Source organism: Castanea sativa, chromosome 5, assembly GCF_040712315.1.
Source record: "Castanea sativa cultivar Marrone di Chiusa Pesio chromosome 5, ASM4071231v1".
NCBI classification, from domain to species: domain Eukaryota; kingdom Viridiplantae; phylum Streptophyta; class Magnoliopsida; order Fagales; family Fagaceae; genus Castanea; species Castanea sativa.
This window is the reverse complement of record NC_134017.1, coordinates 4291586-4363674: the sequence shown is the minus strand read 5'-3', so window position 1 is coordinate 4363674 and position 72089 is coordinate 4291586. Positions and strand designations below refer to the sequence as shown.

At 33.6% G+C, this 72089-nt stretch overlaps 2 protein-coding genes and 1 long non-coding RNA gene across 5 annotated transcripts; all 3 read left to right on the top strand.

Annotated features, from left to right (window-relative positions):
- The first annotated feature begins 19436 nt into the window (after positions 1 to 19436).
- LOC142634579 (disease resistance protein RPP13-like) lies at positions 19437 to 23150 on the top strand. The gene is made up of 4 exons (XM_075808879.1): positions 19437 to 20443; positions 20546 to 20945; positions 21170 to 22224; positions 22310 to 23150. The coding sequence occupies exons 1-4, from the start codon at positions 19437 to 19439 to the stop codon at positions 23148 to 23150; spliced, it is 3303 nt and encodes a 1100-aa protein (XP_075664994.1).
- A 6748-nt stretch (positions 23151 to 29898) lies between these two features.
- LOC142634578 (uncharacterized) lies at positions 29899 to 55282 on the top strand. Its single transcript, XM_075808878.1, has 4 exons — positions 29899 to 30007; positions 45535 to 45746; positions 52997 to 53102; positions 53208 to 55282. Exons 1-4 carry the CDS (start codon positions 29899 to 29901, stop codon positions 55280 to 55282), a joined length of 2502 nt encoding a protein of 833 aa, XP_075664993.1.
- A 1729-nt stretch (positions 55283 to 57011) lies between these two features.
- Positions 57012 to 59049, top strand: LOC142633780 (uncharacterized). 3 transcript variants are annotated; one of them, XR_012843965.1, is made up of 3 exons: positions 57090 to 57219; positions 57434 to 57487; positions 58585 to 59049. It is a non-coding gene; the product is annotated as an uncharacterized LOC142633780 (long non-coding RNA). The 3 variants fall into 3 exon arrangements; XR_012843964.1 differs by having other exon boundaries at positions 57092 to 57219; positions 58672 to 59049; XR_012843963.1 differs by having other exon boundaries at positions 57012 to 57487.
- The last annotated feature ends 13040 nt before the right edge of the window (positions 59050 to 72089 follow it).

Below are 72089 nucleotides of genomic sequence, written 5' to 3'. Positions count from 1 at the left end.
TTGAATAGATGATACATCGCGCAATATCCTTGGAAATAGAATTGAATAGAGCTTGATCATAAAATAAAATAAAATAAAAAGAATTGAATAGAGCTTTTAAAAATCATGGTATTATTACATGATGTGACAGTCAATGAAACCAATCTTGTTAGTGGCTGTATCTTGTTATGGCCTGTGTCTTGTGAGCCGCATTAGGCCCATTACATTGAATTAACTTCTTGTTTCTTAACTAATTACAGTGTCAACCTACTTGTGTTGTAATTAGTTGAGAAATACGAAGGATTTAGATGGACCTTCATTAGTAGCCATTAACTAAATCTGGTTATCATACCATTGATGATGTAGTTCCTTTAGCCCAAAAAATTATGTTAACTTTTCCTAGAAATCATGAGACTTAGCTTAAGTCCAGTACTTCAATGCACTAGTCTATCAAGATTAAGATCATGACATGTGATCAAAAGTGAACACATGTCATACTCTTGATCGGTCTAGTCATAATACATAGGAACACTGGACCTAATCTTTACTCGAGATTGTGATGCTCTACTACCACACAAGAATGAGAAAATTGAATGTTTTGTATTACAATTGAACATATGGTTTAAACAAAATAATTTACCATGATTCTAGGTGAAGATGACTTGATTCTACACAATTGTTAAACTAAAAGGAATAATAGAAGAAAATCACTACAGTATTATTACATGAGTTATACCATTTGAACTTCAATAGCCAAAAAAAAAAAAAACACTCCAAATAATGGGTTCTTCTGCTCTTCGAAATAATCTACCACTTTTAAAATTACAAATTTGATGTTGCAATGAAATTTATATTGACTTTATTTTTTATCTTTTATGTTTTCTTTGAGAAGAAGAACTTTATTTATTTTTATCTCTTATGTTTTCTTTGAGAAGATGATTATGATGATGAAGAAGAAGGTGATGATGAGAGAGAGATAAAGGCAATACATACTATAGTTCTTATAGTTTTCCCTTTTAATTAGTGCTATTAATCTATTAGGTAATTATTGGATATTCCTAAAATATTATAAATGTATACTCTTCCCTCCCACATAATTGTAAGTCTTACTAATTAAATTTATGGTAGAACTCACAATTCATATGAGAGAAGAGTACACATTTATAGTATTTTCAGAGCATTTAATAATTTTTCTAATTTATCACGTTCAAAATGATTGAGGTTAGTCTTTAATTTCAAAATGGGCTCTTTTTATCCTTTTATTTAGTTCCGTTAATTTTCTTGTACACATAGCTAATATAACAATGAGGTGGCTTGATTTTTACTGATGTTGCCATATATCTCACACGCCCAAAATACCTGCAACTTTTTTTTTTGCCTTAAAAATCGAAAGAAAGAAAAATGGTACTCTTGTGTCCTCTGATTTATCAAAAAAATATGCTGATTTGTGTAGAAGGTTTTTCAAAGAAATAAAGTTTGGGCATGATATTGGGGAAAATTTGACTAGTTTGCTTTATTATAATAGAGAAATGTTACGGTAATAGAAAGGAGGCTATCTCATTGCTCCATTATTCACGTATACAAGCAAATTGACAAAATATGATGGGAAGAACAAATGAGCTTATTCTTTTCTTTTTCTTTTTTTTGAGAAGGAAATGAGCTTATTCTTGAACTGCTAGAAACTAAACTGTATATTTTGTGGGAGGGGGATGAGTAAGCTTAATCAGTGAACTTTATGAGCCCACGGTTTGAAAAAGAAAAAAAAAACCATTATTGCGATGAGATTTTTGAAGTTTGAAATGAAATTTTTGTAGTTTTTTGAAATAAGTGCAGGTGAAAAAGTGTGTAGAAATACGTGTAATATTGTTTAAAATATAAAAATGTGAGTTTGGGATAGAATACCAAATAGGCCCTTGATCTTTGAGGATTTTTTTTTGGATGAATAAACTTTGGGCCTTAGGTTTATCAAAAGTAACTGTGAATTTCACAAATTTTGTAGTCTATGGGACCCATACATGACTGAACTAGAGCTCCTTAATAATTGGAATGCAAGCTCATCCACTACAAAATTTTGAAGATGATCTATATGTATTAATGCCAATAATGTGACAAACAAATTGGTCCATAAATTTTTCCCCTGTGTTTGTGGTATGTTTCCTTTTGTAATTAAGCAAATAGAATATATATATATATATATATACACACACACACCTACACGTATTCATGCATGCAGCCAAAAGCGAATTTTATTGTGTTCATTCAAATAAAATTCGTTCATTGATATTTCTTGCTCATTAGATGGATGAGGAGAAGAACATTTTCTTCTATGGAGGATACCCACAGAAGATACCCAGAAAGTAATTAATTCCATAGAGTTGATTCGCATAAAAAATGGAAGTGAAGGGGAGATTATCCTATCGAAATTTTGGAACCGCATTGAGAGCTTTTTCCTTGGTTGGAACAACATAAAGAGCTTTTTACTCTCTGAGGCTGATATGAAAACCGGATCATCCACTGTGATGTCAACAATCCTTAGGTTACTCTCCTGCAAGAATGAGAGTACTGGATGGGTTTTGCTATGCGAAGGGTCTAAATTGGTGAACAGTGGTCATGGGACAATAATTTTGAATGTCTTGCAGAAGTTTGAGCAATGGAATCCATCATCTCCGCTGTCTGAATTCGAAAGTTCTTTCTTGGAGTACCATATATAGCGAGATTCTTTTTAGCCAGATTGTTAATATTTGCTGCCACATTGACATCCTGGAGGATGCAGGAAAGATCACAGAACATGTAATATGCCTGTTTGTGAGGACCGCATGAAGATGTGTAGCAGATTTTACTGCTGCCACAGTAATTATCAAGATATGAACGCACATCACTAGATATCTGTGCTAGCTACCCTCTCTCTCTCTCCACCTCTACTATTTCAAGTTTTCTACCAAATAAATCTGTGAGTGTCCAAGTTTGTTCTCAGTGTTACTAGTATGAAAAAGTTTAATTGTGTGTGTGTAATGCTACAATAAAGGGCATATTGATTACATTGGTAATCTAATGTAATCCATGCATGTAATCTTTTAATGTTTATGTTAAAAATACTGAATTCAATAGTATTGTATTTTTTACTGAAAGAATATACATGAGTGTCTTTATATAGGAGGCATATGAGTGCAGTACAAGTAAATATGAGTGTAGTACAAATAAGAGTGCTATACAAGTAAGAGTGTTATATAAGTAAACTAGTTGGGCCTAAAGCCCACAACATTATATATGTTAACAGTCCCCCTCAAACTCAAGGTGGATGTGAGACCAACTTGAGGTTGTCAACCAAAGTACAAAGGCGTCCCTTAGGATGTGACTTGGTGAAGATATCTGCAAGTTGATCTGTAGAGGAGACTGAGATTAGCTTGAGAGCACCATGGACAAGATGATAACGGATAAAATGACAATCGATCTCGATGTGTTTAGTCCGTTCATGGAAGACATCATTGTAAGCAATATGAATGGCACTCTTGTTGTCACAATAAAGAAGAGTAGCAGAGGATGTAGACACACCTAAGTCTTTGAGAAGCCATCGTAGCTAAAAAAGCTCAGATGTGGTATCAGCAAGGGCACAATATTCTGCTTCAGTACTAGAACGGGCCACATGAGTTTGTTTCTTGCTTCGCTAAGAAATCAGAGAAGAACCAAGAAGAAAGCAATAACCAATGATGGACCTGCGATCAGTGGGATCTCCTGCCCAATCGGCATCAGAAAATGCACGGAGAACAAGAGGAAACTGAGCAGAGTAGAAAAGACCATGGAAGAGAGTGCCCTTTAGGTACCGGAAAATGCGCAGAACAACAGCATAGTGAGTCGATCGTTGAGCAGATAGATACTGGCTCACCTGGTGAACAGCATAGGAAATGTCTGGACGACTAACAATAAGATAAACTAGGCTGCCAACTAAGCGTCTGTAAAGAGAGGGATTAGACAATGGTTTCCCCCCTGAGGGAGTTAGATGCGCATTAAGCTCAACTGGAGTGTTAACAGTCTTGCTATCAGTAAGTCCAGCTCTAGACAAGAGTTCAGAGGCATACTTGGCTTAAGTAATGTAAAGTCCATCTATAGAATGAGTGATTTCAAGACCCAAGAAGTAGCTGAGATGTCCAAGATCTTTCATCTCAAACTACTGACTGAGAAAATCCTTGAGTTCTTGAATGCCACTAAGGTCATCACCAGTTATTATCATATTATCCATATACAGGAGAAGTAAAATAGTGTCTTTGTCAGTGCGACGAAGAAATAAGGCACAATCATAATGACTGGCCATGTAACCCAAACGAGAGATGGTAGAGCTGAATTTGGCAAACCAAGCACGTGGAGCTTGTTTAAGGCCATAAAATACATGTCGAAGGTGACAAACTTTGTTTGATTCAACAGAGAAACCAGGAGGAGGTTGCATATAGACTTCTTCACTTAAATCCCCATTAAGGAATGCATTTTTGACATCCATCTGAAAAAGATCCCATTTACTGGCAGCAGCAACAGCTAAGAGGGCACGAACAGAAGAGATACGAGAAACCGAAGCAAAGGTCTCTTCATAATCAATCTCATACTCTTGTATAAAACCTTTTGCAACAAGACGAGCTTTGTAGCGCTCAATGGGCCCATCAGAGCGAGTCTTAATTTTGTAGATTCACTTACAACCAGCCACAGATTTCCTAGGAGGGAGAGTGACCAAGTCCCAAGTATGGTTTTTAGATAATGCATCAAGTTCTTCTTTCATTGCAATTTGTCATAAAAGGTCAGTAGAAGCCTCACGATAGATGTGAGGCTCGTGTAGTGTAACAAGGGCAGTGTAACAATGATAGTCAAGTAAATGTGCAAGAATGGACTTTACCCGAGTTGAGTGACGAGGTGGAATGTCTTGTGCATGATCTTCAGGTGGAGCAGGAGCAGGGGAACCAAGATCAGGGTTGGGTAGCTCGTCTTCGACCTGTTCATCTTCGACTTTACCCATGTTAAATATTAGCATTGATACACTATGTTGAATATGCTATTATGGATGCGGAAGCGAAAGCATAAAGTATAGAACACAATAACACAAGAGGATTACGTGGTTCAGCCTAACGGCCTATATCCACGGAGGAAACCCTAAAGGGCTACGTCAATAATATATTAGAGTGTAAAACAAATCCTGTGTTACAATGAACCATAACATGTGTATATATAGTAAACTAAACCCTAGACTAATAGACTTCTAGTACAAGTAGGAGACTTAGCTTGCACACAAAGTAGAATTAGACTTAGAGTTATACTAATAGGCTAATATATCTCTAACACCCCCTCTCAAATTCAAGGTGGAAGCTTGATGAAACCTTGAGATTTGATAAGGTTGAGAAGATCCCTTGAATGAAGTTTGGCTCTGTGACGGTGGTTTGAGGAAGACAATGGTCTTGCAGTGTTGATGCGACTTCTATCGGTGGCATGACTATACCGGAGAGATTTGACGGTAGCAGTGAAAAGCCAAAGAAGATGAACGTAGCGAAGGAACACCGAGGAAGACAAAGATTGCTCTTAATACACTGTAAGGACAGAAAACCTTGGCCATAGGAAGGTGGCTCTGATACCATGTTAGAAATACTGAATTCAATAGTATTGTATTTCTTACTGAAAGAATATACATGAGTGCCTTTATATAGGAGACATATGAGTGCAGTACAAGTAAATATGAGTATAGTACAAGTAAGAGTGCTATATAAGTAAGAGTACTATACAAGTAAACTAGCTGGGCCTAAAGCCTACAACATTATACATGTTAACAGTTTATATGTAATTGGAGGGAGTCTTTATTATATATTATCATGCATGCATGACACTTTGCTTGCATTTTTAGACTTTTCATTTGGCTTGGAAATAGTTTTCTTTTGTTTGGGTTTCTCGTGGGGCTTAGGCAAAGTCGAACAAACACTAGACTCTCTTTGCAACACGATTTCAAAATTAACAACTATATCATCCTCTTCCATATTGAGGCTTTCAATAATGCAACCATATGTAGTAGTGAAAGCGATCTAAGCATCAAATTCAACAAAGATTACTGGACTTCAGCTTCTAACTTAATTGCAATTATTTAATAAATTCATGGACTGCTCAATAAGGTAATATGATATTTCTTTAAAAATGATTTTGTTAACGAATAACGTAAAGTAATGGTTAAATTGTATCTAATATTTTATAAAATAATAGTTATATATATTTTTCAAAAAATAAAGTCATCTATATTTATAAAAAAAAAAAAAAAGCAAACATAAATACAATAAATTTACCACCGGTGCAAAAGTCAAATATATATTTTTTTAGAAAGTGACTTTTTTTTATTTAAAATAAATGGTCTATAGTAGAGAGGTTTAGAAATACAACTAAAAATGTTTTTTTATTTTTTTATTTTAAGGAAAAACTAATAGCTGCGGCTTTCAAGCCACCCCAATAGTAAACAAACAACATCTATAACCACTACTACGAAATCATTGACATAACAAACTTATCGAACCTATAGCGGCAATATATAAATCACTAAAATAGATCAGGTTTTTCTTTCTTCGTAGTGTATATTAGTTATTAGCTCTTAATGTTTAAATGATCAATTTTAGTCTCTAAAATTTTAATAAGTGAGCTACTTTAGTCTTTCATTCATGTTTTGTTAATTTCCTTCCAAACGTGACTAACATATGAGGTGGCCTGATTTTTTTTACTGATGTCGAGACACGCACACAAATACCTATGCAATGGACATTTTAATTTTAAAAAATATAGATAAATTGAGACTATATTAATAATTAGTGAGTTGCTTTAAATTGTAAAAAAGAATTTTCAAAAGTAAATTTTCGATCTAAAAAAATTAATTTTACAATTTATAATATATATATATATATAAATAATAAAAATGATTAAAATAAATCTTAATTTTTTAAATATAATTTGAAACTTTTCATAAAAAGAATTTTAGTAAAATAAAATTTTAAATTTCTTAAAATTTAAGAAATCAAGCTTTATTTAGGGTAAACTTCTACTACTATTTTTGGTAGTAGAATTTTGTTGAGTACAATTTAATTTATTTATTTGAGAAAAAGAGTACAATTTTAAATTGAATGAAACTTAGAAAAGTTTGTTGATAAACTTGTCTGGGAATAATATTATGCCAAATGAGTCTTGGAAACTGATTCCTTAGAGCATTAGTATCAAGTGTGCTAAATGCTAACACACCAAACACCAAAAAACTACCTTCATCAAATGTTTTATATGTCAAAAAAAAATTGAAACATGCAACAGTAATGTTCCAACTTTAGAATGGTACAGTCAAGTATGCTATAATATTTAATATTATTTTATTCTCTTCTCTCCCTTTTCTCTCTCATACATCTGCTGTCCTTCTTCCTTTTCTTTTCTTTTTCCTCGTCTCTTTGCACTCTTTTCTCTCTCATACGTCTGTTTGTACTATTTTAATGGGATGATAATATTATTTTAATGTGGTGAATTTTAAAATAGAACATATGATGTAGGGTATATTATAAAATAGTGTGTTAAAATAAATAATGTAAGCTTTGGTTTGGCACAACTGATGCTAGTGCTATTACAAAACCACTTAGAACATTATTATTGGTTGTGCTAAAAAGACGTCTTGCTAAAAAGCATTATTATTAGTTTTGATGTGTTAAAAAGTCATATTGCTGTCAACTGTAGCAAGAAGCTAAAAAAGAAAAAAAGTATTTTATTAAACCTCCCATTAAAATAATGTTTTTTTTTCTCTCTTTCTGTTAGGCATGTGTGATACTCCCTTTGAATGTGTTTGGTTTTTACCTTAGCTCAGCTCTTTTTTTTTCTTTTTTCTTTTTTCTGGTTTTTCTGCTCTCTTTTTTTGTTCTTCTTTGCTGGCTTTTGATGGGTTTTGATTACAGTGGTGGGCTTGTGGTTGTGCTGGTGGTTTCCATAGCTTTAATGGTGGTTGTGGTTGTGTTTTGGTTATTGAATGAAATATTATTTTATTGTAGTATTTATATTATTTTGTTGTGTTAAAAACTAAAATAAAACCATTGATGTCGGATATTTTGTAAAGTAAAATAATATTTCATTCAACAACCCATGAAAGTTTTTTAACGGTTTGGTGTAGCCACACATTTGGGCCAGGTCCTGGAAGGCCTTTTAATGATTGTTAAGCGGGTACCCTTATGTTTTGTTCAAAAGAAACTGTGAATTTCACACATTTTGTAGCCTAGGGACCATAGATGACTGAACTAGAGCTCCATGATCATTGGAATGCAAACTCATCCACTACCTAATTTTGAAGATGATTTGTACTAATGCCAATGCCACAATACCAAACTAATGTGACAAAACGCATGGGTATATAAAATCCTTCCCGTCTTACTATGTGCTTGTTATGTTTTCTTTTGTAATTAAGCAATTTGATAAGAATTGTCCAGACTAGAACTTTTTGCTTGTTAGCCTTAGGTAACAGCTCCACCAAATCCTACTTAGTGTAACACGATTTGTTTCTGCTCTATTTTATTTTTATTTTTATTTTTTTCATAAAACACTATAGCTTTTGGTTATGGTTTGTTGTAGCCTTTTTTCATTGTGGGTGATTTGGAGATAGTCATCAACTCCTTACGAGACGAAGCTAATTCTATGTCCTCTTTTGGTCACCTACTTCAAGATGCTATGTGTCATATAAAGAGACCTTTGGCAATTTTTTTTCTCATGTTAGGCGTGAAGATAATTCTATAAATCATAATTTTGCTAGACATGATTTACATGTCACAGGTTTTTTGGTTTGGATAAAAAATGTTCCGCCACTCCTTTATGTTGTAATTCAAACCAACTTAGTTTTGGTTCCTTAAATAAAATTCTCAGCTTTCTTCTATATATATATCTTTTTGTCATTAGTTGCCAACACCTAATCCGTCGGACGTAACATATTTTTAGTAAGATAACCTATTTAAAAGTCACATAATTTGCATAAATAACTCACTAAATCATTAAATAAAATAAGGTGACTTGCTAGAATTTCTATAAAAGTTCTTTCACTAAATTATGTGATGATTTTTTTCTCAAAAAAAAAAAAAAAATTAAGTGATGATTTGAGTTACGTTGTTAATTATTATACACTTATACTAGATATGTCACACTTTCCCACCTCTTGTTTGTTTGTTTCATTGTTTCTTCTTTTTTTCCCCCCACTTTTTTTATTGCTAAAGTCTGAACCCGCCGCCTCCATGTATTTGATGCACTTTTCGTTACCAAAGTCTGAAACCCAACTTTTTGTGGTATAATTAATTTTGACAAAGGAGCTCTCTTCTTCAAAAGAGTTGGTAAGGGGTCCTAGCATCATGTCTGGCCGCTGCCTTATCACCAGCATGTGTAATTGAAGAAGAATGGTCGATAGAAGCTTGGAAGATAAGAGAGTAAGTGGATTGAGTGACACAAGTTGCTCATCTTCAATCTTCAAAAGAATTAGTACACTATTGTAAAGGATTCCAAAAGTCTTTATCTCCCTCAGTCCTAATTTTATGAACGATATGCTTGTCATACTAAAGAAGACAAAAACTTGTGATGCTAATAATGTTTCTAGTCAAAACGTAGGACTTAAGTGTTCAAGCGTGTCTTGTCTTTTTATAAAAAAGCTTTAATTAGTTGCATGTTTTTCGTTTTTGATACACTGGATTGGTTGCACTTTGAAAGTTTGATGTAGATAAGATAACATCATCAATGACGACCGAGGAATTTTAGTTTTGCCAAAAATTAGGGTTGCAATTGTGCCAGTTGTCGATTTGGTATTGTAGTTGTAAGTGTCTTTATAATGCAAAATTTCAAAAGACTTGTAGTTCAATTGGCACATCCTAAAATACATCAATGTCACCAAAAAAAAAAACCCTAGTGAATACATGAAGTATTACAATATCATTCTACTAACAAAAAGAAAAAGGAAAAATTGATTGACAAGAGATAAAGTGAGAATTGAAAATGCTGAGATAAAAGAAATAAAGTAAAAAAGAGCTTACAATGATAATAGAGAAGAAAAAAAAAATGAAAGAGAGAGTGAGCAATAGATGATATTTGTTACAACTGTTAACCAAGTTGCTAAGGAGGGCAAAGTTGTTGTGACTGAAAAGTTGAAGAGAGCAAAACTGCCGGCGTCACCAAGGAGAAATCATGACCAGAGTATTTCTCTCTGTATTGTTATATAAGAATAATGAAATTATGAATTATTTTTATGTAATATGTTGAACAAGTTATAGACTTTGAATGATTAGGGATTTTTCATTTTTTGTTTTTTAATAGGCTTTTTGTTGTATAATTTGTTCACTTGTTGTTATTTGAGCTAAGTTTGTTTTTTGTTTAGGTTATTTTTGCTGCTTTTATTGTAGTTATTTGAGAGCTTTATTTTTTTAAGGGGTTAAGGATTATGTTTGGGGAGCCATAATTATATTTTGAAGTAGTACTATATCCACGACACTTTCATAAGAAATCTTATATGACAAACTATTATTGGTAGATAAAAAAATATATATCAGTATTGAATCCAAATTAAAATCAGTAACAGCTTATCACCTATGATTTATTATAAAATTACTGTAAAAATTTTGTGAATATAACATTACTCTTATATTTTTTGAACCTAAATTCTTATGATTATCAAGTTAGAATGTTCAATACTTTCTTTATGTTGGCCAAAATAAGTTAATTTAGTATATAAATTTTTATTTTGCAAGTATTTATACATTTTTTTTTTCAAGTCAGGGTATTCATGTGAATACCCTAACTTGAATGTGGATCTGCCCCCCATACATAAAGTAGTTTGGGTTCAGGGGGAGAGGGGTCTAGCTGTGGGGTTAATGGGGAGAGGGGTTTAGCTGTGGGGTTAACCTCTTGCAAAAACATTTTAAGTGCAACTTAATATCATCACTATTGTTTCTAATACATTGCAAATAATATTTGTGAGAGCCTTTTTGCCCACATAAACAATTTCAACAATACCATTATTGGTTGCTAAAAAATAAGCCGTCAATTTGAAATTTACAAATAACAAATTGCAAGGCCATAAAGGCAAACACAAATAGTTGTTAAAGATGACTGCATCCCCTCGCTAAAAATAAATTGTTGACTTTTCTCATTGTTTAGTAATATATTTATGAGGGTAGATTTGTTAAGTGACAATAGTGAACTACCCTCGTAAATTAGCTATAAGCAAAGGTATTGCCACAAAATTCCTTTTAGCAACAAGAGAAAATACGACAACGTTGTAGGGTCATATGCCCTTGCTAGTAACCTTTTGTGATGATATATAATATTTTACTAGAAAGTTTTACCCTTGCGAATAGGCATTTTTCTTATAGTTATTTACCTCTATCCTGATTTTCTAAACGATAATTGTCCAAGCTTTTAATCTTCTCCACTTGAGAGGCATTTTAGTTTTTTAAAATTTCATTCGATGTATTGGTTTTGTTCAAATTAGTTATTATTACTTACTTGTGGTTTATTATCATAGTAGCTTGCTATTTACGACAAGGTTATCATACCTAGCTGAAGTAGATTTAGTTTTCTTTTTATGGCTACCACCGGTTGGTTTGGTTATTAAAATTTTTAATATGACGAAATTGGGTTGGATTGAAAATACGTTAAATCAAATCTAATCTGATAATTTGATATTAACAATAGAGAATGGGCAATTTGAACTCTAGATGTCTTGAAAATGTCATGAAGTATCAACTATATATTAGTATTAAGCTTGGTATCAACTATATATAATTAGATTTAAAATCTTGGTATTAAGCTTGTCGGTCAACTCTAGATGTCTTTGCAATATTTATTTGCATGGATTACCAAGTTTCTTGAATATTTATAAAAAATAACAAATTCTCGTGAAGTTGTTATACTAAATATATGACTCTTCCGCACCTCTTTTTGCTTTTTCCTTTGCTAAACCCACCTCCATGTGTTTGAAAGTTTAATGCACTTTTCAACGACCAAATAATAAAATTGGGAGATATAAATCATATAATATATAGATATACACTTGACCCACAAGCTTTTTTTAAAAAAAACACACACGCACATGCACACGCACACATATATATAGAGAAAGGGGGATGAGATATGGGAATACACTAATACGCCAACACTTGACCAACAAGCTTAATACCAAGATTTTAAATTTAATCATATATTATACAAAACTACTTAATTTTTTTATTAGTGCTTCTCAAAAAAAAAAATTATTAGTATTCAATGTAGAATTCTTCTACTTGACCAACCACAGTATTTATACATTAATATTACAACAACAAGAACCATTTTACAATTAATCAACTTTCCCAAAAAAAATTTACAATTGATCAAAATAAAATCCTAGTTTCATGTGGTATAATTTTGACAAGGAGCTCTCTTATTCAAAATAATTGGTAAGCGGTCCTATCATCATGGCTGGCCCGCTGCCTTTTCCCCAGCATACCTTATTGAAAAATGATATTTGAGACTTTGAGACAAACTTAGAAAGAAAATTCACATTTTTACGACTTCAATTTGCAAATTTTTTTATAGTAAATTTGGAGCAGCTTAAGCATTTTCTTTTATTGCTTATCCCAATTTATTTTTCTTTTCTCATGGCAATTTAAATAGTGGGTCCCATATTTTTTTAAAAAAGTATTTAAAAAAACCTCCACACTTGATGTTGTATGGGTTTTAATCACCTCAACTCGTAGTGTTTCCTGTTGCTGAAAAAAAGATTTGGTTTCAAATTCAAACATTAATAAATAAATAGTAACTATGAATTAGTTACTTTTGTTTATTTATTTCAATGATATTAAACATATACATTGTTGTACAATTTTTTTTTAAAATTTTATTATTATTATTGATCAATATTTTTTGATTAATTTCACTTTTAATATCAGAGATGGACCTAGCCTTGGGCTGGGGGCTATTCTATCCCTTTTGCCCAGTTGCCTAAATAATAATTACAATAACCTTTGGATAATAATAAATAAATAAATAAGCACAATTCTGGTCCAAAGAAACCCAATTGCCCCAAAAATAACATGAATTACCTGTAGACAAACTAATATTGACAACAAAAGTAAAGTACAAATTTGGCATTATCAAATGTATGATTTTCAGTTCACATGATGTGAATTGTGAAGTGCTTAATGTTATGTTTTTTAAGTTACTTTTTAAAAAGTTTTAGTTGTGTTTGCTATAATAATAATGTTTATTTTTTTTATTAAAAAAATTATATAATGAATTTGCTGTAATAAATTTTTTGATAGTGTTACTTTTTAAGAAATGAGAGAAATTTGTCAATCTTATATCAAAATATTATTTAAATGGTTAGGTAGATGTAGGATAAATTCCTTATAATTAATTATTGTTGCCCTTTTTTTTTAAGATCATGGAAAAATAATGTTCAATTTTGATTTTTTTATTAAGAAATATTCAAAATAATTTAGAAGCTCATATTGAAAATGCCGTACTGTCAACATCTAGTTTGATGTCCCAATTTCTAAAATCCATCAAATAAATTTTTGAAAAATCACCATATATAAAAGTGGTAATAGTTCATTATTTTTTATATTTGAGAAAGACACACACACATACACACACACACACACACACACACATATATATATAGGGAAAGGGGGATGAGATAAAGGAATACACTCACACACCAACACCAAAATTGCATGTGGCAGTTAATGTCACGGAGTAAGTGATAAACCCCTTCTCAGTATCACATGTTATCAATGTGGAACGACTCAACAATACTAAGTATCTTTTTTATTTGAGAAACACACACACACACACACATATATAGGGAAAGGGGGAAGAGATAAGGGAATACACTCACACGTCAATACCAAAACGAATATATTATGATGTTAATTAATACAATGCAATCGAACAAGCTTATATTAAGTTTGGTCTATACCATTTTTTTTATACTTTGCCCCCCCTCATTTTCGAATCCTGGTTTTGTCCCTGTTTAATATTGTCTTTTAATTTTGCTATTCAACTGAAATACTAGCTTCATCCCTAGCTAGAACGGACCCACCAACGGGTGGTTGACGAACTGATATAGTGGCTGGAGTACGATGAAGAATTGTAGCTACAAGACCTAGTTGGTAAATACGCGTGACATACCCGTACAGTACACATATGTACGTAACAATAAAAAATAAAAAACTCACGCCTGCCATCTGATTCTCAAATGTACGATAAAATATGCGAAAATTTGGAATGAAAAGGTTCATTCCCGATTATTACGGATAAGTGTTGAATCTATACATAAGAGCAACTACATCAGTTCTTTCATTTTACACATTCATTTTTACACCAAAAACTTACTTTTTCTATTTTACACATCTAATTTTACAAAACACCCACATCAGGTCATCTATTCTACATATCTTTTAATTAAATAATCAATTTTATCAAATTTTTTATTATTTCTCTCAACTACCACTTTAATACGAGCGCTCTCTCTCTCTCTCTCTACCCATTTTTCTGATTTTTTCTCTTTCTCTATACCCATCTTTCTACCCTCTCTACCTAGCTCTACCTATTTTTCAGATCGATCAACTCTCTCGATCAAATCCGACCAGATCAGACCCACGACAGGGTAGCTCCGACACCGCGACCACCCACCCCACCACTCTAGCCTTGCTCCTGGGCCGTGCCACGGGGCGTCACGGCCCATCCATGCTGGTGCGGGAGGTGGCGGCGCGGCAGTTGGAGGAGTGCAGGGCCGATCCACAAGAACCGACCCGATCTCCCTAACTCCGATCCATAGCACCGATTTCCCTAGCTTCGATCCACAAGCACCAATCAAATCCGAGATCTCCCTAGCTCCGATCAGGCTCCAATCAGGCTAGACCCATCTCAGTCAAATCTCCCTAGCTCTGATCAAGCATCGATCTATCTCTCAGTGTGTGTGTGTGTGTTTTTTTTTTAAGCAAGTGTATCTCTGTTGATTTGTGTGTGGGTGTGTTTGTGTGCATCCGAGGAAAAAGAAGAAGATGAGAGAGGAGGAGGTACTGAATTTGTTGAGCACGGAGAAGAAAGAGAAAAAAAATGAGCGAACGGAAAAGTAATAAAATAATGAATAAACGAGCTACAAGTAACCGTGTAAATATACACGGTTACTATAGCTCGGGAATGGATTTACATATTTTTACACAACGTTAAACCCACTAATGTGGGTGTTTTTTTTTGCTCAAAATGTATAAATTTTGACATTTGAGAGATTTTAGAAGAGTTTAGATGGACTGGTGTGGATGCTCTAAATATGGCAGTTAAATAATGATAAAGTAAATGTCTAGAGTCTAAAGATTGCTTTGAGGGCTAGAGGTTATCAACTATTTAGCTACAATAAAAGATTAAAATAATACTAAATGATAGACTTTATAACAAACAACACATATCACTTAAACATTGTAAAACTCAAAATACTGATAGCATTTGCATAAATTTTTTTAAATGATTTAGCATTTAGCATCTCAAAAACCTACTTTATCTATTTTAATAATTCACTTTATAATGCACACAACATCAAAGGTTTTATATTTTTTTTATCACTTTATTAAAATAATTTTTATTTATTTATTTATATTATGAATCTCACATCTTCCACTACCCACAAATCCACTGCCCACACCCACTGCCACCAACCACCACCACCCACTGTCACCATCACCCACCCACTTGCCACCACCTCAAACCCCAACCCAAAATCAACCCACCACTAGCCACCACCACTACAAAACAACCACCAAATCACAAAACCCAGCCATCAAACAACCAATCACAAAACAAACACCAAAACCTAGCCACCAAATCACAAATCACAAAACAACCACCATCACAAATACAAACCCAGCCATCACAAAATTTCACCCACCACATCAAAGGTTTTATATTTTTTATCACTTTATTAAAATAATTGATTTTTTTAATTTATATTATGAATCTCACATCTTCCACTACCCACAAATCCACTGCCCACACCCACTGCCACCAACCACCACCGCCCACTGTCACCATCACCCGCCCACTTGCCACCACCTCAAACCCCAACCCAAAATCAACCCACCACTAGCCACCACCACTACAAAACAACCACCAAATCACAAAACCCAGCCATCAAACAACCAATCACAAAACAAACACCAAAACCTAGCCACCAAATCACCAAATCACAAATCACAAAAATAACCACCATCACAAATACAAACCCAGCCATCACAAAATTTCACCCACCACCAAATCCAATCCACCACCAAATTGTGACCCATGACCCATTGTGACCAGGTGACCCACAGTGACTCACACCCACGAGAAACTGATGAGAGAGAGAGGGACAAGCAAGAGAGGGCAAGGGCGAGAGGGCTGGAGAGAGGAAGAAATAGAGAGAACCAGTGTGAAAGAATGAAAAAAGAGAGAGAAGAGAGAAATTGGTGAAAGAGAGACGAAAATGAGAAGGAAGAGAGAGAAAAGAGAGTCCGGAGAAAGAGTTACAGTGGATTGTCTATTGTAGTTCAGTTGCTAAAAGTTTTAGCAATAACACCATTGTTGTAGTATATTTTTTTGGAATGAGATGCTAAAAGATAGCATTTTTAGCTTTTGAGATCTTTAATGTGAATGCTCTAACAGCACCGTCAAAAGTAAAATTCATCTACACCAATACACCCTATTGCACTTGCTATTAGCAAGCCTCCTTTTTTCTTTTATAATCAATTTGTCATTGTTCCTACTTCCTACTTCCCAAAGTCTTCTCACGGTTTTCAACATCAAATTATTCCTTATAATTTCACTCTTTTTTTTTTCTTTCTAAATTCTTTATCCGTTGATCTATTCTATTGGTATTACATAATATTATTTGCTTCATTATGGGATTAATTTTATTTATTAAGTGGGTTATTTCAAATTAAATTGTTGATAAATTTTTATATGATTGTAGTTTGTTAAATCATTGTATTTATCTCTAAAAGGCATACGGTAAATATGTCCATATTTTTATGGCGAAGTTTTAATATATAAACATATTATATACTATACACGTTATGTTATTTCTACATGTTTCTGCCGCTTTTTTGAAACATACTTTTGTTGAAGATGCCAAATTATCTCCGTCTGTACACTTATAGTATTGTACACATATTGTATTTTACTAACTATAACTAGTAGAGTGTGGGGACGAGCGATGGGCCGACATGTCAACAAGCCTCTAGATTTTATTTTAATTTATTATTAATATTTTTTTAATATGGTCAAGGTTTAAGTAATGGATATTACGCAAATTTTCGCTCCTAAGTTTTTTTAAGTTATAATTTTTTTAAAATTTGTTCTTTTTCAAAATGTGGAATTAATTTGACACCCCCCCCCCCCCTAAATTATAGGGTCTACGTGAAATTGCCCAAAAACAAATATTGGGGGTGAATGGGGTGAGATAGTGTTCTATAATCTTAAATTTATAGTGGACCCAACTATAAATTTAACTAAGGAAAAATTTTGGCTCCAAACTAATTTGGAGTTATCTTATTTCAACTTATGATATGACAAAATTATCTATGTATAGTCTTAGTTATATAGTGTTCATTTGGGAAAAATTTATCTAATTTTTTATTAAAAATAAAAGGTAAAAGTTAAATAAAATAAGTTGGTGACTTACATGAGACCCATAAATAATAGAAAAAAAAGTTATAAGTTATAAGTTCATCCCAGACCAACACGTAATATTTTTTTGGATAAAATTTGGTTACAAACTTAGTCTTAGCCAATGGCTACAACTCCATCCAATATCTTTTTATTAGATGTGAATTTTCACAAATTCACAATTGGATTATATTTTATCCTTACATCCTCCATGCTTGCAAAATATATAGAAAATCAAAGATCAATAGTTATGTCATCAATCAAATGTTTAATTATCAAGTTTTTGTAGTTTGAAATTATGTATAAAAAGCAAATTTATTAATTGAATAATAATATCTGATTAATACAAAATTTGACATGCATGTTAAAAATATAAAGAACATACAATCTAACGGTTATATTTTTAAAATATGTAGACATGTTAATTTTTTTAATTAGGGAAAGTTGTTAGCTTAACTGGTAAAGTCTCTGATGGTTGAATAAGAGATCTGGAGTTCAATCCCCACTTACACCAAAAATTTATTGGTGTCTTGGTCTGATAATAAAAAGTTATTATCATAAGCGAACGTTATGGGTTGAAACTCTCTTTCAAAAAAAAAAAAATTAGGGGGAGCTGTAGCTATTAGCCATAACCAAGTGTGTGATCAAAATTTGTTTATATTTTTTAGTGTGTCAAGTGACTTATTTGAATAATGAATATGAATAGTCTTTTTAATTGCAATAGCTCCAAAGTCATTTGAAGTCAAGTTTATCTAAATTTTTCATAAAGTTGTACTAAAATATACTTGTACCTTAAAAAATTTTAAATAAAAAAGAAAAAGAAAAAAGTGAGATATTAAAAGATTATACATAAAAATTAAAAGCCAGAACTAATGCTAAATAGTCTTTTAAATAAGACTTATCAAGAATATGAGAAGAAACGTCGGCTCACCTACCAAGGAGAAAATTTACCCTTATGTAACAGAAAAATACACCCTGTTACATGTGTATATTTTCTTATACACACAGCTGGTGAGATCCACCAACTATGAGACTCACATAACTGTGAGTGAGAGGAAGTATACACCCGTAACATGGTACTCTTCCTTATATGTAGCACCCCTCTCCCCTCACAATGAATGGGACCCATACGCTAGTGAAACTCATAATGTGTGAGACATCCGTTGCATATTCCAGATGCAGGATATACTTTCTCCTACCTGATCATTACTCTCCATTTGGATGAGAAATCAAGAAAACAAACAATCATTTCCAATCTTTCATACTTCGTAGTACCAACTGCCAACTGTCAAGCAAATGAAATTACTCCATAGATGCGACAATCAAAAATCCCAAGCGTTTCATCTTCTCACTTCTTCCGTTACGGTTTGTTCACCAGAGCTTCATTTCCAACCTATATTTCAACCTCTCAATTCTTCTTGATTCAGTTGTCTGATCACTTTTTCAATATAATACACAGGTGCGGATAGAGATCGAGTTGACCGAGTTGCTAAGCAACCACGGTTGCAACTTTAGTTACTACCATTCTCTATAAAATCACAACCTCGATGGCAACTTTAGTCACTACCATTCTCTATAAAATCTTGTATATCCTGACTTACGCCCTTTTCTATTTCGTTCTCTTTGTTATCTTCGTCATCATCCTAAGCATTTACTGCTGTTGCTGTCGGAGAAAAAAAAAGTCAGACATCGACCATGAGTCGAATAAAAAAGATTGGGAGTTGCTGCGTAGTTTTCAAAAAGACGTGGAAAACGTTTTGAAGTCAGGTTCTGAAATGAAAAACGAAGCCAATGAGCTCTGGCAAACCGATGAAGACCATCAGGGAATGACTGCACAACTACAAGAATCTGTGACAAAGTGGCATGAAAAAAGTATGAAGGATCTCCCTAATAGTGCTGAATTCAATGATAAAAGTTATAAAAGCAAGGATGAAGACGAAAAACTCAAGAACATGGTACTTGAAGCCAAAAATATCCACCGAAATTTGGACAAGTTAAAGGACAAGATCAGATACTTGCAGGTCAGACCTACTGATGATGAACGGCAGGCTCTTGTGCAAGAATTCAAAGAATTCGTTAAGGGTCTCATCGCTGGTGTGCAGGAAGTAGACAATCTCATCCCTGAAGTGAAAAAGGAAGACAAATTCATTGCTGATCTCATTGCTGATGTGCAAGAAAAAGACGAACCCATTGCTGGCACTTCAGATTTACCTGGTGATATTAAAGCGGAAATACAGTCGTTCACATTGTATTGGGCACCATTCCGTGCTTTCCTGATCGATTTACAAAGTTCTGGTCTTGAAACTGAAACGGAAAAGTCCTGGTTGAAGGAAGCGAAAGAAATCACTGATAAAGCGCAGCATGCTATCGATAAGTTTCTAAAGTATACCAGAAAATGGAAGTGGATACTCTCATATTTTAGTAATAAGAAAGCAAGGAAAGAGCTTAAAACGGAGATGAAGCGCATTAACACAGGGTTCGTGGAATTCCTCGAGAGAAAGGAGAAGTTCGGTATTCAATTTAAAAGATACTCCACCAGAAGAGAAACAGACCCATTACAATCCATATCTGGAACCTCACAAGAGCAGGCATCCAATAATTTGCAGATCTCAGAAAATGGCAGCGGTAATTTTAATAAGGAATTAGAGAATCTCAAGAAGTATGAGAAATCGCTCCAAGAGAAGTCTCTTAAAGGGCTCCAAGAATTATGCACGACGTTTACCAACGTCCACGGTGAAGCTGCAGAAAATGGAGAAGGCATAAAAAGTTCAACAGAGGAAAGGTTGAAGCAAATAAAAAAATTGATTGAAAAAACAGGGTATTATTTAAAAAATTATAAAGAGAATTCAGATGAGCTGAGTTGCATCTGTAAATGGTGGAGAAGTCCCGCGAAGAAACTTCATAAGAAGTTTGACCAAATTAAGGGCGCTTTGAAAATTATTGAAAAAACAACAAAAGCATACAAGTTTGAGATTAGAAAAGAGATGGGAGTAGTCGGTTTGGATGAAGACATACAGGCAGTGGCCTCACAACTGATAACTGAAAATAAACATGTTGTTTGCGTTGTGGGGATGAAGGGTATCGGTAAGACCACCCTGGCAAAGAATATATATAGCCACCGTGATATTTTGGATCATTTTCCGGCACTTGCTTGGGTGACTCTAACTGATCTAAAGACCAACGATTACGATGCCATTTTTAAAGATGTGGCAAAGCAGGTCTCGGAACCTGATATTAATGGATCACAGGAGGAAGAGAACAGAAGGGGAGAGTGGAATAATAAGGTTTGTGATTTAAGATTCTTTGTTGTATATATGTTGCGACTTGCGAGTTCGTTTTTAAGGCTCTTCTGTTTTTAAGTAGTTTGAGTTTTTTTGTTTATTTTTTCAGAGAGAAGATGTTTTCTGGTAGTGTTGTACATGTTAGTTACGAACAGTACATTTGTTGTACTTTCTATTTAGTTGAAGCAAAAACTAATTCACGCAAAACAATTTTTTTTTTTTAATAGGTATGTGCTATCTTGAAGAAGAAGAAGAAGTATTTCGTGGTTCTAGATGATTTCACAGCGGAAAATGACTGGGAAACTCTAAAAGCAGCATTTCCAGAGACAGGAGGGAGTAGAATTTTGCTCACCACACGTGACCAGTGTGTTGTTAGGACAGCGTGTGGCAAACTCCATTGTCTTAGATTACGAACCAAAGAAGAGAACTGGAGATTGTTTATCCAGATGATGGGAGATGGCTTTGATTCTGAGGACGTAAAAAAATTAGCTGAAGAAACTGTTGGACAATGTGGGGGCTGGCCACATCAAATTTTACATTTAGGGTATCTCATGTCAGCGAAAGATGATAAGTTGCAAGAATGGCCCAAGTGCATCACTCCAGCTCAGGAACCATGGCTCAAATACCTGAAAATAGAAGGTCGTATTAAACTCGAAAATTGGCTTGAGAGTCATAAAATAGAAATTAATGATTGGTCTGACCATGAAGGTAAAAATGATTTGCTTGACCATCTGAGCAAATTTTTTGCTTTCTTCAAACTCTTTCCTAGAGACTATGAAATTCCTGCAAGGAGATTGGTCGCTTTGTCAGTTGCAGAAGGGTTGGAGTTGGGGGAAGAAGGTCGTGACAAGAATAAAATCACGAAACTAGTTGCAATGGATTATTTGTCAGTGTTGATTGATCTCAACTTAATTCAAGTAGTTGAAATTATTAAAGGGAAAGTAAAGACATGTCGCCTGCCCAGTGCTCTCGAAGAACAGTTCTTGTTTGAAAGTAAGATTTCACAGTATCATCTTGTTGATCTCCTTGACAAAAACTCTGAAATTTCTAATGATATTCATGGTAAGGGTACTAATTCACCAAAATTTCAGCAAAGTTACAGAGATCTCATCTCCTATCTGTCATTTGACACTAGAGAAGGAAATAAACCTGGAGAAGATGTAGGGAAGTTTCTTCGTAAGGGCATTGCAAGTGGGTGTTTCCACGGTTTAAAGGTTCTTGATCTTGAACATGTATTCAGACCTCAATTGCCCAACACCATCGAACAATTAGTTCAGCTGATGTATTTAGGGTTAAGGTGGACTTACCTGGAGGAAATTCCATCATCCATAGGCAACTTACTGAACCTCCAAACCCTTGATGTGAAGTATACTTATGTCAGAACTCTGCCTAAGGTCCATATGGAAGTTGCAGAAACTTCAACACCTATACTTAAACGAGAGTCATCGAAGTAAATTTGTGTCTCAACCAAGGAGCAGTTCCCTAAAGAATCTGAAAACATTGTGGGGTTTATTCTTGGATGATTTCAATGCTATAAAGAATGGGCTGAACAAGCTAAACAACCTTACAAAGCTAGGACTAGCGTTCCAGCTGGAGTTGCCTCAGCAAGAAGAATTGGCCCGTTGGGTGAAAGGTCTGAAATACCTCAAATCTCTGAGATTGAGATCGGTTGACGAGAACGGTGATGCTCAGGATCTTCACTTGGAGGAATTGTCAGGGCTTAAAAATCTCTCCATCCTATATTTGTATGGAAAGCTAGAGATTCAATCCATCAAAAACCTATTTCCAGACACCTCTGACTTTCATCTGTCTCACCTTACGTTGTCTGCCTCGGGGGGTCTCTCCAATCTTAAATCACTCTGTTTCTACTCTGACTCTTACAAAGGAAAACATATGCTTTTCATTAAGAAGAGCTTTTCCCAACTTCAGGTTTTGAGACTTTGGAATCTAGAGAAGCTAGAAATGCTGACGGTGGAGGAAGAAGCAATGCAAAAACTGAGGGAGCTAGAGATCAGGGGCTGCAAAAGTCTAAAGGTCTACAAAGGTTTTTTGAAGCACTTAAAAAGTCTCCGAGAATTGAAGTTGCCAAATATGGAAGACAATTTCACCAAACAAATAAAGGACAATATGTCCCAAATTTTCCGAGGCCCTGGCTACCCTCCCACGATCACAGGAGGCCACTGGCAGCCCGAGCTGAGTGAAACGTGACTGAAGCATTTGTGTATTCTAGGTATGTCTTTCTTTTCAATTTTGTTACTTTTAATTTAGCTGTCCTTCAAACCAATGCTGAAAAGTTTACCACTTGGACTTGTAACAGATTTCATTATCATCTGCCCCTTAGTGTTGATGTGGCATTGGGCGAAAGCAAGAGAGTTGTTGGTGGATGATTATGTTAATCTTCTATTTGGATCACCATGAGGATACTTGTTTTTCTTTCACATGTCACTTTATTTCGGTTCTTGCGTTCAATAAATGGTGTGCTTGTGCAGATTAATTAATAAATTGGGAGACTTGGTTGATAAGAAGATCTCCCAAATGTTTGGTTCCTTTGTTTTTATATGTATTTTAACTCTTTCCGAAGAATGTATCTGTTTCTCTCTCAGTCAGTGGTAGACTCTGATGTAACTTCTTGCATAATAAGCAGCTTAACTTCTGTGTTGATTTGGCAGCCTGAGAATTTTCCAGTTTCAACACAATTGATTTGGCGGTTTCAAGTTTCAACATGATTTGTTAATATTGGCCTCCCTTAACTTCTGGATTCCAAGCGCTGCAGTCCTACAACACTAGCCATTTCATAAAAGTTAAAAAAAGCCACATCCATGACCTTGCTAAATCTTAAAACCCAAGCCCTCCTTTCAGCCCAACCCATTAAAAAAAATCCTTTAACCATTTCCAGCCCAAGTAAAAAAAATTAAAAAAAGCTATAGCCCAGATATCCTACTATTGAACCCTAAACAATAATAGTAAACAAAACCGTTCTGGGAGGCCCAATCAACACATGTAGTCCATGCCCATGTCTAATGAAAGCCCAGCCCAAGTAAACAAGATTTTATTATAATTATTTGGTGAACTTTATTGTAAAAATTTCATGTCATTCACACATGCTCTGTCATTCTTTTTCAGTCACATATGATCACTAAACACACAGAAAGTCGTTTCCAGTGTACACAGCAGCAGATTTTTATTTCTCAATACACGGCAACACAAAATTTTCACAAATAATGCACACACCAACCTTCGCACTCACGTTCTATTCACATGAGAAGAAGCGCAGAAGTGCTGCAGGAGCTATAATCTGCAGAATTGAAGTCTTCTGTCTAAACGGCAATCGTTTTTGGTTCACATATCACAAAGCTCTTGTAGTTTAAGTGTTTATCTCCATTACACGTGGTAAGCACGTGATTTACTATACTCGTGTGCTAAACAAGTTAATGTTGTTAGCAAATAGGAGAGAGATTAGCTTAGTTACATCTTCTTCTTCTTCTTCTTTTTTTGGGGGGGGCTCTGTTTTACTTGTAAATATAATTAGGGTTTATATTGCAGTGCAATTATTTGATGAATGTGAGGAAATTTCTTCCAATTGTCTCTATGAGAATTTTGTTATTTTTTTATTTTCAGAATCTCTGTGAGAATTTGATATGGTATTAGAGGATATTGTATTTAAGATAGGTTTTAATAAAGAGGCATAGCCTAATCTATATCTATTTATGTTATATATATATATCTAAAAGTTGAAACTTAACATTTATTATTATTAAGCTCTTGTTTCACCACCTCGTCGCCACATCATTGGCCACAAAATTATTGTTCTTCTTATTTATTTTTTATTCTTTTTTTTACAAAAAAAAAATATAATAAATAGATTATTGACTTTACACATTTATTTTGGGCGATTTTAACATTACTGATAACTTTGCATTTACATATTTATCTACTTCAACTTTAATTTAGATGTTTATAACTAAATAATGAAATCAATGCAGAATCAAAAACCAAAAACAATGTTTATACATAGCTATACTTAATATAATAATGGAAGTTTTGTAATAAATTTTATAAAGCTCTTTATGCACCACATCTTTAGAATCTTTTTTTTTTTTTTTTTTTTTGCAACTTTTAATTGGACAAAGTTTAGCTATAAAATTGCTTAAAGTCTAAGGTCACAACCTTACTGAATATCTTTTTCTGGAGGTGTATTTTGAGAATTCAACCATTGGATTATATCTTTTTCTTATATTCTCCATATTTGCAAAAATCTTAGAAAATTAAAAATCAATAGTTATGACAATAATAAATTATTTGAATTGATAGTTTTTGTAGTTTAAAATTATACATAAAGATAAGCTTCTAGATCATATAAGATATAATATCCGATTGATACAAAAATTGGCATATGTATTAAGAGTGTAAAGAACACACAATTTATCGGTTAGATTTTATATGTAGTAATATTTGTTTTATTGAGTAAGGTTGTAGCCTTAGGTTACAACCAATTTTATAACTAAATTTTGCCCTATTAGGACATATGTGATTTGGTGTTAGGAACATATGTCAACATTTTATGTATTGGCTAATCCTTTAACAAAACGCACTTTACTTGTAATTTAGTAGATCTAGGATGTGTTTAATACTTCAAGAAACAAGGTTTCAAGTTCAAGTATTAAAACCACGCAAGTCTGTCCAAGAATCAAGTAAAGAAGTGCTGGATTTTAAATTTCGACAGCTAGTATTTATTGAGATTTAAAAACTACTGAAGCTCGTGGCTCGACAACTAGCTTGATAGATGTCTATCTATCGAGGTTTATGAAACTCAGTTTTTCAAGACTGTTTTTCATCCAATTTGTGAGTATGTGTTTGGGCTTCTTTTCTCACAACCCTAAATATATATAAGGATTATTTTAAGGGTCGTATCAGGTTACACAATCAAGAGCACAATTGCACAAGAACATAATTCTATAAGTGTGACCGAAAACCTAGTTTTTCCCAGTTTTTGAAGAAGTTGCTATGTTTGTATACCATAGGGTTTTGTAATCAAGCAACTTCATGATTTTTATCGTGTAATGAACTAAAGAACTTTACAGCCAATATTCTTCTCAAGTTAATGATCAAGTCGTGTACTGGGATCTGCATATCTTTTGGTTAGTCACGTATTGGGAGCCATGCAATACAAGGAGAGATTGTCACTACAAAACAAGTCTAATTGGGTATTGGAGTAAGGGTTCAATTGTAGGTTGGTATAAGGTACTGAGATTTTCTTTACTTGTAACCACTTGCTTTGATAATAGTGAATTATCGGGAGTGGTCATCTTAAAATCACCCGGTAGAGTTTTGGCCTTGTAGGTTTTCCCCATTCATAAACAAATCACTGTGTCATTTTATTTCCGATGTATATTTAGTTATTTGGTGATTTGTTTGTTCTACCACGCTCATTGCACGTAATTGAACCTAATTAATTCACTTGGCTAATTAATTAGTAAATTTATCATAAGGGGTCAATATATTTTTAGCCTATCAAGAGGTATCAGAGCAGACATGCTCTGATTAGGGTTTAATATTTGCTGTGAGATCCATTGACCCCTGTTTGTCATGGATAGAGGATAGTCACTTATTGTATCTCCTTTATTTGATGGAACTAACTATGCATATTGGAAAGTACGTATCAGAGCTTTCTTACAGTTCTTAGATGAGAAAGTAGAGCAAGCTGTGGAGATAGGTTGGACCAAGCCGAAGGAAACGCCGACCGACTAGGATGATGCAAAGATCAAGGTGGCAAACTTCAATAGCAAGGCATTGAATGCTTTATTCAGTACGGTCACAAATGAGGAGTTTAAGAAAATCTCCTCCACTGAAACTGCAAAGGGTGCATGGGCCATTCTCTAGACAACCTATGAAGGAACCAAGGATGTCAAGGATTCGAAACTTCAAAGGCTCACTATTAGCTTCGAAGAAATCAAGGTAGAGGAGGATGATTCATTTGATGAGTTCTATGCCATACTTAAGGACATAGTGAATTTAGTCTTCAATCTTGGAGAAACCATTCCCAAATCCAAGATTGTGAGAAAAGTGCTTAGATCTCTGCCCGAGAGATTTCATGCCAAGATCACCACCATTGAGGAATTAAAGGATATTGACAAGATTCCTTTGACAGAGCTTGTTGGAAATCTGCTGACCTATGAGTTAGATTTATCTAGGCTCGGGAAGTCAAGCAAGAGCAAGAGCAAGAGCATGGTACTAAAGGCCAAGAGCAATGACACTGATGAGTCTTTCAACGATGAAGATTCTGAAATGAAGTCCTACATCACCCAGCAGTTCAAGAAGTTCATGAAGAATGCCAATGCAAAGGGCTTCAATAAGGACCGTAGGCAATCCAGTTCTTCTTAGTTTAAGAGCCAAGACAAAGGGAAGAAAGATGCTAGGGATGGTGGTCAGTACACTGTTCCCTTAGGACCCAAGTGTTTCAGGTGTAAAGGTTTTGGTCACATGAAACAAGAGTGCCTTACCTATATCAAGTCCATTGGAAAAACTAAGGCACTTGTTACAACCTTGAGCGACACCGAACCTAAGGATGATTCCGAAAAAGAAGATGAAGGAATCCTAAATGCCTTCACCGCCAGTGTCAATCCTATTGAGGGGATTGTAGAAGATGAGGATGAAGAAGAAAACTTGGTGGAATTCAAATTTGAGAAGATGGATGAGCAAGATGACATCCACACAGCCCATGCAAAGTTATACAAGGTCTCGAAAAAACATAAGAAGTTGTATAGATTGGCCACCATGAAGCTCAGTGATGTGAAGCTTGAACAAGAGCAACTCTCCACAAAGTTTGATGAAACAAATTAGACTATTGGAGCACTAAAGTTTGAGAACAATTTCTTAGCTAAAAAGACCAAGAAGCTTGAGGCAGAACTGTTCCAAGTAAGAGCTCAATTGGAGAGGACCTCAAGTGCAAAGCTTGATGAGATGCTCAGCACGCAAAAATTTGCCTCCAATCGAACCGATTTAGGGTATGATTTTTCTTCTCCTAATATTGCTTCCTCTAGTACTACTTTTTTTGTTTCTCTTGCTAACAATATTGATTATGAGAATAATGATGCTAAAACTGTAGTAGCTAGTGAGAACATAGATGAGGGTAAATCTATCTTAGGAACACCCTTTAAGCTTACTAAGAAAGAAACCAAAAACCCTAGGGCTAAGAAGAGTAATGCTCAAAAGTCTAAAGAGAAGAAGCAACATCTCTGTCATCACTGTGGTGCAGCTGGATATACTCAACCCAATTGCTATAAGTGGTTAGCCACTCAACAGAGCAACAACATGATTTCATTATGAAACCAAAAAAAGCTTACATCATCTCTTGTTCCTCTTGGAGATCTCCTCAAGACCCTCATGCTCTTTTCGAACTTGAACGGTTTCAATTCTTCCCCCTCACCGTCGATTCAAGGTTTTGCTCAAAGGAAAGGTTCTTCCAATGTGTGGAAGGAAAATAGCTCCAGTAATTTAGTTACTTTTTCTCTCTCCCTCTTTTTGTTATATTTGCATTACTTGTGTGTTTTGCTTTCTTAATTTGAGACAGTTTAATTTTTATGCATTACTTTATTTGACATGGTTTTATTTGGCTGTTTTTTAGTTTTGTTTTTATTTTGTTTTCCTTCATAAAAATAAAAAAAAATTTGAAAAATCAGAAAAATACAAAAACAGTGTGTGTTTTTGTACATTGGTACTTGTGTACCTTGAATGGCCAATGAAACAAAGTTTTCTAAACTTTGTATTTTTTGTAACTTAGATGAGCATCTCTATGCACAACTAAGCAAGTGAGCTTTATGACTCTTGTTTATGATGAGAAAGATTAAGTTATCTCTTATACTTAACACTCGTATCACTCTTTTTGACGGGAAGGACTAGAAAATTCTAAGAGAAAGGCATAAATAACCATCTCATCACTGTTGCCTGCCAATCATGAAATGACATCTGTATGCTTTGGCATAACAAAAGTGCATTGTCAAAAAGCTTAACATAATTGGGTATTTCTTTTCTCTTTCTTATATATCGATGCATGATATGCTTAATCAAAAAAAAATATGCAAAGAAAATTAAAGCAAATAAAACAAAATGCTTTAAAACATGGTTGTAAGCATGTATTCTAGGAGATGTGAAAGTTATAGGATGTGATAGTCCCCATCAAGCAGTTATAATTGTGTGTGAGTTAAAGTGATTTTCTCATATCTCAAATTGTCATAACATAGAGATACTTATGAAATCTTGCGATGTTTTCACACACAATTATTCCAAATAGTAAAAGAATAAATTTAATGAAACCAACCCAAAAAATTTATCATGCGCAAGTTCGAGACTAGTAAACATTAATTACTAAAGAGTTGAAGCATGTCTCCTGCGAAAGAATTCTTATCCTTCGATTCCTCAAAACTCATGGACAAGTTTTCTCCAATTAAGGAAAGTAACAACTGGAATGGGAGAGTCAAGACATTTAGTCCATGTTGCTATTCCTGATCTAGGGGGAATATGTTTGATGGAATAATTTTTTAGAGGTACTACCACGTCCCTAAGGATTACGCCCACTTTTTCCTTTTATATTAATTAGATAGGAATGAGGGTGCTATTGGCTTGACATCATTTGTTCAAAATTTCCCCCTAGGATTTATAATTGCCTCAAATAAGGTTCTGTGGTCGATACGCGACCACTAGATGCCGACGCCATTTCAGCTACCACAATTGTGTATTCCATTGCTTCTTTTTCTTATAAAGTAGTCACTACTTAAACCAAAGAAGATGTTTTTTGACCAATAGCAACATAGACACACTAGATTCTCAGGTTTAGTAGATCGGCAAATGTTAAGGCCTACATGGGGACATATGTGCCCAAAAGCCGATTTGGGTGTTAAGAATCTGAAGTGGCACGTGGAAGAATCATCAGAGCTAGTGGCTGTGCTTGCAGCTAGCAATGGAGACCAAATTCCTGGGTTCACTAAGGGAGGACATGGAACACATCTGTGTGGTTGATTTCATCAGGCGAAGGCTTGATTTGCCCACATTTGAGATTAGAGTCACAGGTTTGCTTTATATAGAGTAAACTATTACTACTATTTTTGCTAGTAGAATTTTGTTGAGTACAATTTAATTTATTTATTTGAGAAAAAAGTACAATTTTAAATTAAATGAAATTTTGAAATGTTGGTTGATAAACTTGTCTGAGAATAAAATTATGCTAAATGACTCTTGGAAACTGATTCCTTACAAACCTACTTACATTTTCAAGCCTCAGCAATACCGAGACGGGTCTCTAAGAAGCCCAAGAAAGTTTTGTAATGGTTTGGGGTAGCCACACATTTGGGCCAGGTCCTCGAAGATCTTTTAATGATTGTTAAGCTGGTACCCTTAAGTTTGTTCAAAAGAAACTATGAATTTGACACATTTTGTAGCCTAGGGACCATAAATGACTGAACTCAGCTAGAGCTCCATGATCATTGTAATGCAAACTCATCCACTATAGAATTTTGAAGATGATTTGTACAAATGCCTATACCACAATAAACCAAACTAATGTGACAAAAACGAACGGGTACATAAAATCCTTCCCGTCTTACTATGTCAATGTTCTTGTTATGTTTTCTTTTGTAATTAAGCAATTTGATAAGAATCGTCCAGACTAGCAATTTTTTCTTGTTAGCCTTAGGTAACAGCTCCACCAAATCCTACTCAATGTATCACGATTTTTTTCTGCTCTTTTTTTCATAAAACGCTATAAATTTTGATTATGGTTTGTTGTAGCTTTTGTTCATTGAGGGTGGTTTGGAGATAGTCATCAACTCCAATCCTTACATGACGAAGCTAATTCTATGTCCTCTATTGGTCACCTACTTCAAAATGCTATGTGTCATCTAGAAACATTTGGCAATGTATATATATTTTTTCTCATGTTAGGCATGAAGGTAATTGTATAACTCATAACCTTACTAAACATACTTTACATATCACAGGTTTTTTGGTTTCGATAGGAGATGTTCCACCAGTACTTCTTTATGTTATAATTCAAGCCGACTTAGTTTTGGTTCTTTGAAAGAAAATCCTCAATTTTCGTCTTCTTCTTCAAAAAAAAAAAAAAAAAAAAATTGACATTGATTGCCAACACCTAATCCATTAGACCTAACATATTTTTAGTAAGATAACCTATACTAAAGTCACATAATTTGCATAAATGACCCGTTAAGTCATTTGAATAAAATAAGGTGGATGGTAATTTAAAATGCCAGATAATAAAATTAAAATTCTTATTTCAATTGGATCTGGTCGAAAACTTTATTCATAAAACCATTAGTCTTTTTTTTTTTCTTTTTTTTGAGAAATAACCATTAGTCATTTAACATGAATAGTTGAGACTATCAACTGCATTTTGTAAGTTGTAAACAACCAAGCATTGTTCCATTAGGCGTTGGTTTGACAACTAAAAATTATTGATTTTGTTGAATATCCATATATACTTGATAGCAAGTGTTGGTGAAGTTGTAACGGAAAATTATTAGGTACTCTCAGAGTACCATAAATACGTATTCTTTCATCTCACATGAATGATGAGTCTTACTAATTAAATTTATGGTAAGACTCACTATTTATTTGAGAGAAAAAAAATACATATTTATTAATCATTTTTTGGCTATAACAACCATAACTAGCTAAAATTTATGTGAGTCTTATTAATTAAATTTATGGTAAGACTCACTATTTAATTAAGGGAAAAAAAAAACATATTTATTAATCATTTTTTGGCTGTAACAACCATGACTAGCTAAAATTTCTATAAAACGTCTTTGACTTATACCAGATATGTCACACTTTCCCACGAATCCCACTTCTTGTTTGTTTCTTTGTTTTTTTCCCACCTTTTTTGATTGCCAAAGTCTGAGCCCACCTCCATGTATTTGATGCCCTTTTCGTTACAAAAATCTGAAACCCAACTTTTTGGTGGTTTAATTTTGACAAAGGATCTCTCTTTTTCAAAGGAGTCCTACTTTATGAATGATGCTTGTCAATGTCATACTAAAGAAGACAAAAACTCGTGATGCACGCGAGGAACATATTATATAGGAGGATGTTAATCAGTACTCCTTGTTGCTAGTTAAGTACAGAAAAAACAACAACAAAAATTGTTAGAAAAAGTAAAAAAAAAAAAAAAAAAAAAATCTCAAATACTTTATGAACGATGCTTGTCAATGTCATACAAAAGAAGACAAAAACTCGTGATGCGCACGAAGAACATATTATATAGGAGAATGTTAACCAGCATCGTTTGATGTTAGTTAAGTGCAGAAAAAACAAAAAAATTGTTAGAAAAAGTTACAAAAAAATATTTCAAATAGTACTTACAAAATTTAAAAATTGATATAAATTTTTTTTTTAAAAAAAAAGACAAAAATTATGACACAAAAAGTTTTAAAAAAAAATTGTACTTAACGGGTACCGTGTAATGCCGGTTAACACAACCCTTTATGAACCATCAATCATGTAGTGAAAAGTGGTTAAGCCAATCAAAAAAAAAAAAAAAAAAAGGTTTTAAGTGTTCAGGCGTGTCTTGTATTTTTATAACAAATTAAGCTTTAATTAGTCACATGTTTTTATTTTTTGGTTTTGATAAGATAATGTCATCAATGAGGAAAAATTTAAGTTGCATATGTGCCAGCTGGGAAAATTATTGTGTACTCCCGGAATACTATAAATGCATACTCTCTCCTCTCATATGAATAATGGGTTCTACTAATTAAATTTATGGTGAAACCCACTATTTATGTGAGAGGGAAAATACGTATTTATAATACTCTAAGAGTACTTAATAATTTTCCCTAGCTGTCGGTTTGGTTTTGTTTTTTGTTTTTTGTTGTTGTTTGACCTAGTTTTGTTTTTGTTAAAGTTATTTTAGTTGTTTTTATTTTTGTTATTTGAGTTTTTTTTAGGGGTTAAGGATTATGTTTGAGGAGCTATAATTACATTTTTGAAGTAATGTTATATCTACAATATTTTCATAATAAATCTTATGTGACAAACTGTTATTTGTAGGTAAAAATATATATCAGTATTGAACTTAAATTAGAATTTATAGTAACTCACCACTTAAGATTTATCATGAAATTACTTTTAAAATGTTGTGGATAAAACATTAATCTTATTTTTTTCAACCCTACAATTTTATTGATAATAATCTCTAAATTGTATCCGCCACTCAATGGCTTCTTTTAGTTTGTCTTATTGGCTGACCAAGACCACCACTCTCCAAATTCATTTCACGTGTACTTCCATTTGTGTATTTTTAAATTGGATGGAATTCATAGCTATCTATGCCTTATTTGAATGTAGACATTCTAGATGTAATCTAAGCTTAGCTCTCTCTCACATGAGTTAAACCTAACTCCACCCAACCTCCACTTTTTATTTTAAAAGAAGTAGGTAGTATCACTTGGAATACATGGAGGGGCCAATTGAGTCAGCCCCACGTTTTTTGGGATTGTTTATAAATGCTTTGAACATATCTATAAAGGGATTTCAACTTGAAAATTAAGTCATACTGAGGGCTAGCTTTTTATCCTTTTTGGATCCTTCCAAAGTAATGGTTGCAAAAAGAAACAAACATAATTAGAAATTTAATGGAGGTCTAATATGATAGGATCATGTCTCAAATAATCTATAGTTAGAATATTAATAAAACGATAATATCAGCATCACTTCAATCAACAACCAAAAAAAAAAAAAAATTAAGGCTCCTAAAAAGTTTAAAATATTAGATGGTGGAATGATGTGGTGGAAGCCTGAAAAAAGCACATATGATATTCTCTTTGATGGATAGAAACTAAACTATTAGTTTCTGGGTAGTGAACCTCGAATTCATGAGGGGTTCCGTGAATCCACAAGGTGATAAACTAGAATTCACCGAAGAAAAGTTTGAGGAAACCCCTACAAATTTATTGGAAATAATCTCCAAATTGAATTTCCTTTTGAGGCTACAATACGTTTAAATAGAAAAAATAAAACTTAGAGCAACTAGAAACCCTAAGGCAGCAACGAATAAACATAATCCCCTAATTTGACAAAACAACATTAATAGCACATAAAAAAAAAGGAAATAAATAACCTAAATCTAAAATAACAAAAATTACATAAAAATACTAAAATTAAATTATTACAAAATTAAATATAAAATCTTGTTACATCAGACTCCTCCACTTCAAACAAACTCCTCCTTAAGTTGTTGGTCGAAATCTGAAATCTTACACTCCAAATAAACAAATACTTTGAATGTTTTAATAACTTGATTTGGTTTTGAAACTTGAATTCTTCATAAAGTGTAAAATAAAATTTCTTCTCGTCTACCTTCAATATATTTGCAATATCAATCAACAAAGGATTGATAATAAATTAAAATTTTCTATTCCAAGAAAATCAACATATTGTGTAGTAATCTCAACAAATCAACCGGAACTTGTGGGTGGTGGATAATGGACTCATCATCATATTTAATCTTAATCGGATCTTCCAAAAATATTCTCAATAATTACCATCTTTTGATTTCTGTCATTATCCACAATCAACTCAACCTTCTTTTCTTTGAGATCTTCATCAAACTTTTGACAAGTGGTATCTTCAATTTTCAATTCAATAACATGTTGCAAGTCTTGATCTTTTTTAACCACTTCAAAATTTTCTTTAGAAATAGGATGCTTCTTCTCAACCCTCAAACCCTTTCCTTTACTTGACACATGGACTTGGTTGTGATAATTTTGGTTTTATAGTTGACCTTTCATGTTTTGAACATATTGTTTTTCATATGAATATAACTTTTTGATTCTTTGCCAAGAGCAGATTGGATGCTTACATTGCCTCTTTCTATTGATTTGAATATCTTCCCTCTATTCATCTGCTTCATCGTCAAATTTATTAGATGTAAGCCACACTTTTCCTTCATCAAAAATTTTCCAAAAATTAAAACACACTCTTCCAAATCAAGAAGGTAGTCAATAAAATCCAACTTAAACATATCTCCATCAAAGAATGGAATTCTCTTGTAGCTAGGAGTGCGTCTTTAAATATATTGATCATTGTTATTGTGAGATGATTTCCTAGCAAGAAGAGTAGCAATCATTTGCTCAATTTTTCCAATAATTTGCTGAATCTTTTCACAAAATTGGTGAAACTCAGCCCTAGCATGAGTTTAATCTTCAACTTCATGGTTGTAATTGTGATTATTACCGTTTCATGAGTTAGCCATCATATCAGGGTATGTTATGGCTCTAATACCAACTAATATTGTGGAAGCCTAAAGAAAGCAACACGATACTCTCTCTAATGGACAAAAATTAAACTGTTAGTTTCTGGGTAGTGAACCTCAAATCCACAAGGGGTTCCTTGAATCCATAAGGTGATAATTTAAAATTCACAGGAGAAAATTATGAGAAAAACTTTGCTATATATTTTTTTTATTTATAATAATCTCTAAACGGAATTACATTTGGAGGCTATAATACGTTTAAATAGTAAAAACAAAACCTAGGGAAACTAGAAACACATAGGTGGCTATGAAAACATATAAAACCCTAATTTAACTAAAAAACATTAAAAGCACCTAAAAAGAGGGAAATAAATAACATAAACCTAAAATTACATAAACAATAATAAAATTAAATAATTACAAAAATTAAATTTTAAACCTTGTCCTACATAGGTTTCCCTTCCTCTTAAAATTCTACCATGTGGATTTTTCTTCATGGGATTGAAATATATTTTTTAGTTAAGTAAACACATGACTCAATCTTATGTAGAAAACCCAAGGAACAACACCTCTATATATATCTATATATATATATATATCTATATATATATATATATATATATATATATATATATATATATCCATTCTTAAATAAGAAGGTAGTTGTTTTTATTAACCAACAAGATTGGGCAAGTGTGATTGGACAATTCCCTCATCACCCTATACTTCAATTCAATTCAATTGTGACTTTTTTCTAAATAATACTTGTCATACTAAGAAGACAAACCCAAGATAAATGTGAGGAACTGATTTTGCTTAAATTACATTTTCATATCAAAAGGTAGGCCTTGATATCTTATGAACATTCAAAAACCAAACATAGGAATATTTACATTCTAAGACATTCAGATTGTAAGAAATTAGATTCTAAGGAATTTGGATATCGACGGTAACATGGATTCCACAAAGGCGAGTTGTGGTACAAACGTAACTCTTTCAATAAAGTTAGTAAGAGGTCCAACCATGCTGCCATCATGGCTAACCTATAAATTATTTAAAGTTCTTATAAAAAATAAAATAAACAGATAAATAAAAAAAGATGACACAAACTCGTGATGCACATGAGGATCAAATTATGGTTATAATATGTTTCTTGTCAAAATGTGGGCCTTAACATTTAACGAACGATGGTTCATCAAGAAAAAAAAAACATTTTATGAATGATCAATCAAGTAGTGAAAAGTGGAAATGTTCAATCGTGTTTTGTCTTTTAATAACAAAGCTTTAATTCGTGGCATTTGGTTTTTTTGATAAATTGAACTGGTTACATTATAAAAGCATGACTTAGTTATGAAACGTCATCAATGACGACTGAGAAATTTCAAATCTGCCAAAAATTAAAGTTGCATTTGTGCGAACTGTCAGGTTTGATATCCTTGTATGAAATAACTTTATCATAAATTGCTTTAATTAATTAACTGGGAATTAATTATTATAATCTAATCGTGGGGCTAATGTCACCTATGAGTTTGTGCATACAATATGAGTTTATGAATCGAATAGTACATTATATCTGATTGGCAAGAAAGTTTGCATGCATGTTAAGAACATATAGAACATGTAATTCAACGGTGAAATTTTTAATTCTATAACAAGTTATTGGGTGGTGTAATATTATTTAGAATTACATCAAATGTAATTCTTAAAAGATCTAACAATTGAAAAAATACCATTAAATATTATTACTTTCTAATTTCATTAACTAATTAATACTAGCATTTTTTGTTTCTCTCTCCTTTATGGTTTCCACTTGATTAAAGAGCATACTGTCATTTTCAATAACGTGCAAACTATACTCATTCAGAGCACCTACACCTTTGCTAAACCTCCCGTTTCGACAAAGAAGCAATTGAAAATATGCAATTTACACCCATTAACTTTATCCAAAAATCCAATTTACTCCTTTAAATGTAAAGTTAGCCAATTTAATCAAGTAACTTTACCTAAAGTCCTTTGAGTTTAAAAATGGTTATTATAGTCCAATAATTTTATTCAAAAATCATTTTAGGCTTATAAGTTAGTAATTTTTAGTGATATTTGGTTAAAGTTACTGACTAAAATGACTAATTTCAAACTTAAATGACAAAAATGATTTTTGTGCAAAATTAGCAAGTGTACGTAAATTGTATTTTTGCCAAAACTAAATTAGTAACACATTTAGTCATTAACCCTTATATCATGTGTCAAAATGGTTCTCTTTTTTGAAATGTTTCATTTTAGGGCTTGTTTGGTCGCTATATTTATATATATATATATATATATATATATATATATATATATATATATATATATATATATATATTTGTGTGTTTTGATAAACCAAAATAGTAGGTCTCACATTTAAATCTATTGTTTGGTTGGTTTTTTCCAAATACGGTTTTAAGAAAATTGTTTCCTTATTTTATTGATAGTTGTAAATAAATTAAAAATAATAGACCCTTAATATTTCCACAAGTTATTCTCATCTCCCTGCAATTTAGGAACTTATCATTATCACAAAAAATAAAATAAAAAATGAGTTTATCATTATCATAAAAATTTGAAAAAAACAGATTTGCAGAAGATGGGAGGAAGAAAGAGAGCACCAATAGTTGTTTTTGATGATATACTTGTAAAGAAAATAAAAATAATAGACCCCAAATATTTGCACAAGTTGTTCTCCCCTGCAATTTAGGAGCTTATCATTATCATAAAAAACTAAAAAAGAGCTTATCATTATCATAAAAATTTGAAAACAACAAATTTGCACGAGATGGGAGGAAGAGAGAGAGCACCAATAGGTGTGTTTGAACCTATTGGTGTTGTTGTTGTTGTTGTTGTTTACTTTTAATTTTTAAAATATATATCTTTTACCCTTTTTTTAAGGTAATCCATTGGTGTTTTATTTTACCATTGGTTTTTAGATATGCAATCTATGAGCTAATTTTTGTCTCAAAAATAAATTTTTCTCAAGAATATAAAATGGTCTTCCAATAATTTTTTATTTATTTATTTTCAATATTTTAAAAATTGTTCTTAAAAGTGAGAGCTAAACAGGTATAATGAAAAAATTATTCTCTAAAAACTAATATCAAATTCAATTTTTCGAAATCTATTTTCACACTGTTTTGAAAAAAAAAAAAACAAAAATCTACCTGCAAACCAGGCCCTTAGTCATTAAACTATTAAAAAAAATTAGTTACACATGTAGCCCCTAACCCTTATTTCATGTTTCAAAGTGTTTCTCTTTTTTCAAATGTGTCATTTTAGTCTTTAAACTATTAAAGTTGAGTCAAAAGTGTCTTTGCCATTAACTTTTGCTTTAATTTTTGTTACATTTAAACAAACACAAAAGAAAGAAACAAAGTGTTTTATTAACCAATCTCTTCATATTTTTCTGTTATCAAAATACCTATAATTTTTCTAAATAATCTTGTTAGGTTCTATTGGGACAAGTTTAGACCCCGGGTCCCGGTTGTGGCAAATTATCACTTTGTTAAACCAAGTTTATTAATTAATGCAATTTTTCCATTGGCTTTGAATAAGGTAATAACACACAATATTGAACTATTTAAAAAAAGAAAGGAAAAAAAAAAAAAAAGCAATTTGGTGACATAGGTAGAGCAAATGGAAAAAGTATTCCATAGGAAAAATCACAACAAAGATAAAAGAGATTCTATTTTCTCAACACACTCTTGTCACCGCTCTGGATCAATCGAGAATCGCAAATTTAGTTTTTCAGACATACATTTTATCATGTTGGTGTTGTGTTATTGGGGTTGCATGTACACATCATAAGGCTGCACTTCAACCTAGATGGTTGACTGAAGGCTACAATTTTTTAATGATTTCACCATTTATAAAAATGTACCATCTCATTACAAAAAGGCCCAAAATTGTAGAGTGATGTTAAGGATATTACAAATTTTTGTGTCACCAATAACCCAAAAATAATAATTAAATATTCATTTATTAGGTGGTTGATCCCACCAATTACATTCACTATGATATCAATTTGTGTGCTTTATGTAGTAAAATTTGTAGCACTTTTAGCATTTTTCAAGATTATATGATAATAATTTTTAAAAAATTTAAAAATATAATTTACTATTTTTCTCACCTCCAAAAAGGTCTCCAAAATACTATACTGACCAAAACTCAATTTAACTGAAAGCCATAAACTTTTTTTTTTTGGGGAGGGGGGAGGGAATTTGTTTTGATGCCTTAATTTTTGTAAGCCGATATTTTTTCACGATAGATTATCAACATTACTCACCTAATATTTTACATGGCAACACACCAACCATCTTTATATGTTTCATAACACCAAAATTAAAATTTATTAAGATACATTTTCTTATCTAAGATAAAGAAACCTTCTTCCTAAAAGAATGATGATTTTTCTTTTATTTTTTAAAATTTTTATTCTTTAATTACGATATTCGATTCTTTATATGAAATTAACTTTAATTTGTTTTGTATTACTATTAATTCATAATATTTTTTTAAAAAAATTTCTAAACTCATAAAATTACTTTTTTAATTCATCAAATTAACCTTGTTTTCATTAATATTAAATAAATTTATTAATTAATATTTAAATACAATAGCCCCATTTAATTTAAAATTACTACCTTAATTCCCCAATTACATCTAGCGACCCTGCATATTTGTTCCCTTCCAAGTGTGAGTTTCTAAACGACTTTTTATACTGTGGTCAAGTGAGTTTAGCTTGTCAACCATTTATGATGCTCACACAGAGCTTTTCCTTAGGGTTGGTCGCTAAACTCATACAATGGTTTTTCTATCAATTTTCCTTGCATCACCATAGTACGTGTTTGTTGTTTTGATTCTATTTAATTTGCGCAATATTGTTTTTGTTGTTTACTCTCCAGTTTCAAATCATAAAGTTTTTTTTGTCCTTGAATAAGTAGTAGGAAGTATAATTTTTTTTTTAACAATTTGATAGTTGGGGAGGCGAGATTGAATTCTCAAGATCCTTTTTGAGTTATAAGGCTCTTTGTTTATTAATTTATTTTTTTAATAAATAAATTGTTACAATAATAAGGGATGAGAGATTTGAATTGTTAGTTATTTAAACCATTGTTAAAACAAATTTTTTTAAATCCAATAGATTATCCAAGTTGTTACATAGGTTAATTATGTAAGTCAGGATTAAACATACATCACATTTAATCAATAAGCGGAAATTAAATGACACAGGATGTGATGACCCAGTAAAACCAATAAAACAATCCAGTTTCAAGGTAAAACATTTGGGAGAATTTAATCTATACAATCCACAAGGCAACAATTCACTAATATAATGGAAGTTCTTACAATAGACTTAACCCTAAATCTACTGCTACCTCATGTAGCACTTACTCACGTGACCTTACGTAGCTCCGAATTAATGGACTCTTCTATTATGAATTTGTTGCACACAAACACTCCTAATTGTGACTTTGAGAACCCTACTCAAAGCTTTAAATCATCTATAGTAGTTGCTTTGATGTAGCAACTTAACTCCACCAGTAATAGCAATATAGATCTGATCTCCGGTAGGTGCTTGTTGAGTTAGAAGGTTACAAAATCTCACAAATCTCATAGGAGTAACTCACAAACCTTGAAAAACTTGTATTAGTATTTTCCTTTCATACCTAGAAGTTTTGAACTCAAACCCTAAAAGTTTCACGGGCTTTTGGGCCTTCTTTGAAATCTGCAGAATCTATGTCTCGATCACTCGATGGACTCTCTTGATCGGTCGAGCTTAGCAATTACTGAATTCTTCGTTCGATAGCTTATATGTTCTAAAATATTGACTTTTATCAACTTGAGCAATATCTAAAACCTTACTAAGAGATAAATATCTTATACTAGACATGTTTTTGTACTCGGTTTGCCAACATACAATAAAAATTAGTAGCTAAACATTTAGTCCTAAATATTTAGAACCTAACAATCTCTCCCTTGGCAATTCGTGACAAAACATACATTCAACATGTACTGCTCAAATTCAAGAACTAACCCAATACAAGTAATTGCCCAATACAATTTAATCATAATCTACTATCTACAAGTTACAATAATAGGCAGCAGCTTCATTCAAGAATTAACCTATAGATTCCCGAAACACTAAAAACAAATCATAAACACATGTGTGGAAAATATGGTATTAACATAACTTAGTAAAACAAAATGAAAACAATAAACCAAAATATCTTATGATCATCAAGATTATCATCAAGTTTATTTTGTGAAACAAGTTAAAAGGAAAGCTAAACAAAATTAATAAAAACTACAAGAACTCCTCCTGGGTACAAAATCTGCCAAAAAACTATCATTAACAGTCAAAATCTGCTAAAATTTACTCCCCCTAAGTATAAGAGCTCTCACACAACTACTCCCCTTTTTTGTTACAAAATGCCAATGGTAATCATCTCAATCATTTGAAGGTGGAGGTGGTAGAAAAGAACTTATATACTCACTAAGCTCTACTCTCAAGGAAGCAACATCAGATATCAATAAATTCAAAAGCTATCCATGAGCTGCCTAAGTTGTCATAAATGTCTCCATCATAATCTGTTGTGATGACTGTGTCTCAAGAACTCTCTTAAGCATGGAATGGAGAGAGGAGAAGTTTTAGAAGGGCCAGCAGCAGTAGCAACAATATCAAAATTCTCATCTTCTTGTGTAGATTCCACTCTATCTTTTTCCTATTCCTTCACTTGGTTCTGCTATCTTTGTTTGGGCATTGTGTTTCTTTAGAATTGTATCTCCTATGGGTGCCATTTGAAGAACAAGCTTAGAAGAGGAGATACTTTTAAATTCAAGATATTCTAAGATCCTAAGGATAGAAATAGGGTAGAAGAGTTGTTGTTTCTTGTACAATTTTCTATTGACCTCAACAATTATTTGAGTGAAGAGAGAAGGGAGACAAATAGAAGCACCTGTGATGAGAGCATATCAAAATATATACCATTCAATAGTAATTGTATGCACATGAGAAATAGGAAAGATATTATGGCAAGCAATCCTAAATAGTAGATAGTTAACCTCAATTAACATATGAGAGTCAAGTTTGGGCTTAGTACCCCATATTATTGGTTTGCCACATAGAAGTGACATGATGTCATCAATTGAGGGAGACATAGTGTGTGGATATGTGGGCAACTGACAATAGGAATTGAGAGAGCATCAGCCACTACTTTATTAGTGATTCGATACTCCTCACCTTGAATCCAAGTAGTCAAGTAGTGATCACCAAATACACTAGAATAGACAAACAAGTTAGACTAGAAATCTCTAATTATAGTAGTGGCAGGAGACTCTAAACCACTACAAATAGATAACCAGCCCCTAAACTCTACATTTTTCCTAACAAAATGCTCAAGCTCATCTAGAACAACTTTCCTTTCACACCAAATGGATCTAAACTTGACTAAGGACTCATACTTTCAATGGTTTGCTAAAGTATGAAACCTATTTGAACCGAAAGGTTCACAAGAGGTAGATGTATCCTTAGAACCTCTTTTGGCTTTGGTTTTGAATTTCTTAGGATCCATTTCTAAGAACAACAAAGGGAGAGAACAAAAAAACACAAACAAAACCAAGGCAGACTGCATTAGAGAGATAAATAGGATATATATATATATATATATATATATATGCAATCTTGAAAATCTACATGATGCATGATGCATTGGCTCCAATGATGCATGAAACTAATGCATGGAGGTGTTCAAATTCACATTGGTTTGAAAATTGATCAAGAAAACAAGTTTTATGAAAAAATCTCCAATTTACGAAGAACATAAATTGCACAATTGATCATCACCACAAGTTTGAAACATGTTATAAACAATCAATCAATCAATAACAAAGATAAATTATACCTAATTTAGCCCAATTGAACAAAATCCCCAATTTCTCACCACATGAACCCTGATTTCAAAATCTTTTAAGAAACATGAAATTTTTGAATTTAAAGCATAGGAATCATTTTAGAACATAGTTTGTTTAATCCAATAAATTATACAAGTTGTTACTTAGGTTAATTATGCAAGTCAGGATTAAAAATACATCACATTCAATCAATAAGCGAAAATTAAATGACACAAGATGTGATGAACCAGGAAACCAATAAAATAATCTAGCTTTAAGGTAAAAAATCTGTGGGAGGATTCAACCTAAAAAATTCAAAAGGCAACAATTCATTAATAGAATTGAAGTTTTTACAATAAACTTAACCCTAAATTTATTGTTATCTCATGTAGTACTTACTCACGTGGCCACATGTAGCTCTGAATCCACGAACTCTTCTATTATGAACCTGTTGTACACAAACACTCCAGTTTGTGACTTTGAGAACCCCACCCAAAGGTTGATGCGGCAACTTAACTCCACCGGTACTAGCAATATAGATTTGATCTCAAGTAGGTGCTTGTTGAGTTAGAATGTTACAAAACCTCACAGATCTCACAGAATTAACTCACAAGACTTGAAAAATGTTTACTAGGTTTTTAGTTTTATACCTAGCAGTGTTGGACTCAAACTATAAATGTTTTGTGGGCTTTTGAGCCTTCTTTAAAATCTGCAGAATCAATGTCTCAATTGGTCGAAGCCCTCTCTCGATCAGTTGAGCTTAGTAGTTTCTAAATTCTTCTTTTTGCAGCTTATATGTTCTTGAATCTTAACTTGTATCAACTTAAGCAATGCTTAAAACCTTACTAAGACATAAATATCTTATACTAGACATGTGTTTGTACTCAGATTGCCAACATACAATAAAAATTAGTTCCTAAACATTCAATCCAAAATATTTAGAACCTAACATGAACCCTATCTCTCTTCATAAAAGAGAGTAAGATATATCACTAAGCTACAAATTAAGCCCTAGAAAGGAGGTTTAGTTTTAAATTTTTATGATAAAGAGGTTTAACAATTGAGAAGAGCTTTAATTTCAATTAAGTCCACTCTTAAAAATTGAGAAGATTTTTTTTTTTCCCTACAACAAATGATGATATGATAAAAATGGTTTTAGTTTCATACTAAAACCAATTAATTCAATTAATAACCTACTACTACTACTACTACTATTATTATTATTATTATTATTATTATTATTGTAAGATTGAATTTACTCAATTATTTTGTTGGCTTTATTTCGTGCCAATTTGCTTGTAATTCAGCATTTAGAAACCCTTGTATTTAGGTGGGAATCATGTAAGGGTAGTGTGTGAGAGAGTGTGAATAAAAACTTAAGAGTGTGCACTTAAGCAGGGGCTCGCGACTAGACCTCGCGACCTGCGAGTCGCCAATAAGAGGCACAGGTGTGAAGCATGTAGAGGGAGCTGAAAGGTCACGCCAACTGTCGCACCATAGGACAAAACCTCCAGTTGGCCAGAAAATTAGCTAGCGACTCGTTTCAGTCGCGAGCTCGAGTAGCTAAAATGCCTTGTTTGGCTAAAACTGACCTTTCGCATTCCAAACACACACCAATATAAATATCTCTTATACCCACCTATTGTAGAGAGCTTCTATAGAGAATTTTGAGAGAGAAATCCTAGAGAAAAACAAGATTGACTTAACCATAATCTTCATCTTTTGATTCTCCAAATTCCTCTACTTTCTCCCTCTCCATTGTTACATCCTTGAGAGCTACATTTAGCCAAATCCTTTTCTCACCATACCTATATCTATGAGAAGGTTATTTGGTGCTTGGGAAGCAGTTAAAAAATGACCAATTGATATTGGTTGATGCTATGGGCTATAGCAGAATCCGGTGAGCTAGAGAAAACAAAGGTTCAGCGTAACCTCGTTGGAGCAAGAAGGTTGGAGGGCTTAGGTACACTGGATAGATTAGGTTGGAGGGTCTTCTGCTGTTCATGTATCCCAACTTCATTCTCTAGTGGACTATTGATCGCTTGGAGGGCAGCGGAGAGGTTTTAGGCCGAGAACTTCGGTTTCCTATTCGATAATACATCGTTGTGTTATCTTTGTGTTTTCATCTCTCTTTCTTTAATCTTTACCTTTTAATTACTGCTGTGGTTGTGATTAATTTTGGTTTAGATTGTTTTACCAATTCTAATTTAGCTTATTTTCATATTCCGCACATACATTGTTTGATAATAAGTTTGTATTAGTAATTTGTAAATTGGGGGTCTAAACGTTCATAGGTGTTTTACACACTTTTTGAACATTGAATTGGTATCAGATCAGGTACACTTGTTTGGTTTCATTACCTGAGTGTGATCCTTGACCCCTTATATTTTGTTTTTGCCATAGATAATGCTTTGTATACTTCTATGGATGTATATGAGTGTAACATGCCATGTGTTTGTGATAATGCCTCTATGAGTGTAAATCATCATAATTTTGATGACATGTTACTTGAAGCTATGGGTGTTGTTGATATTCCAAACATCAAACTCTTAAAGAAAAAGGCTAAGAAGTGTCATAAGAATTTGAGCAGGTTCATTGGTGAAAAGGAGGATTTAGTTGCTAAGCTCAATGAATCCAATAAATTGGTTGAAAAGTATAAGAAACTTACTGAAAATTCTCTTGAAAAACTAAAGGAGTTAGAGTGTTTAAATGTGGACTTGGATACTAAACTTGTTTTGTCTAACAAGCTTGTTGATGAGCTAAAATGTGAAAATGAATCTCTTAAGATGAATGCCAAGTGTTTGATTGTTGAACCTATTGTTAAAAATGATAAAAATTTTGTTGCAATCATATTGTGGTACCTGATTTTGTGCCTATTGTGTGTTCTACCTCAAAGGAAAAATTGGTGTACATTTCTCCACATAAAAGAAATCAAAAGGTGGAGAGAAAGGCCGTTAAGTCAAAGCCTCAGTTTAGGTCTCAACCTAAGGCTTTGGAGGGATCTAAGTTTGTTCAAACTTGTCACCATTGTGGTGTGATTGGTCATATAAGACCTCAATGTCATAAGTTGAAGAGAGAACAAAACCATGTTGTTAGATCCCTTCCCAAAAAGCCTAGTAGACCTAAACACATTGTTTGTCACCATTGTCGTGTTTTTGGTCATCTAACACCTCATTGCTCTAAATTTCATGCTCTTAAAAGAACCAAAAGAAAAGAGAAACTTGAACTTTTTGGAAGTTGTGCTAAAAAAGGTAAACCGGATTTGAGTGAAGATAACATGTTATTAAAGAAAGTGTTTAATGCTCTTAATTCCTGGACTATGCGCATCTCCGATTCTCATTCTTTCAACCCTTGTCTCACTTCTCATGAGACACCCATTCCAAACAATTGCTCTATTTGGATGAGGAAGGGTTCCTATGGTTAAGCTTTTGCTCTTTTGGTCCTTGATCTAATTCTTTCGATCTTTGTTGGACCCTCCATGCATTAAATACTTCATTGTTATGCATTTGTACATCATGCATCTCTTTACATGCATTGTTTTTGTTGTTTTTGCATTTGATTTTACTTTTATGCTTTTGTTTTTGTGTGTGTAAAAAATCCTAAAACACATAAAAAGTGAAAAATTCAAAAAGTTTGATCATATATGTTTGAGTATATATCTCATGTGAGTTTGGCCTTACACCTTCGTACTAATAGCGTAGTACATTTACGAGCTTAGCTTATTTTGTATGCACATCTATCTTTGTGAGAAAAATCTTGAAATCTATGTGTGATTATTGCAAATTGATCTTCAAATTTGTCATGAATGATTGGTCAATAGTTTTGATGGTTTTGATACTTGCATAGACTTGTGCCTATATATCTTCCTACACTTTGCTTAAAGAGCTTAACAAATATAAATCTCAAAATAAAAATAGATAATGAGCTGCAAAAGCCGTCGCACATACTAATATTTGACTAGGAAAAAGAGAAAGCGACTTGTATTGAAAATGTATGGTGCCCAAAAGCCAAAGGCTTGTTCATCCATTTGAAATATCAAAAATTTCAGGAATCGATCTCAAAAAAAGATGTAAAGATAAAAAATGATCAAATGTTATGAATTGTAAAGAAGCCAAATGAAAAGCTTCAAAGATATGTAATCATTTTCTTGTGGGATGCCATATATGTTCATTTCTATAATTGAGATAGACCACTTGACTTAGTATTAGTTATGTATGACTTGATTGAATTAATCATTGAAACTTCACTCTAGACTAAAGACTAATCCACATTTGATACACATACACAATACATATGCTTAATGTTCAATGAATGCCTTACTCATTTATTCGATTGTACTTGTTTAAATGTGATGTGTGTGTGTTCAACTATATATGGATCAAACCAAAAAGATTTTTTATAATTTTATATGTATTTGGAAGTGATTTTTATTACTCTTTGTGTTCATGTTTAGTCTTACTTTGTTCTCATTATTTTAAAAATGTTTTGTGTTGAAAAAACAAGGGTCAGAGTTTTTCGCAACTCATTCGCAACCCATTCGAGACTCGCGAAAATTTTCACAACTCATCTTGCAACTCACCAGTCACAAAACCCCAGTCACGAGTTCATCCAAAAACTTTCGCGACTTATCCCGCGACTCACAAAAATCTTCGCGACTTGCCTAGTCGCGAAACACCCAGAAACAGCTTTTTAAAGAGCTTTTTGTGAGAAATCTATTTTAAACCTCTCCCATCTTCTCTAAAACCCCTCTTTCAATATTTTTACATCAAAACGCAATCAATTTGAATGGTTTTTCATTCCATTAACATCTCTAAGGTAATTTTAAACTCTTTTGTTGTTTTGGATCCTTAGATTATGTTTTGGAGAGTTTTGTGCTCTTGGTTGAGATTTTCGTCATAAGGGTTGAGAAAACTTATTTTTTTGTCAAATTTTTGTATAAGATTGGTTTCTTTTGATGATTTGCTTTGGATGTTAGCCCCCTGTTGCAATAAGAACATGTATTAAGGATGGATTTCATGTTGTTCATGCATTGTTTTATATTGTTGCTCATAGTGTGCACGCTAGGTGTTTGATAAAATGCCTCTTAGAAATTTTCTCACTTGATTGGACTCTAATGAGTACCAAACTTTGGGGTTTCTCATGTTTCCTCACTAAAATCATGTTTGGTTCATGGGTTGTGTATTTTACACACCTTGCCCCACATGTGTATTTTCAATACTTTAGTCATGCATTGCACATAGCTACCTCTTGCACACACCTTTGCTACCCATATTATGCATTGGTCTATACCTTGTTTCATTATCCTAGCATGTCATGTTTACCTTATGTTTTGTAGCATTTTGTTTTGTCTTAGGTTTGAGCTTTATTTTCTCATTCATCTCGCGTCCCTTATGCATCATTATCATTGTTCATTCCTTCATCTCTTACTCTCGTTTCTCCTTGACCATTTGTCTATTCGTGACAAAAAGGGGGAGAGTATTCTCTAGAGAGTATACTGGAGAGTTTTTGTGCACATTCTTAGGAGAAGAAATTCTATTTCTCGTGCACGTGTGTAGGGGGAGAGTTATTCCATATGGGAGATGCATATACCAAGGAGGAGAAGACATTGTGTTAATAAGAAAACTTTGTTTTGTTTGTGTTTCTTTATGTTTGTTTTCTTGTTTGTTGTATGGTGCTTTGAGTTATGTTTAGTATTTATGCTTTGTTGTTCTCATTGCATTGTGTTTGTCTGTTGAACATGCATACTTCCTTATGCTATTGTGCTTCATTGAATGCATGTTCAGATGATCATTTGCTTTGTTATGTGATCATTGTAGTCATTTCTACATGACTGTTTTGGGTGTATGGTCAAGTTGCTCATATATTTTACATTATGTTTACTTGATCGCAATTTACTTGTTACATTATACTTGTCAGCTTATTACTTGTTTTACCTTGAGAGTTTAATGTGTTTTGTGCAAGTATTGCAAGTTACAGGTATAAATGTTGCAAGTTCATCACAGCTCCTATGATTCATGATAGGGGGAGTGATATGATAGAGGGAGAAAGAGAGAAAGAGCTTTGTGCTATATTAACTATGTTTTTGCTTTGCTCATAGTTAATGATAATGCTTAGCTATCTAAAACAGTACTTTATATTTTGTACCCATGCTTTGTAGCTTAGTACTTGTTGTTAATGTTATGCATTTCTTTAAGTACATCACTATTGTGTCCTTGTTGGCTTTTATGTCCTTGATGCAATTACCTTGCGTTATTGTATTGATTGAGTGTTGGACATGCAAATGATCATTTGCATTGAGTTTATATGCTTGCATGTTCGGATGTTCATTTGTTATGAGAATGATCATTGCAGTCACTATTTATTGTAATTGTTTTTTTTTTTTTGTCAAGCCATGCTTTACTGTTGTTATTCATTATTGCTTGATCGCATTATGCTTGCTCCATATACATTTCAAGTTTTCTACTTACAATGATCGTATTGTGCTGTTGTTTTCAGGATACACTTGTCTATATGGTTCAAGAGTTTCACAGATTATAGAGTTAGGTGTGAGTGAGTTTTGTTCAACTGTTCCCAACTCATATGTTAAGTCTAGAATTTGTTTAAGGGTTTTGTCACGGAATATCCAAAGGGAGAGATTGTAAGATTGAATTTATTCAATCATTTTGTTGACTTTATTCTATGCCAATTTGCTTGTAATTCAACATTTAGAAATGTATTTAGGTGTGAATCATGTAAGGGTAGTGTGCGAGAAAGTATGGAGAAAAACTTAAGAGTGTGCACTCAAGCAAGGGCTCGCGATTGGCTCTTGACTGACGAGTCGCTAAAAAGAGGCACACGTGTGAAGCATGCAGGGGGAACTGAAGGGTTACGCCAGCTGTCGCACTATAAGACAAAACCTCCAGCTGGCTAGGCAGTTAGCTCATGACTCAAACTCGTGACTTGTTCCAGTCGCGAGCTCGAGTGGCCAGAATGCCCTGTTTGGCTAAAATTGACCTTTCGCATTCCAAACACACACCAATATAAATATCCCTTATACCCATGTATTGTAGAGAGCTTCTAGAGAGAATTTTGAGAAAGAAACCCTAGAGAAAAAACAAAATTGACTCAACCACAATCTTCATCTATTGATTCTTCAAATTCCTCTACTCTTACCCTCTTCATTGTTACGTCATTGAAAGGTACATTTAGCCAAATCATTTTTTCATCATACCCATATCTGTGAGAAGGTTATTTGGTGTGTGAGAATGTTATTTAGTGCTTGGGAAGTAGTTAGGAAGGGACCAATTGATTTTGGTTGATGTTATGGGCTATAGTAGAATCCGGTAAGCTAGAGAAGACAAAGGTTCGACATAACCTCGTTGGACCAAGAAGCTTGGAGGGCTTAGGTACACTAGGTAGATTAGGCTTGGAGGGTCTTCTGCTGTTCATGTATCCCAACTTCATTCTCTAGTGGATTATTGACCGCTTGGAGAGTGGCGGAGAGGTTTTACGCCGATGACTTCTGTTTCCTCTTCGATAACACATCGTTGTGTTGTTTTTGTATTTGCATCTCTCTTTCCTTAATCTTTACATTTTAATTGCTGTTGTAGTTGTGATTAATTTCAGTTTAGATTGTTTTACTAATTCTGATTTAGTTTATTTTCATATTCTGCACATACATTGTTTGATAATAAGTTTGTGTTGGTAATTTGTAAATTGGGAGTCTAAACGTTCATAGGTGTTTTACACACTTTTTGAACATTCAATTATTATTATTATTATTATTATATAAGACTGTTTTTTATATTTATTTTTTGTTATTTATTTATTTATTATTGTTATTGTACTGGGTCTTGAATAATTCTTGAAATTAAATCTAAAAGTTTTTGGGAAGACTCATTCTCCATAGTATTTTCTCTCTCTGAAAGAGACAACATAATTACAATTTATGACATATAGTACATTATGATAATTATTCTTTATCATGAGGTCAGGATACCAATCAATTTTTAGTATAGTAGGTTAAACTCGAATCCTTTATTCAAGGACAAGATACTTTATTAGTTTAGCTAACTTGGTGGTATTAATCATTGAATCATGTAAACAAGGGGAGTCATGTTTTACAATCATATTAAGTTGACTGAATCTAATCCATTAAATCCAATATAAATATTTTGTCTCACTTTTTGTATTCCATTTTTTACTTTGCTAATTGTGGTATGTCATGTGTGATTTTTCCATCTTAAACTTTGTTTATTTATAAAGAAAGTAAAAAGAATTTATGGACAATTTGTGAGGTACAAAGTATAAGATAAAAGGTAGAATAGAGAATTTGTATTCCATTAAACACGTGTACTTTCATGCATGAGTAGTAGATGTACCTCAACAAGATGGAAAATTAGTGGGATATATTATTATGACAGAGGAGCAATTGCGAAATAATTGTGACCCTAGAGTATTGTATAATTTCTTTGCCTAGATGGACCATACTTTTGTTCCCCTTCCAAGTGTTTGCTCTTCACCTTATTCCAGTTCTGATGCCTATAAATAGGAGAGGTTATTGCAGAGCTCCACACCCCAACATTATCTCTTCTGCCCCAAACCTAAAGAGTTTCTAAACTACGTTTTATACAATGGCCAAGAGTGAGTTCAGCTTGTCATCAACCATGATTAATGATCAGATCATGAACAAAATTTTGAAATGTATCTGTATTCTAACGTGTCCAGTAGAACTGGCCACTGGACACAAATCGTTCCCAAATAAAATAATGGTAGTTAGACTATTAGCTGTTTTAAGTTGTAAGTCAAACGTTGTTCATTTAGACTTTGATAATTCAATAATAACAAAAGGTAACGAACGATTTGAGTTCTAGATATCTTTATCAATTAATTGAATTACAAGACTCTTTCCAAAATTTCATTGCATAGATTACTAAATTCGTTGAATATTTATAAAAAGTAAAAAGTGCTCATGAAGTTGTTAAACTAAATACATGACGCTTCCCCACCTCCTTTTGTGTTTTCCTTTGCTGAACGCCCTCCATGTGTTTAAATCATATAATATATTAATATATAGACATAGCAACAAGCTTAATACCAAGATTTTAAATTCAATTATATATTATATATGTTAACTACTTTTTTTTTTTATTTAACGTAAAAATTTACTACTTGACCAATCACACCATTTATATATTAATTTTCCATAAAAAAAAAAAAAAAAAAACGTATACCGTTATACGTTAATATAACAGGAACCATTTGACAATTGGGCAAAAATCCTAGTTTCATGTGGTATAGTTTGACAGGGAGCTCTCTTATTCAAAAAAATTGGTAAGCAGTCCTATCATCATGGCTGGTCCGCTGCCTTCTCCCTGGCCAGCATACCTTATTGAAAAATATTATTTGAGACAAACTTGAAAGATAAAAGGGTGTGGATTTGGAAACACGAGGTCAATAAGCTAGACTAGCTAGTGATGCACGTGAGGATCAAATTAAGGTTATAAAATTAACTATATAGATTACAAAGTTTACAGTGCAATTAAATTTACCATTATATTTACTTAATTAAATTAATAATCAATAATTAAATATAATAATACAAAATATAAATTAACTTAAAACTAATTAAACTCTAACTAGAGAAATTATATTTCTTATCATAATTAAAAATGAGATAATCTCCAATAATAATAGAAATTATATAAGAAATGTTATAAATGATATTATGGACAATATGATAAAACTAATTTAGAAAAAAAAAATTACAAAATTTAGGGGCTAAAATAATATTTTACTAAAAGAAATTATCACGCACAACTCAGGTGATCTGAAACTAGTTTTAATTAATACAGTATGCCCACATTCTCTTTTGCATTCCTTCTAGCCATTACTGAAAAGAAAACCAGCACAGGCAGGTCCTGCGCCTGCAAGTCTTGATAGCGATAAGCCACTCCTCAAGTCTTGGAAAAGAAAGATGATGTTTGCTCCTTGTAAGATCACTAATTCATTTATGGATTCTTTTCTTTTTTTATTGAATGGCCTATATCTCAATATCTCTTTTAGATGTTCTAATGTTTTTGCTTTTGCCTTTTCAGTTGTAGCTGGTATGTTCTTCTCAAGGAAGAGAAAGGCAATAGAAATCCTCCCCGAAAGTGTGAAAACACTTTGGAACAAGTGGGAGCTTCGAAGTATGGTTATTTTTAGTCTATTCTTACAAGGCATCCTCATGGTGCTTGGCAAAAGTAGAAATCACTCGAGAAGGAACTGGGTCAGAATCATTCTTTGGCTTGCTTACTTGTGGGCAGATACAGTTGCAACAGCTTCACTCGGCGTGCTTTCCAGCAACCAAGGAGAATCTGAAGGCGGTTTTGTAGACCCAAACTATGTTATAACAGTTTTTTGGGCACCATTTCTTCTTCTGCACCTTGGTGGCCCTGATACCATTACTGCCTACTCCTTGGAAGACAATGAGTTGTGGCTGAGGCACTTGCTTGGGCTACTTGTCCAGGTGGGAGGGGTTGTCTATGTTTTCCTTACAACATGGACAAGTACTAATGCGCTTTATTTCATGGCAATTCCAATATTTTTTGCTGGGATCATCAAGTATGGAGAAAGGACTTGGGTTCTGATGTCTGCGAGCAGTGAGCATTTTAGAGACTCCATGCTTTCTCCTCCTGATCCTGGCCCCAACTATGCCAGATTCATGGAGGAGTATAAGTCAAAGAAACAGGAGGGGTTCAAGGTTTGTTCAGAAAAAAAGCAGGATGCTCAGAAAGAGGAGAATTATTCCAATGAAGGTGTAGAAACTGATAGCAGAATTCCAGAAGCACGCATTCTAAATACGGCCTACATGTTCTTTGAAATTTTCAAAAAGCTACCCGCAAATCTCATCCTAAGCTTTCATGATATCCAGAAGAGTCAATACTTCATCAAGACAAGTTCCTGTGATGAAGCTTTCAAATTGATTGAGGTTGAGCTGGGATTCATGTATGATGTGCTCCATACAAAGGCAGTTCTGGTTCATTCTTTTAAGGGCGTTGTTTTTCGTTTGATCACTTCTACTTGCACAGTCGCTGTATTTGTGGCTTTCTTTAAGATCGAGAAGCACATCTACTCGAGGGTGGATGTATCTATTACTTATATACTACTGGTTGGAGCTATTTTGCTAGAGGTTTATGCATTTGTAGTGCTAGTTTGCTCAGACTGGACAATAGTATGGCTGAGGAAGCATAAGAATTTTGGGGTGGATCTCTTGTATCATTTCATCTCGTTGATTCTGCGGTCTAGAAACAAGAGGTGGTCTAATGCCATGGGACAATACAACCTAATAAGGTACTGCCTCAAAGACAATCCTGCCAAGTATCGGTACAATAATTCAGTGGATGTTCCTCCAGAATTGAAAATATTGATCTTTGAGGAGTTTCAAAACAGGATAGATGCTAATCATTCAGATGGGCGTGAAGCCAATGAATTTTGTGCTTATAGGGGTGACAAGGTGATTGCAAAAATTGAGAATATATCTGATGAAACCAAGGACGAAAATCTTGAGTTACTTAAACAAAGTGTTAAGGAAGAATTTGATAAAAGCATTCTTCTTTGGCACATTGCAACAGATTTGTGCTATTATTGGGATCAGGAAAAAAAATGTTCATCTATATGTGACTCATACTGTAAAGCTAGCAAGTTGTTATCGGATTATATGATGCATCTTCTTGTTATGTGTCCCTTCATGCTGCCCAATGGGATTGGGGAGTCCAGAGTTAGAGACACGTGTGCTGAGGCACGTGGATTTTTCAAGGAAAGAAAATCCATAACGAATGTAACACAAGCTTGCTTAAATTTAAAGGAAGTGAACACTGAAATTCCTCCATCAGATGTGAAAGGGGATAGAAGCAAGTCAGTTCTATTTGATGCTTGTAGGCTGGCTAAGTCTTTGCAATTCCTGGAAAACAATTCTCGTATAGAAAATAAATGGAAATTAGTGGAACAAGTTTGGGTGGAAATGCTATCTTATGCTGCAAGTCACTGTGGATGGCAGAATCATGCTCAGCAGCTTAGACGAGGTGGAGAGCTATTCACTCATGTCTGGCTTCTTATGGCTCATTTTGGTTTTACTGAACAGTATCAAATTTCAACGGGCTATGCAAAGGTTAAGTTGATTGTGCAGTGACTAAGTTGTATGGTTTTTTTATGCAAAAATTACGAAAAAGGAAGCATAAAGAAAACTCTCTTTGTATGCTCAGAATAACTATTGACTATGGATGCATTTTCGACGCTTCTCATAGCACATACGTAAATATTAAGATATATGCCACTGTTCAAGTATTAGTTATTATTATTTTTTTCCCTTGTAGTCTGTTTGTACTTTAACGGCCTTTTGGCTTTTTTAACGGCCTTTTGGCTTTTCCCTCAAATTTTTTAGAATTTATGTTTACTATAATTAACGAAAATTGTGGATTCAAGTTAGCTCAATTGGTAAAATTTTTAATGGTTGTATAAGAGGTTTATGATTCAATCCATGCCTACATCAAAAACTGATTGGTGTCTTGATCTGATGATAAAGAACTATCATCAAGAGTGAATGTCGTAGGTTAAAAAACTCAACAAAAAAAAAATCAAGAGTGAACGTCGTAGGTTAAAAAACTCAAAAAAAAAAAAATGGTCACCATTGTGCGTATGTGACACTAGAATATAAAAATGATATGTGCATAATAATATATAATAATTTTCCTTCGATTATAGTTATCGTGATTGACATCAATTGGGAAAATCCTTAACCTTAGGAATCAATACTACAAAATTAACAGCATGCCAAGTTAGTTTGCAATTGACCCAAACCCCATATAGTCTTTTTACAGTTTTCCCTTTTTTTTTCCTTGAAAATTTTATTGACTTGTTTCTTATAGGTCATGTTCTATTGTGCATTAATATTACACAATAGAAAATGAGAAATGATATGTCCAATCACATTAACTTGCACAAACACAACAATAAATAGGTATACCCCCCCCCCCCCCCCCCATATATTAAACCCATTTTATGACTAAAACAAATAATAAAGGGATAATCTATTGTACAGTAATTAAACTCATACGGTATGTTGACTTGGTCCATAAGCTGAGTCTTAAGGTAATTAGTTAAATTGGTGGATCATTGGTAGAGCCGTTTGGTGAAATAAATTATTTTAAATATATATATTATTTATTAAATAAGTTTGAGAAGTCATAACACAAATATAACTTAAAAAATGCTTTAATATATAATGAAATAAAGGTACAATTAAACTAATTATAAATTTAATAAGATTAATAGTAATTAAAAAAAATACAAGAGAAATAATAAAGCATTATACCATCAACAATTCGTGTAAGTTGCAATAAGTAACCATTACAATAATATAAATATATACTAGCATGTAACCCATATTTATGCACAAAAATATTAAACAAAAATAATAATAATAATAATAATAATAATAATCTATATATATATATATAATAGACAAAGCTGAGAGAAAATTAATTCCTACATTTAAGGGCGTGCTGACAAATAGGATAACTACCTATTTAAAATTCAGACACGTATACACTTTTTTTTAAGATTTTCGTACGGTACAAAGGTTGGTTTTTTAACCCTGCCACGTCTGATAATTAAAAAGCAAGAAGGGTTACATTAAAAATAAAGTCCGTTTAAAAAAAAAGGGAAAAAAAACCATTTCAGCAAAAAAAATCGTAGCCGTCTGTTTTAATCAGATTACGTTTAATATCTTCGCTCTCTAAAGTAAATGACCTACCGATACTTCGACTCAGAGAAAGGGAAGAAGGGGAAAAAGAAATTGGGATCGAGTGGACGTTCGTGCGGCCGGCCATCACGATTTGATCTTCTGCTCTGTTTCTTTTCTGAATATCTGTTTTTCAATGAAAAATTCCTGCCGAATTTTCTAGGGTTCTTCTTTGACTCTTTGAAAAATAGATGGGTTGGTTCTTTTTTCTATGCAAAAATTACAATTTCGGGTTTATACTAAACAATAACACGTGTAGATTTCAACTATGAAAAGTCATACCTTACAACACAATCACTCTGCCTATTAACAATGCCTCCGACGGGGTTAGTATTCATTCTCTGACTTTTTCCTCACAAATTAGATCTGTTATACTTATATGTTTCAAACTTTTACAATTACAGTTGGGTTTGGTTCCAGAAATTAGGGTTAAGGAATTTGAAATTCTGATATGTGACTATTTTATTAGATATTTTTAGTAATGGGTTTGTTTAAATTCGTCTCTTTTGGATGTAAAACATTCAATTTCTTTCTCTGCAGAGATGAAGTGGAATCTTTCTTCAATCTGGAGTCTCTAATTTCATCAAAGCAAAGGTTCCAATTTTTTTTCCTAATATTCTCCAACTTTACCTCTCTTACATGTTCTGTTATTTGCTAGGAGGATTGAAATTGTGGGATTTTGAAATCTGAAAAAAATTTGTTTATACATTGAAGATTTTAGACGATATTTATTTAAAAGATACTTTGAAGTCATGATTTTGTTATTTTTGATGTTGGGTTTTTCTAGGTTTTGCATGTTTTAAATTCTTAAATCTGAAAGAAAGATGTTCTTTGTACAAAATTGATTACTTTGTATGTTATGGTAGAGAATAATTTTCTCAGAGATTAACTCATCAAAAAAAGATAATTTTCTCAGAGATGGTATGATTTATGTTTGGGTATTTGGTTGGATTTAGTCATTTGGGTTAGATTTGGTTTTGATTCAGGTGTTTGGGTTAGAAAATTAGAATTTGTTTAGTGAGTATTTGTTTTTGTTTTGGATATTAGGAATTGAATTGGTTTTGGGGCTGTTCTGTAACAAAGTTTACAATCTGCAGAGAGAGAGAGAGAGAGAGAGAGGGAGAGAGAGAGAATGAGTCTATTAGGCACAGAGAGTGGAGAGAGAGAGAGAAAAAACTGAGAAATCTGCCCCCAACTGCGTCAAGCAACAGTCCAGGTCTCTGCCATCGTCAAACCCATTCCCTCCACCAGTATAGTCTCTGTTTTTTGGTTTTTTACTTTTATTTTTAATTTTTAATTTGGGGTCAAATCTGATTTAGGCAGGGGTATTTTGACTGGATTGGATTGCATAGAGCTTTTTGGCTTAGATTTGGTTTTGAATAAGGAATTTGGGTTAAGAATGGTTTTTAATATCCGTTATTTGTGTTGGATTTGGTTTTCCTTTTGGATAATTGGGTTCAATTTGTTCTGAGTATATCTCTACACTTTAAAGCTTTCATTTTATTTATTTTGTTTTAAATTTTTTGTTAAAACATTTTTTCCCTTTACAATTTCGTTTCCCATGTTTCTTTTCTAGCATTGTTATCAAGTTTTTCCAGTATATACTTCTGCGTATTAGATTTTTTTTCCCATATAGTTCACATATCACAATGATTGTATTACTTTTTTTTCCCACACACTTTGTAATGTAGAATGAGGTTGGCCATATTTGATCAATAGGGCTAAGATTGCAGACTTTGCATCTGAATTGGATTTTCGTTCCTATTTATTGATAACAGATGAAAACAAATACATATAAGACAGCCCTGAAATCCAAATACAGAGGAAACAAGAAGCTGAAAACAGAAAGAACCAGAAGCTAAATATAGCAGAGAAGTACAGACCAATAGGTACGCGCAGAGAAATTCAGAGCAACAAGTATGCAGATTGCAGAAAATGCAGACCAACAGGTGCAGAGAAATACAGACCGTGACAAATATTTTTAGATGTCAAATATTTGAGCTTGAAGTCCCAATATTTATTTCAAATATTTGTTTATTGATGTGCTCCACCTGTTTTTTAAAAGAATAGAATCAATAAAATTTTCAGAAATTGTTGTTTCCTTTGAGATACGAGTTTAACAATATGAACAATTTGAAGAACCCTTTTCTCTTTCACTATGGAATTGTTGTTTTAAATTTTAACGCGTTATCCTTTCTTATTTATGCATTCATATGCATTTAGTTTCTTGCTCTTTTCATGTTTGATGCATCTTAATTTGTTATAATATTTTGCTATCTTGGAGGGTTAGTCATGTTGTTCAAGTTTTTTCCACTAGAGTCGCTAAGTACATTCTCATGTTTGTAAGATTTCAATTTAATTTTTCAAAGTACAGAAATTTAAAAATCTTTCACTGGGTGAAAGCGTGAGAAGGATATTTAATTTATGTTTAGCCGATGAAGAAATTATGAGATTAAATGCAATGTTCAAAAGCATGGTTGTTAACAACTTTGGACCTACAAGATTTAGAGATGAAATAGGAAGTTATGAAGCAAGGAATAAAGTATTTGAAAGATTTTGATGAGTAGAACTTCTTTTTTATTTTAATTAATTATTATTTTTGAACAAGTGCATTTCTTTATTTCTATTAATTATATTTATTGTTGTATTATGAGCAAGTCCAAGGATGAGGCTTTAGGCCTTATTCTTTTGGAGTAACCTTTGAATTTCATAATTAGTTGTTTTGTTTTGATTCTAAGCAAAAAGGTGAATTTACCATATTAGCTTTTTTGCTTATATAAATTGATAGTTTTGTTTGATTGAACTTGGAGCATTTGAAAGTGTTTTTCTTTTTTTTTTGACAATTTTCTTTACTGGGATGTGATATAATTCAAACTTAATGTATATTTCCCTTTCTCCGTTTTTACTTTTCACTATTTCAATGCTGTATATGTGCTATACATAATTTTCTATACTAAAGTTGCTGTGAAAAAAATGATTTGACTTAATTTCGATTCAATTTATTTTGCATTTTAATAATTACTCAATCTTTGCTATGAAGTGTCATAGTCTTTGGGTTTTTTCCCCCATTAATTTACATGTAAGGGTTTGTTGTGGCTTGAGCTACATTGTCTAAAGAAGTTAAAACACTTTAGTTAGAGTTATGTTTTCTTTTGTTTATATTTCTGTATGTATGTTTTATTCTTTGATAGAGTTATTAATTATTTCCCTTGATGTGCTATATCATAATTGGTTGTTGGTGATTGCATTTTCATCATGCTTAGAAGGTGAAGATAGAAATTACCCTTATCAATGATAGAAATTACACTAATACCTTGCTGTGTCTTCGTCATTATCAGAAGATGTAGATAGACTTTTTTTTATTCTTCCCAAACCTCATCTTGCTTGACAAACCTTATATTTATCTATTTGTACCATATATATTTATCTTACATTTTAAATTGATTCTATAATTCATTATAACATTTGTATATGTCTATTGATTTTTTATGTATATAATTTTTATGTTAGGTTGTTCTATACAGCTTTTTTAGAGTTGTTATAAAATATTGTTTCCGTAATTAAAGTTTAACAATTTGATGATGGTTTATTTTAACAATCAGTTAAATTATACATGCCCTATAAGAATTTTAATGTATTTTATTGTCCTCTAATAAGTAAAATGACCCCGCGCATTGCGCGGGTTAAACGCTAGTAATAATAATAATAAAGAATTGAAAAAATTTTACAAAATTTCTTCTGATTTTATTAATTGTATTATTATCATTCTAATTCCAATTTATGTTTAACAACAGTATTACTAAACTAAAATGGTTTGTTTATTAATTTTTTTTTCTGAATTGCGTTTGTTTATTAATTAAGATTTAAAAAAATCAAACTTAAAATCTACATTTACAATGACTATAGTTATTTAGTTTTGTTGAGACAATATCTAAGTACATAATGTGGGAACTCACATTTGATAACATTTGTACTGCCACATGAACCCCACCCCCCTCCAACCAAAAAAATTAAAAATTAAAAAGAAAAACAGCTTTAAAAGATGTCACGTTGATTTTGATAAACAAACATTCCATTTCATTAACCAGCCAAAGAAATAAAATATACAAGCAACATGTCTCTCTCCCAAGCTTCTTAAACATTGGAAGGGAGGAAGTCAATATTACACTTGAATGCAAGGGAAAGGGAGAAATAACTTAGCTAGAGCATGAGCTACAATATTAGTATCCGTTTGGATACGGATTAAATTTGTTGCGTCTAGCGTTTTCATGTTTTCTTCCCTTTTTTTTTTTTTTCTTCTTTGTTGCTGCACGCATCAGGGACAGATGCTACTGTTCATGCTACTGTAGCATGAACAGTAGCCGCATATGTTGACTTTTCAACCATTTTCAGCTCCTTTTCACTTTTTTTTTTCCCAAGATTTTTAGCTTTTAACCGACAAATGGCACTGTATATTATTGTTCAATACTGTTCATGTACTGTTTATGGGACCCACAAACACTTTATTCAGAAAAAAAATATATTAAAAATGGGACCCACAATACTATTCACACATTAAAAAATTATTTTGCTACAGTGTTTTCAGTTTTCAGCAATAAATCCTATCCAAACGGACCCTTACTCTCTCTTTTAAGTAATAACAATAAAAAAAAAAAAAACAATTAGCAAAATAAGTCTTGAGTTCCACAACATTTTATAGCATAGTCTTTGCAAACCATTGACAGTTTTGGCATCACCATTTAGTCAAGGTTGCCAAAATACGTAGTGTAAAGTTGTGATTTACAACAATGTTTTTGTTGGCTTTAATTTCGTATCAAATTTGATTGTATTTTGTTTAATTGTATCTCGGTATGTTTGTGGGATTTAATGTAAGGGTTGAGTGTGAGAGTTTGGTGAAGAATTATGAAGATAGTGAAGTTCGCAACTTGCTCATGAGTGGACGACCTGCGAAAGGCCACGTGAAAGGCACATGCTAGAAGCTAAAAGGACTTAGGCTACGCTGTATTTCGTAAATCACTTTGCGACTTGCCCAACTTGCTAACGACTTGCGAAAATCTTTGCTTGAAACTTTTTAAAGTGTATTTTTCTCATTTCTTTTCCAACACTATATAAGCCCACATTACCCACGAAATTGTAAAGAGACTTTTAGAGAGAAAACCCTAGCAAAACACTTAATAGTTAGATATTGTAAACCCACAATCATCTACACAATTTCTCTTAGTTTTCCTCTACTCCTACTTCTCCAGTTACAAATCCTTGAGAGGTTCTTAATCCAAATACTTACCTCACCCAATTTGAATGTTGAGAGAAGTTTTGGTGTGTGTGAGAAGTATTGGAAGAAGCCATTGATTGGCGGATGAAATTTGGAGCTAATTTTGGGATTCGAATAACTAGTGAAGACATGGCTTGATGAAGTCCGTTGGTAGGTGGAACTTGGAGGGTTCAAGTATATTGGGTATATTAGGCTTGGATGGTCTTTTTGATATACTTGTACTCCAACCTTTTTCACTAATGGATTGATTCGACTTGGAGGGCGCGGAGAGGTTTTTCACCGAGTACTTCGGTTTCCTCCTCGATAACACGTCTTGGTGTTATCTTGAGTTTGCATCTCTCTTCCTATACTCTTTAAGCTTTACTTTTATTGTTTATAGCTTTTGCGTATGCCTTAGACAGTTGTTCCAGTTTCATTGCATTACACTTACTCTTAATTTGCACTTAGTTAAGTAGGGTAAAAGAAATCTAGTCATAAGTTTTAATTTAAGGGTCTAAACAAGCAATAGTGTTTTCACACTGTTTGAGCTTTTACATAGAATTATAGGAGATAGGTGGGATTGTGGATTGCAAGACCCTACGTATTTTCTTATTTAAAGAAAAAAAAAACACATTAATAGCAATTTGTTCATTGAACAATCACATAAATTATGATTTCATCCATTTAAAAAAAAAAAAAACATTTGCATCAATATGATGTAATTTGTATATCATATATGTATTGACCCCACCTCAACTGTGTAGATATTATCCGCTTTGGTGCTCATACCTCTCATGGTTTTGTTTTCCCTCAAAGCACACAACAGTGGGGCAAAAAGATCTCTACACATTAAAGGGAGATCACTCCTTATAAGCACATCCTCATGTGCTTCCCTTAGCGATGCATGTGAGATTCCATGAATCGCAAGACCCCCTTTTGGGTCCCTACAATATATCACTACATCTATACTAATAAGAAAAAAATATTTAAGTGCTAACACAATGTGTCGTAAAATTTTAGCAAATGTTTAATTACCAACCAATTTCCACAATAACTATTAGCACATATGGAAAATGTTTTCCAACTTCTAAGTTCCAAGTTCAAAATCCAAAACAAGTTAGCAAATAGAAACTAGCTAGCTACAAATTACTAATTAGTATTATCACTAAAAATAAACCTAAACACAAAAACACTCCATAATTTCATAATACAAGCAAATAATTAGAACACTTAACCTAATACATCAGTTAGATACTCATATTTTTTCCCTCTAGTATACAGATAACAAAAATTGATATCTAATACAAGAAACTCTAGAACAACTAGTTTTTGAGAATATAACGGACTGATACATGAACTATTTCACCAATTGATACATGAAATTGAAGTTTTAGGATGATCAAATTGAAGCACTCAAATGATGAAAAATAAATAAATAAATTTTGGTGAGATCGGTAGGATCCTATACAATCTTACAATCCTACATGATAATACCAAAAATGCAATCCTAGAAATATCTTAATCGTTTTGGTTAGGTGGGATAGTAAAATCGTATGATCCTATGATCCGCATCATGATTTTAGCAACCATGTATTTAGTGCATCAAAGCAGAGTTTAGCATCTCCTTTTATCACAATATGTTGGAATTTTCCGTGAATAACAAGATTGGATACCCATACAATGGCAACTGCTTTTGCTTCAATTTTTATCTCTAATAAGCCTAACATCATCATTTTCCAGCACTGCCATTAATATTGTTCGCACTGCATGTGTCATTTGATTTTACATTAGAAAAATTTAAAATACAAATTAAATTATAGTTTAAGTAAAATTTATTTCAGTTATTTAACTTTACTTTTCATTCAATTGAATTTTTTAAATTTCAAGTTTATTCAATTCAGATCTTTGTACAATTTCATTAAAAAAAAATTACTATTATATATGCAATTAAGTAATGAAAAAAAAAATTAAGATTTTTTGGAAAACAATTCTCTCAGTAAAAAATTATTAATATTATTATTAATTTTATATTTTTTATATGAAAAAATTATTTTTAAATGGAAAATTTTTAATGAATTTAGATGAAATGCCTTAATTAAATGAATTTGAAATCTAGAAAACTCAATTAAATGAAAGTAAATTTAGAAGTCTTAAATGAATTTTAGTCAAAACAAGGTTTTTATGCAATTCATTACGTGATGGATAGAAAAACTATTCACATGTATTATAGAAGTAAGTTACATGACTTATTAAAATGTGTGCGTAGATGGTTTTTTTAATTGCCATGTGGTGGGTTGTATAAAAATTCATGCAACCTAGGTTATATAAAACTGTGGCTTCTAATTAACTCAACTTGTAAAATTTCTGATGGTTGAATATGAGATCTGGAGTTCAATCCTGATCTACACTAAAAACTGATTAGTGTCTTGATCTGATGATAAATAATTATTGTCACGAGTGAAGGTCATAGATTGAAACTCTCTAAAAAAAAAGTTGCATAAAATTATATGGTGATTAAAAAAAAAAATCATTCACATGAATTATTTAAGCAAATCAATACGATGACTGGTTAAAAGCAAATACCGGATGGAGCAAATCCCTACCACGTTGGGGAAAGGATAGTCCAACGAGGGCTGACTCAACAGGAAAATTTGATGTCCCGACCTCGAAAAGCGATGAAGGGCAAGCAGTGGCGACGGCGGTGGCTAGGGAAAAAAACTCTAGGGAAAGCCGAAACTACTAGAATGGAAGCTGCGGGTGGAAGGGGAGGGTCCTGAAAATCAGGAAAAAATCTCGGAAGTGATTGAAGCCCAAATTTCAAATATGGATAAACCTATGTCGAAACTATCGCCAGGTGAAGATTTGCATCCATATTTGATTGACGAGTCAAAGGTTGTGTCAAACACAACCAACTCAAGTTTAGGCCACACAAAGTCAAAGCCCAATAGTCCAAACGGTAAGTGGACTAGGCTGATCAGAATGGATGTTGGGTCTACAGATTCAGCCAGTTTTATTATGAAGCCCGTGTTGGGTAAAAGAGAACTAGGAGAAGCCATAAACGAAGAATGCAGAAGAGACACTAGACATACATATAATAAACGCTCCAAGGTAGATGGGGAAGTTGACAACGTTATGAAAACATCGGCAGGGGTGGTAAACCACCCTTGCCAGGAGCAATGAAACTACTGAGTTGGAACTGCCAAGGGCTTGGGAACCCTTGGACAGTTCATAGTCTTCAAAAATAGTGAAGGACCAAGCTCCCGAAATTTGTTTCCTCATGGAAACTCGGCTCGATATCAACGGTATTAAACATTGGTGTAGTGAGCTAACTTACAATTTGTTGTAAAAAAACCGGGGTTGGGTGGAGGTCTTGCCATGCTATGGAAGGAAGAAATAAGGTTGGAAGTTTTTAAATTCTCGAATAACCAAATCTCTGCTTGGGTGACGGAGAGTGATGGGTTTAGATGGTTACTCACCGATTTTTATGGTTGGCCAGAGGTAAGAGATCGTTTCAAGTCTTGGACCCTTCTCTCCCATTTATACTCATATGTGGATGGTGCTTGGATGTGCATAGGGGACTTTAATGAGATGTTGAGTTCGACGAAAAAGCTAAGTTGCCGGCTAACTCCACCCCAACAACTTGACGCATTCTGAGAAGCTCTGGAACTATGTCATCTCACGGACCTAGGATTTGTTGGCTACCCTTACACATGGAATAATAGGAGACCCGGGACGGCCAACACTAGGGAACGCTTGGATAGGGCTGTGGCCAACGAAGCATGGAAGTTGAAGTTCCCTAAAACTACTGTCACACATATTATCTCGCATGCATTGGACCATCTTCCTTTGATCCTCCAAAACCATGTAGCTCCAAGATGAAATACAAGAAGAGAGCGTGGGTTCAAATTTGAAGAAGCGTAGTTGTTGTGGGACGACTGCGCCAAAGTAGTTCAAGATGCATGGGAAAACAATGAAGTAGGTGAAACGGCATTAGAAACGGTCAGGTTGAAGATAAATGGTTGTAGCATGGATTTGAGGGCTTGGGGAGCTTCCAAAACTCATGCTGGCACGAAAGAGATAAAGGCTTTGCAAAAGTGGATTGAATGGCTGACTAGCACCCCGTCCACTGAGCAGCACTGAAGTGAATTTATTCAAGCAAGCAAGGAGCTGGATGAATCGCTAAGAAAACAGGAAGTATATTGGGCTCAAAGGTCTATGGTAAATTGGATCAAACATGGAGATAAAAACACAAGATTTTTCCACTTAAAAGCAACTCAAAGGAGGCAGAGGAACTATATTAAAGGCCTCTTGGACCCACAAGGTGGCTGGCGTAAGGAGGTAGAAGAAGTGGCAGGAGTAGCTAAGGATTATTTCAATAATATTTTTTCCACAGAGTCATGCAACCGGGTTGAGGAGTGTCTTGAAGCAATACAACAAAAGGTGTCCTCTGAAATGCAACAAACACTGTCTAGTGCATTCACTGCAGATGAAATTAAAGCAGCTTTGTTCCAAATGGGACCTAAAAACAAGGTTTTGAAACCCGGACCGTTCATTGAACCGTAAAAAGGAAAGATTCAAGGTTTTTGAGGTCGAACCGAGGTTGGACCGGGGTCGAACTGTGATGATGTCATAATTAATTTAATAATTAATTAAAGCCTAAATATAGATATTAAATTTATAAAACTAGCAAAATTGACTAATATATCTATGTATGTGAAGGAAATTTAATGATTTTCAAACATTTATTTAATAATTAAATAAGAAAGTTAATAAAATAAAATAATAACCATGAAAACATTAAAATTTATGATTAATTTTTGAAGTATAGTTGAATATCTTTGAAGGATTTTAATTATAATTATTTTTTATTCCTTGTAAGAGATTGATAATTTAATCAAGTAGAATAAAATTGTGTTACGTTGTCTTTATAAAAAATTAAATAAAAAATTGTTAAGGGGTTGGACCGCACAGTTCTTGCGGTCCAACCCCGATTTTAGGGGTTCACGGAATTAACTAAAAATACGATTTTTATGCTTAAAAAACCGGTTTTCATCTCAGTTCTCAGTTTTTACGGTCTGACCTCCCGGTCCGGTCTGATTTTGAAAACAGTGTCTACAAAGGCTCTTGGACCAGTTGGTATGAATGCTTTTTTTATCAAAAGTTTTGGCATATTGTTGGGGATAATGTTGTGTCTGCTGTTCTTGAATTTTTTTGTACGAATTTTTTGCCTTCTGGCCTTAATCATACTTATATTGTCCTCATTCCAAAAATTAAAAATCTTGTTAAGGTCTATAATTATAGGCCTATTAGCCTTTGTAACGTTATTTACAAAATTATTGCAAAGATGCTAGCCAACAGGTTGAAGCAAATCTTGCCTTAAATTATTTCTCCAACACAGAATGCCTTTGTGCCAGGAAGATTAGTTACAGATAATGTGCTGGTGACTTATGAAGTTTTACATACGATGCATGGAAGGAAGAAAGGCAAAACTAGGACACTTGCCATGAACTGGATATCAGTAAGGCTTATGATAGGGTAGAATGAGATTTTTTGAAAAAGATCATGTTTAAATTGGGATTTCCTGGCAAATGGGTGGATAGGATTATGAGTTGTGTCACATCACCTTCTTTTTCCGTCTTAATTAATGGAAAGGCTTATGGCATGATTCATCCCTCTAGAGGAATCTATCAAAGAGATCTTCTATCACCTTATTTCCCTCTTATGTGCAGAAGGATTTACATCCCTCTTACAAAAGGCAGAATTGGAAGGGAATATCCACAGTGTTTCCATTTGTAGGCGAGCTCCCCGTATCTCACACCTGTTGTTTGCAGATGATTCCCTCTTATTTTGCCAAGCCAGAGACAAGGCAACAATGGCAATAATGGAGATCTTGAAATTGTATGCAGAAGCTTCGGGCCAATGTATAAACATGGATAAGTTTTCGATGTTTTTCAGCAGTAATACTTCTCCTTAACAGAGAGATGTGATCAAGGCTTTGTTGGGGGTGAAGGAAATGGACAGATTTGAGTCATACTTGGGTTTACCAACCTTGGTGGGACGGAAGAAATACCATACTTTTTCTTTTCTAAAAGATAGGGTTTGGAAAAAGCTCCAAGGGTGGAAAGGAAAAATGTTGTCTGGCAGGAAAGGAAATCATAATCAAAGTTGTGGCTCAGTCAATCCCAACCTACACTATGGGGGTTTTTCAACTGCTGGTCAAGTTGTGTGAAGAATTTCAAGCTTTATGTTCTCGGTTTTGGTGGGGGCAAATTGGGAATGAGAGAAAGATCCATTGGCTGAGCTGGGAAAAATTAACTAGACCAAAATTGGAAGGAGGAATGGGATTCAAAGATTTACGACAATTCAATTTGCCGATGCTTGCTAAATAAGGTTGGAGATTGCTACAAGATCAAGAGTCCTTACTTTTTCGACGCCTCAAAGCACGGTATTTTCCTAGATGCAATTTTTGGAAGCCACAGACTCTCCCACTAGCTCTTATACTTGGAAGAGCATTTTGGTAGCCAAGCCAATACTTAAGAGGGGATTATGCTGGAGGGTGGGCAACGGAGCTTCTATTCGGGTTTTAAGTGATGCGTGGATTCCTAATCATCCATCTAATAGGGTACTATATCCAACTCATAATGTAGAAGAAGACTTGATGGTTGCTGAACTCATTGACCTGGATACAAGGTGGTGGGACAGAGAATTTATCATGCAAAACTTTAACCGTGAGGATAAGGAAGCTATTCTACGCGTGCCTCTAAGCAAAAGAGTAATATCAGATTCTCTGTTTTGGACTTTCACCAAGTCAGGGGAATATACAGTGAGGTCTGGATATCATGTGGGCAGAGAGTTCTATTGGAGTTGTGGGAGGCACTGTTTGGAAGACTTTATAGAAGCTGAAAGTACCAAATAAAATCAAAGTATTTGGTTGGCGAATGTGTCGTAATATCCTGCCCACTCGAGTAAATTTGGTCCGAAGGAATAGATAATAGGTGTGAGGTGTGCAAGATTGAAGCTGAAACGGAAATCCATGCCTTGTGGAATTGTGAAGTGGCGCGAGATGTATGGGCGGGCTGTTCGGCGAGATTGCAGAAATGCGTTGGAGGCCAAGCTGACGTGCTTCAGCTCATGGAGGAGTTGATGGACCGTCTGTCCACTGATGAACTCGAGCATTTTCTTGTCCAAGCTTGGATTATTTGGAACCAACGGAATGGTATAATTTATGGGAAGAAGCTGCAACCACCTGAGGTACTAACTAAATATGCGCAGGATCTATGAGAGGAGTTTAGGCGAGCCAATGTCCAACTTTCAGTCCTACCCACATTACCAAGCCTGATGAGATGGAGACCACTCCTTTTAACTCGTTTCAAGCTTAACTTCGATCTTCTAGGAAGGTGGAGCGTCAGGTATTGGAGCCATTATTCGTAACGATAGAGGGGAAGTCATGACGGCATTGTCGGCAAAGGGTCCCCCTGTGACGTGCAGTGAAGAAGCAGAGATTCTTGCTTGTCACCGGGCGGTGGAATTTGCAGTGGGGTGTGGTTTTACAAAATTGGTTCTGGAAGGGGTAACCAAGCTCTCATGAATGCTTTGAATTCGAGGACAGGGCTGCTGTCTTGGTTGGGCCACATTCTCCACGATGTGATTTGCATGCTTAATGGATTTAGATGGTCGCAAGTTCTATTTGCAAAACGAAGTGCTAATACTGTTGTCTATGCTCTAGCTAGATATGCTAAGGACCTCCTAGAGGATGTTGTATGGGCTTGAAGATTCTCCTCCCCTAGCTGTGGAGGCTTTATACTGTGATTCAATTTCTATTTAATAAATTATGAGGATGGTATCCTCTGCAAAAAAATAAAAATAAAATAAATATATAAATCATTAAAAATATCATGTGATTAATACGCGTGGATAATTTTTTTAACAGCCAAGTGGTAGGTTGAATAAAAATTCTTTCAACCTAGGTCGCTAATAACCTTTTCCATCTGCAATAAAGGCCAAATATGACAATTCCAAAAATACAGTTCACACTCTAAGTTCTAACTTCTATTTCAGGATTCTTTTATTACAGTTTATTCTCCAGAACCACATACATGTACTTCCACCCCTCAAATATTTCTGATTTAGTTGCCTGATAACTTTTCAAAATGCACAAAATCCATGGCGGATTCAAGTACTATTGGCAATATCTCTCCAGATTGTGACTTCTTCGGAAACTTCTGCAAGTGTGTCAGAAACCTCTCCGGGTGCACGACAGACCTTAAGTTCGAAGACCAGTTCAATAAGGTCTACGCCTGTGTCAAAGGCCCTGTGTTCGGAAAACTGTTCAGAAATAAATGGGTGATTGGAGCCGTTAATGTCATTATCATTATCGTCTCCGCCATTTGTTGGACTGTTAAAGGAACAGCAGGGAACGACAAGCGGTGGATTGAAAACGAAAGGAATTTGTTGAATTCTCTCGAAGATGATGTAAAAGACGTTCTGGTCTCAGGTTCTTCAATATATGACGAAGCCCTTACGCTCTGGCAAACCGAAGAACACCACCAGGAAAAACGTGCACGACTAAAAGATTCCGAGGAAAAATGGAGGGAGAAAAATAAAACTTTGGTTGGCGAGGTAGACTCTCTCTTTCGAGAGATTAATTTCTATAAGAAAATTTTTAGAAGTGATGACTTGGTTTTTCTGTGGTATAAAAATGAAATTCAAGAAGTCAGAAGCAAGTTAGAAAAGCATCAAAATGATTCTAAGGCAGAGAAAATTGACATCTATGGAACAGTCGATAAGCTACGGCCTAAGATCCCAATCCTGCAGGACAGACCTACTGATGTTGCAATTATTGATGTTCTCATTGATGGTATTCAAAAAGTAGTACAACTTATTCCTGATGTGCGAGAAGTAGACAATCGCATTGGTGAGCTCCTTGCTGAAGTTCATGAAGTAGATGAGAAGAATAATGACAACTTGGATGACATTGAAGGGGAAATTCAGTTATTCACATTGCATCTGGCACTAGTCCGTGCTTTCCTGACCGATTTGCGAACGTTTGGTTCCAAAACTGAAACTAAAACGGAAAAGTTATGGCTGGAGGAAGCCAAAAAGATAGTTGATGAAGTGCAGCAAGCCATCGAAAATTTCAAAAAGAAAGCCGCAAAAGGGAGAGCTGAAGAAGCAGTACAAGCCACTGAAAATTCAAAACAGGAACCTGCAAATGATCAGACAGTTGATGAACGGAAGAAGGCCACAAAAGAGATCGTTGAAGAAGTGCTACAAGCCACTGAAAATTCAAAACAGGAACCTGCAAATGATCAGACAGTTGATGAACGGAAGAAAGCCACAAAAGAGATAGTTGAAGAAGCGCCACAAGCCACTGAAAATTCAAAACAGGAATCTACAAATGATCAGACAGTTGATGAACAGCAGAAAGCCACATAAGGGATAGTTGATGAAGCACCACAAGCCACTGAAAATTCAAAACAGGAACCTGCAAATGATCAGACAGTTGATGAACAGCAGAAAGCCATCAAAAAATGCAACCCGGAACCCAAAAGAAGTAGGATATTTTCAAAATCTAGTAAGGCAAGGAGTGAGCTTAGAAAGGAGATGAAACGCATCAACACTCGGTTCTCTGAGTTGCTCGAGAGAAAGAAGAGCTTCAATGTTCAATTTACCAGATCCTTCGCCAGCAGAGAAAAAGATACATCAAAATCATCCGGGTCTGAAAACTCAGACTATGACCTCAATGGAGTGCTTGATGAAGAGAAGCTCATAAATGAGTATGGGATAGCGCCCAATGTGTCTGTTGAAGAACTCAAACAGTTATGCGACAGGTTTAAAAAACTCAATAATACAATTAAAAATGCAAAGGATAAAGAAGCAATAAAGAGTTCAACAGAGGAAAGGTCAAATCAAATGAATAAATTGGCTGGAAAGATGATGAAATAT

Excerpts from the sequence above, each read along its gene's own strand:
- LOC142634579 (XM_075808879.1), top strand. The coding sequence starts at position 19,437 with ATGAAAAACGAAGCCAATGAGCTCTGGCAAACCGATGAAGACCATCAG. Across the intron at positions 20,444-20,545 it reads AAAAGTTCAACAGAGGAAAG|TCCCGCGAAGAAACTTCATA; the intron begins GTTGAAGCAAAT and ends ATGGTGGAGAAG. Across the intron at positions 20,946-21,169 it reads GGGGAGAGTGGAATAATAAG|GTATGTGCTATCTTGAAGAA; the intron begins GTTTGTGATTTA and ends TTTTTTTAATAG.
- LOC142634578 (XM_075808878.1), top strand. The coding sequence starts at position 29,899 with ATGGAGACCAAATTCCTGGGTTCACTAAGGGAGGACATGGAACACATC. Across the intron at positions 30,008-45,534 it reads ATTTGAGATTAGAGTCACAG|ATAATGCTTTGTATACTTCT; the intron begins GTTTGCTTTATA and ends TTTTTGCCATAG. Across the intron at positions 53,103-53,207 it reads AAAGATGATGTTTGCTCCTT|TTGTAGCTGGTATGTTCTTC; the intron begins GTAAGATCACTA and ends TTGCCTTTTCAG.